The sequence below is a fragment of the Euprymna scolopes genome, chromosome 1 (genome assembly GCF_053919585.1).
Source record: "Euprymna scolopes isolate OS-2025 chromosome 1, ASM5391958v1, whole genome shotgun sequence".
In the NCBI taxonomy this organism is placed as follows: domain Eukaryota; kingdom Metazoa; phylum Mollusca; class Cephalopoda; order Sepiida; family Sepiolidae; genus Euprymna; species Euprymna scolopes.
The window spans coordinates 99266922-99339010 of record NC_136482.1 but is presented as its reverse complement, the minus strand read 5'-3'; the positions used below and the strand labels follow the sequence as shown (position 1 = coordinate 99339010).

General features: G+C 33.4%; 1 protein-coding gene across 1 annotated transcript; it reads right to left on the bottom strand.

Annotated features, from left to right (window-relative positions):
- Positions 1 to 11943: 11943 nt before the first annotated feature.
- Positions 11944 to 61469, bottom strand: LOC145258203 (uncharacterized). Its single transcript, XM_080116176.1, has 8 exons — positions 61275 to 61469; positions 37013 to 37510; positions 34800 to 34861; positions 30525 to 30590; positions 28117 to 28226; positions 27161 to 27238; positions 20181 to 20272; positions 11944 to 12968 (listed from the first exon to the last, which is right to left on the bottom strand). Exons 2-8 carry the CDS (start codon positions 37491 to 37493, stop codon positions 12943 to 12945), a joined length of 915 nt encoding a protein of 304 aa, XP_079972302.1. The 5' UTR covers positions 37494 to 37510; positions 61275 to 61469; the 3' UTR covers positions 11944 to 12942.
- Between the last annotated feature and the right edge of the window lie 10620 nt (positions 61470 to 72089).

The window sequence follows — 72089 nt, the reverse complement described above, 5'->3', positions numbered from 1 at the left end:
TTTATCATCCGAAGGATCGAGCTTCAAAATGATACCGATCTCGTGAAATCTGTTGCCTTTGTCAAAAGTTTTAGGTAGATATACAAACATACATACATGCATATATTTAAACAGACAGGTGAGATTTATATTTAAAAACTAGCGAGGGGTACCCGGCGTTGCCCGGGTGTTTGGAGGTGTGTGTGGAAACTCCGGGGGTGGGGAGTTAAAAAAAAAATGTTTTGGTAGGTAAAGATCGAACCCGAACCGTTTTGAGGCAAAGTTGTAAATTAAAGTGAAAAAAAAAAACGTGCGACGTTAACGATTGCCCCACCACGAGATGCTAACGGAAACACGTTTGAATTTATTTAATTACTTGGATTTGGCAGGTGCCCGTTTTAAGGAGTTAATGAGGTCAAGTTTGACTGCGGGATAGTATCATTTACTGCGGGAACGCTTCCCAAGATGTTATAGGAAAAAGACTAACCCACATGCGGCGAGCGACAAATGTTGAATATTTACCTTCCCGAAATCGAGAAAATTAAATAGACAGGCGAGCTTCGTTGTTAACTCTGAGATATTACGATTTATATGTGACATAAAAAGTTGTGAACCGACCAACCGCTTCTCTGAAAAAAGCCCTTTGTAGACATACAGAAAAAGCGAACACACATACAAAACATACATACATTTTCGCTTTTATATTTATAGATTATAATGTACTTAAATAAATTACTGAATTTTAGAAATAAAAAATAAAATTTAAAAAAAAAATGGCTTACATATCAAAATGTTTTTGTGCTACTGTTTTCTAAGCAAACGACATGGATGAAGCTTGTAGTGATATCTTGTATTAAGTAAAGTTTTAAAAAAATCGAAAACTTTATTAAAATGCACAGAGATTCTTCAAGTTTAAGCTTATTTTTATTTCTGATGTTATTCTAAAGTTAGTTAAGTTTTTGATTATCATCATCATCATGTTCATTTTACATGCTGGCATGTCTTGAATGGCTTTTAGAAATTGACTTGGCCTAATATTATTCTTATTACAATAATAATAACTTGTGAGACCTGTGGAAATTCCACAGTGGATTCATTTCTATGTAATATATTGATGTTGGCATTTTGTAGATGTTCAGCATAAATGGAGATGCTCTGATATTATTGTAGTACTTTTGTTAAAACTGAAAAAGTATTTATCTAAGCTAGCAGGGACGCCCGGCATTGCCCAGTCGTAAAGTACGCTTAAATGTGATATTTTAATTGTTATAGATTTTGTATATATTATTATGGAGTTAATGTTCTATCGATTTTGATATATTATAAAGTTGTAATTTCAAAAATAAAAAAAACATATCCATATGACTTGGGTGTATCAGCTTGAATTGAAACCAAAACTTATGAAGAAAATATATATAAGTTAAGTTCCTTCAGCTATAATCAAAACCGAAACCAAAACTTATGAAGAATTCTTGATAAAATTATTTATTAAAAAAATAGATTACTGGAGTGCCATCAGCTATAATCAAAACTGAAACCAAAACTTCTGGAGAATTCTTGATAAAATTATTTATAAAAAAAATACATGACTTTTGTGTCATCAGTTATAATCGAAACCGAAACTTATGAAGAATTCTTGGTAAATTATTTATTCCAAAAAAATGGAAGTCCATAACAACAGTCACTTGGATGTAAGCATGACACACAAAATAAATAACACTCACACTATCCTATTAGTCTATAGAAAAAAAAAAAAAAAGAAAAACATACTTATTTACAATTAAAAATCAACTTTTTGGGAATTGGAACAAAGCCAGACCAGACACTAGGGCTTTCAAATAGAGATTTATAACAATAATAAATAAGATGGGCTTATATTTTAAACAATGATCTGTTAGCAGGGTGAACTCGATCCCTCTAATTTATCAGGATGTTGGGGTAGAGTTATCTCCCTTTGTTACATTTCGTGTTAGGGAAGAATTCTAGTGTAAATTTAGTATTCTACATGTATACACATTTCTGAGAAATTCAAAACTAGACTGTCTCCTGTAAACTGACCTGACTATCTAAGACAGCTCTGATATTTATTATGCTTTTTAAACTCTAACAGCTTTACCAAAAATTTAAATATTTGCAAGGGGAAAAATAATGTTAAAAACTAATATTTATTCAACACCAAATAATAGTTAATAAATAAAATATCCTTCTTTTAAACCAATATGCAAATATCAGATAGTTTCATTCGATATTTTGCTGTCTTGGCAGGCCAAGAGCAGACTCAAGGTATTTCCTCAAATAGTGGTAATTGAGAGACAAATCAAATCAATTCACAATGGTCACCTGTGTGACATGTCATTAATTTACAAAAAAAATGAGGCACTTTTCTTTTTCATGTTGTGATTATAAAGAAACACTAAAGTTTCTTTGTACATTACTCTGGGGTGTATTTGGACTTCCCGCACTAAATCTAGTTAGTATGGATAAGAAATGCTAGTGTTCAAGATGAACAAACTTCTGTGCTTATTAATATAGATATTTATTTCAATTATGATACAAGTTCAAGGATATTAAAAGTAAAACAAAATTTCTTAAAAAGACATTCAGGAAAATTTTAATATTGATTCTTCGACATTTGTGCGAAAGAATTATTGAAGTGTGACAGTATTTTTAGTATTTACATTTTTTTAACAAAGTAATTTGAGTGATAAAATTTATTTTAAAACAAAAAAAGTAAAAAAGAAAAAAGCTGCTTGGGATTCTGTGTATGAAGGAAAGAGTATAAAAACCATGTGGACTTTGCTGAGTGCAAAGACATTCAAGACAATGCTCTTAACATACGTCTGTTAATTGAGATAGCATTCATAGTCAATAGTTGTAAATTGAGTTATCTCCCCTTTGCAGATTGGCTGTAGATGGCTCTGGTTGTTAGTCAATTTGTATAGATGGTAGTATTATCAATTAAAAAAAAAAAAAAAACAGCACTTTTTTTTTATTGAAAAGTGTCAGTTACTAAACTAGCTGAAGACTGACAATTTTGTCAGCAGTGTACAAGTTGACTTCTTTAAAAACTTCCTGACATCATCATAGTTTCAAAAGTGTCTACTCCATCTACACTGGCTCCAGACAAAATATGATTCTTAAAGAAAATGAGGTTTTGGGAGGTGGTCACTAGTGTTGAAAAGGCAGAAAGGGCCTTTGCAGTGTTTTTGCTTATAACTAAAAATGCATGGAAAACAATTTTAGAAATGAATCCAGAAACATTTAATGATGAAGACAGGATGACAGCTATATATGAAAAGTTGAACACTTTCTACAAAGTTAATAATTTGGTTGTTTTAATGGCATATGATTCATCTGAAAAAAAAAAAAAAAAAAAAAAAATGAAACCAAAAGATACTTCAATCAACGATTATCTGATTGAATTGAATGATCTGGTTACCAAGTAAAGGGAATATGAGATAAGTCTACCAGAATTAATTATTACATATCAAGCCGTAAAAAATGGCAACCTCTCTGATGACAATGAGAGGCTAGCAAAAGCTACAGTAGATGATTTGATGATGGATGCAATGTAAAAACAGCTGCAAAAATAATGAGATATATTTCTGATGGTTCCTATTTTGTGTCTAATAAGATCAAGAGTCAGATGTGGTATTTAAATACAGCAATGAATTTGAAGAATGACAGGAAGAAGAGATATTTTATGACTATGATTCTGGTGGATATCAGTGGGCAGCAATAGTAACTATAGAAGGAACAGAAGCGGTTGAGGGCAACACTGACATAATGGGCCCCAGACATAATAGAAGAGTCTATCAATCTTAATCACAGAAAACAAAAAGAATCAACTCACCCACACTTGAGGGTTAGCTCTTTACATGTGCTGTTTGTGGTTGGGACAGATACTGCCAACATGCAATATGAGCAATCTATATTATGCATGAAACAAATCTTGTGCTAATGAAGCAACTAGGTTAGATAATACAAATGCTACGGACAATGCTGCTGAGCTAGACTATTGGTTCAATCATTCTTGACAGATTGTTAACATCCGGTTTGTAGCTGAACTTGGCATTAATGTTACCTTGACATTTTATCTCACATGGTGCAGGACAGAATAGGAACTAAAAAGGAACACAACAAATATAATCTAGGATTTTGCAAATGACTCAGTTGAAATGTTGGGAAGGAAGCAGAAATTATGTTGGACTTACTCTAGCTATTATTACGTGTGTCTTTTACCAAACATCTAACAGTGTCTGGAAGTGATTCTATTTGTCAAAAGTGTATAAAAAAAAAAAAAAAGAGCAGTAAAAAAAAAAATAAAAAGTTGTAAAAAAAAAAAAAATAAATAAACTTTTTCACAACTTTTTATTCTTTTTTTTTTTTTTGAAACTTTCATTGTCATCACAATGATACAATTTGCAATCACCTCTGATCCACTCAGGGGGGGAAAACTAGGAGGCATTACTTTTGGAACGCCCCACATATAACAAAGAACAGTGACCATAGGAATTCTAAACAAAGAAAACACCACAATATTTCATACTTTGGTATAAAAAAAGATTATAACATGACAGAATAAAATGTAATTAGGATTAATGGGACACGTGCTAAAATGTGAATGTTTATGTTAAAACAACCGCTGCACAAAGTTCATGGAGTAGCTTCTTGACCATCATAATGATGTCGTTGGGAAAAAGATAATATAATAAAATGATAAAAATGTTCAAGAATGGTAAATAACCCTTTTGATTTTACATTAGCTTTTATTGTTTCGAATGGATGGTCTTGTAATTCTCTTGATATAAAGACCACGTTTCTTCAAAGTATGGAAATTGACAGACCAATTTATTTACTACAACATACCCAAAGCTGTCAGTGAAGAGCAAACTTTATAAGTTCTCAAAGTGTGTGCATAGTTCGACTGATGCCTCAAGCTCCTGGTATCTTACAGTGAAAGGTTTGTTATGTGCAACTGTGAGGTGATGTGTCAAAGTACAACCAAACTGTCTTCACATATTTTCATGATGAAAAATTGAAAGGAATCATTTCTACTCGGGTTGATGATTAAAAACACCTTTGTAGTGAAATTTGAATATTTTACAAAGTTCAAATACCTTGATGTTGAGCAATACAGTTAAAAAATTGTCCCAAGATAATTATGTGCAAAATCGATAGACTATCTCAACACTTTTTGCTTTCAGAAATAGGAGATTGACTCCAGCAGAGGAGACAATCATGAAACAAACAAATGATAGATTCAATTGGATTGCTACACAGACTATCATTTATCAAAATAAGCAGAGTGGAATGCATGACAAGAGTATAAAAAGGTTAAGAAATTTTTAGGCAGTTCTTAGTTCTTAATATTGGTAATCTACATGAGCATAATATAGTGGAGTTATGGTGACACATCTTTTACTAATTTGAAAGATGGTGGCTCTCAAGGTGGTTACATAATTTTTGTTGTGAGCAACAATAATAGATACTTTCCTCTCCATTGGCAATCATGAAACATTTAGTTTGTGAAAAGCACACAAGCTACAGAGACTTTGGCAATGGTGAGCCTTGCATGTTTTATAAGGCATTCTTCTGTGAAATTTTGCATATTAACATTTTAAGTAATATGCCTGTGATTTGCACAGGGATCCATAGTGTCACTCATTTCAACACTTAAATTCTAGATAAAGAGCTAAACATTGAGATGGTAATTCTTAGATTTGGATTTTGCAGGAACATCAGATTGCTGATGATTAGGGCTAGGACAATAGCATATTCTTTTTATTGTTTTGACTTTTGAATGTGTATCCGCTGATCTTATATACTTTTATGTGGTTCTCGATTGATTAACTGTCGGATATATACTTGAGAGTCAAAACAATGAAAAGAATATTCTGTTGTCATAGCCCTACTGATGATTTAACAAAAAAATGCTCCTTTCTTCAAAATTTTAAGATCACTTGTTGAGCATTAGAGATCTCCATGATAAAAATTTGTGTTGTGAACTGAAACGGTATTAATATACAATAGTTCTAAATTAAGTTATCTCCCCTTTGCAGATGGCTCTGCATAGGCATTTCGTATAGGTGCTATAAAAAAAAAATAGTTTGAATTTTAATAACACTATCACCTATTTAAATTGAATGCTAACTGCAGATATCTTGCTTTAAAGCTGGGGTTTACTTTACTATATCACCAACTTCCTGATGAAAGCGTTTTTGATCACCCAGTATTTAAACACAAGTAACGGTTTTTTGTATTTCCAAAATGGTCATGATTTAAGTTTTGTATTACCACCATAAACTAACAGTTCATGTGAACATTTTTTTTTTAATTTTGTTTTCTTTCCATAATAAAAAAAAGCTTTTGTAAACAATCCTTGTTCATAAACATTCAGAAAAAAATCTAATGAAAAGAATGTATCTATACAGATACATTCTCTTCATTAACTTTTTATATATTTATTATATATATAAAGAAAAAGCAGTTGGATTTGACTTCAGTCCTAAATAACATTGTATCTACAAAATCGATATTTGATTCTACCTAGCTAGTGAATTACTATTTTTCATGAACAAAATTTGGCTATTCAAATATATTTACTCAATGACATACTACATCCGACCAAAAATTTCTTTCTGAAACATTTTTACAAATATTCAATTTAATTTCATTGGATAATTAAATTATTATCCAATGAAATTGCTGTTTTTTTTTTTTAAAGATTCATAAATATGACTTTTATATCTCTTCACTAAGCAGTTATTCCTTTTCTTATTATATATTTCAGTAAGATTTAATTTTTAAATCATTTTGTTGACACAATAATGCCTCTCAGTGGTTATCTTGGTAATGAATAAAATTTACTTTTAAAATTGCTATAAAAAAAAGATATTCTATAAAAAAAACTACTTGATCGATTTATGATTTTTCAGAATATGACATCTATCTGTGATGAGTAGGTGATTCAAGGATTTTCTGTATTTTAAATTAAGTCAAATTCTAAATAAAAATCAAATACATTTGACAATCAATCGATTGCTATACTATGTTGGATGATGTTTTCATTTTAAATATTTGGAAAACTGTATAGCTGGTTTCATCATTATATCTTAAGTTGCTTCAGTTCAAGTCTATCTGTTACATCTTTGCATTGTTCTGTCTTCTATAAATCTAAATTTCTTTTTATATACACACTAATAGGCCGCCTGGTGTTTCCCAGTTATAAGATATGCTTAAATATGAATTTATGCAGATTACATATTTATTATTATAAGGACAATTCTCTATCAATTATTATATTGAACCTTATATATGGTAGCGAGATCAAAACTAAAAATTATATATATATATACACACACACACAGGCACACATATATGTATATAATGATTGCTGCATCTTTCCAGGTGATTGCCGTCATATTGAGTTTTCTTCATCCCATCATCCATGCCATTTTGGTTGACTCTGCAGGCCCGCCACAGATGTGCACATCTTGAAGCAGATGTGACATACACATTGAGCAATTTCCATGGAGTTGACTTCCTCTAAAACTGAAGGGTATTCCTATGAACATTCATATGTCTTCTCAAACCATTAGTAGACTTGCGAACTTTGTTGCATATTTAACAGATCATTCAGTTTGGACTAATAGGTACAAGTTGACCTGAACAGGAGTTTTGTGTAATTTAAGGTGGTTGACGTAGCCAGCTTTTGACAGGAGCACTCATTCAGAAGTGTTGCATTCATTCCAGCTCTGTGTCATCGTTAACATCAATTAAACCTTTGCGAAGTTCTCGCTTCAGATTGCTGTGGGCCTGCTTTCTTTTCTCTAGAGCATCACAACTTTCGCCACTTCAGCCTTGGCAGAGTAAATTCTCCCCATGTGTCGATGTTGATTTGCAAGACTTTCAAATTGTTCTTTGTACAGTACCTGAAACTTTTCCTAGGCTTATGTTGAGAGCACTTGCCAGTTTCCAGCTCTCCATAAAAAATTTGTTTTGACAGCCTACCATCTTTCATTTGAACCATGTGGCCCATCTAATGCATGTGAGATCTGATAACAAGGATCTTAACATTAGAGCAACATGCTCTCACAAGGACCTCAGTGTCGACTACTTGAGCTTGATGTTTAAGATACATTGCAACCATTTTTGGTGAAATCATACAAGCCATTTAATGTACCTTTAATGCAATGCCCATGTCTCCGATGAATACAACAGTGTGATTAGCACACAGGTCTTGTAAACGCAGATTCTTGTCCTATCTGTGATGCCACGATCAGACCACACTATTCTCCAACTTTTCAAAAGCTACAGCAACCTTATGAATTCATTTGTGAATTTCAGTGTCAAGAGAGCCATCCCTTGATAGAACTACCCAGGTAGACAAATGAATTAAACTACTTCTAGTTTAGCACCACAGACCATGATGTTCGGCTTTGCATATGATTGGCCCGGTGCAGGAGTGAACATCACCTTTGTTTTAGACAGACTGATATTCAAACCAAAGGCAGTGCAGGAGTCAGCAAAACAATCCATTATATGCTGCATATCAGCCTCAGTGTGTACCCCCCTCCCCCCAAGAAAAAACAGCATTGTCTGCATACAGTAGCTCCTTAAGACATGATGCAGCTTGGTTCTGGCATTAAAACTAAGATTAAAAATGCGACCTGTGGTTCAAAACTTTAACATGACACTTATCACAATCCTGAAACACATGAGCAAGTAGAGCAGCAAAAAAAAATATAGAGAACAGAGTAGGGCAAGAATATCACCTTATTGGACACCATTGTCAACTGGGATCTCAGACAATTTTCCATTAAAGGAGACTCGAGCTTTCATGCCCCTATGCAGTTCCTTGAATATTTTAACAAAGGTTGGAGGACACCCTACTTTTTCTAAGATTAACCAAAGGGCATCTCTGCTGACAGTATCAAATGCTTTGGTCAGATCCATAAACACTTGATACAGCGAATTCTGTTGCTCAATGCATTTCTCCTGGACTTGCTAAGTCGAAAAAATCATATCCATAGTCCCTCTGCCGGACCTAAAGCCACTTTGTGACTCTGGAATAGCATTAGGACAAACATCCTCCAGTAGACTGTTTAATAGAAGTCGTGCGAGACTTGTGAGATAGCCAACTGCACCTCATCCAGACTATGGAAATGATCTATTCTGAATATATTACATTGTGGTAGGCTATCAACTGCATCAACATCCACTGCTGAGGTATTGTGAAACACATCAGTAAAGCACTCCTGCCATTTTTTCAAAATGTTTTCTGGATCCTTAATGACAACAGAATCATCTTTTGACATCAGGAGATATTGAAAAGGTAGAAGAACCAAATACTTGGTGCAGAAGGCAAAATTCCTTCAAATTCTTTGTATCAAACACCTTTTGGATCTGCTCTTATATTCATCCACCATTGGTTTTTCATTTTTCTTACTCACGTTGCAATGTGGCTTTGACCTCTTTGTATTGTCGCAAATTAGTTGTATGATCAGAATGATTTTCACAAAGTAAAAATTCATAAATAACCTGTTTATTCATCAGCAATTGATTAATTTCAAGATAGTTGTCATCAAACCAGTTCCTGTTCTTATTCCTTTTAGAGCCAAGAGCTTCAGCATCAGCAGAATAAACCTAAATGGCGAGTGTTCAGCACCAGAAAACTTGGGGGGTAAGGTTTTTGAACCAAAAGCTAAGGGTGAGGTAACCTTGACAGAAACCTCCAGAAGAGCTTAGGACCTGCTGACTGCAGCATACATGACCCGCTGGTGTGTGGACTATGCTCTGGTGCCCAGTTACCTAAGTCCCAGACATGAGTAAATGACTTGGGGGGGGGGGTAGAAGGAGCTCCTATAAGTTGTGCTGAAGGCAATCCTTCTAGGAGAGGACAACTCTTATGAAAAATCTGCCACCAAAGCAATTACCGGTCATCTTGCAATGGCTTGTCACTGGGTTATTGTTGCGGAGGATTACAGTGGCACTCACGTCATACAAACGCTTAATACAATGATGTACAGATGTTACTTAGGATCTTTCTTTTTTTATTTGTTGTACTGCAAATCCTATGGCAATAGAGGAGTGGTAACGTGTACAGACCTGACCAGTTGGAGGTACACAGCCACAAATCTGCACAGAAGCAACAGGAACTTAACATATTTGTTGTGCTTTCACATGATAGAGGCCAACTCCAGTGAGGGTTCCTGTGACTGAGCAGTCCTATTTAAGGAGAGCACTGCTCACCCAGAGTCTTGGGAAAGTGCTAGAAAAGGTGCAACAAAAATTGTCTGTGATACTGTCACTGGTTAGTCTCCTAAGGTTAACGTAAGTTCATGTAAGTAGGAAGAAAACCAAAATTTATCTTCAAAAAGGAGTAAAACTCAACTTATGCTGTTGGAATGTACATACTCTTGATAAAGAGTCATTCAACTGTCCAGTGCACAGGACAGCACTTGTTACTGAAGAACTATGGAGACTTGATATAGATATTGCTGTTCTATCAGAAACCCGTCTCTCAACAGAAGATCAAATCACAGAGGTATCATCAGGCTACACTCTTTTCTGGATTGGTAAGCTGGAAGGTGTCTGTAGAGATGGTGGAGTCGGTTTTGCAATTAAAACATCCTTGGTAGATACTGTGGAATTTTCTTCCAGTATCTGTGACCATATCATGAAACTTCATGTTCCTCTCTCACACAACAGATTTATCACTATTCTTTCAGTCTATGCACCAACCCTTCAAGTGAATGAAGATGACATCTTGTGTTTTTATGAGTTTGCACTCCGTTGTTGCATCTACACCAATTAATGCAAAAAATTTTTCTTCTTGGTGATTTCAATGCCCATGTTGGAAAAGACTATGAGACCAGAAGCGCTCTTGGCCGCTATGGTATCGGTACAATGAATGCTAATGGCCTTAAACTACTAGAGCTGTATTCAGAATGTTATCTTGCTATCAGTAACATTTCTTTTTTCACTGTAAACAAAAGCACAAAACTACTTGGACACATCTAGGTTCAAGGCATGGTCACCTTACTGACTGTATGATAACTTGAAGATGTGACCTTCAAGATGCATATACTGTTGGTTTCATGCGCTGTGCTGAATGTGACACTGATCACAAGTTGATGAGAGGAAAGTTTAATCTACAAATGCATAAGAAAGTCTGTCATAGTGGCGTTAAGGTGCCAAACGGTATTGATGCAACCAAGTTAAAGTTGCCTGAAGTTTAAAAGTGTATGGTGGAAAAACTTGATAATCTTGCATTTGATGGCACATGGGTGAGTTTCAAGACTCTGGTTTATTCTGCTGGTGATTATATATTACATACACATAAAAATATATATACATAGACACATATACATACAGAAAAATATAAACATACACACACACACACACATATATATATACATACATACACAAAAATATAAATATATATACATATATGTGTATATACACACACACACACACACACACACACATTTTTGAAAATTTAAGTGCCTAGACAAGATTACTTAAAAAAAGTAATAAAATTTCCCATATATTTATAACTAAAAATAAAGTATATTTCAATTCTACAAAATTTATTTGTAAATTATAAAAAAAAAAATAAAAGAAAACAACACTTTCTAAAATTGGTTTAATTAATCCAACACTTACCTCTGGTACAATGGACTCAAAACAAATTATAAAAACTGCATTGTTCCTGTACTTCTATTTAGACATTCATTCAACGAAATATACAATAAAACATCTAAAGCAGAAAAGAAACAGATTTTAGGATTCCATTCCTACCAACGCCAAATAATTGTATTAACATATTAAAAACTTGTTACTATAAATAAATAATAGTTTTAACTTTGAATAACAAAAAGATATTTTCCAGCAAAAATGTTAGTGCTAATTCAAGAGGATGGTAAGTTAGAATGAGAAAAAACACAAATACTCAATATATTAAATGCAAAGATATTTTTTTATTAGTTCAGTGTTTTAGTTTTTGAATTTGTAAACAAAAACTACACAGTTTACAGCAAAAGTATTTTGCAGCAAAAAAGTTTTTTTTTTTCTTTGTAAGAAAAAAAAAAAGGAAAGAACAAGATTAGATATTAAGAGGTATAATTGAAATAAAATGGTTCCATATTTTAAATGTTAGGTTTTGATACAAGCATAATTAAAATATTCTTTTATTACACAAAATGAAATATCAGAAGAAGGATTTCATTAAGATTGATCCTAGATATAATATTCAACTAATAATGCTAATAGTATGTTCAAAGGATAAACCACAACCAAAAACAATTTGTAATCTCGATTTCATATTGAATACAAAAGTTTTCAGATAAATTTCTGACAAATGATTAAATAGAAAGCATACAAAACTGCAAGGACATTTCACTCTTTCAATATTTATGAAATATTTTTTTATATGAAGAACAAAAGAATATAAAGAACAGATTAAAAAATTTTCATGGCATCTGGAAAATATGATAAAGGACGACAAAGTTCATATTTGAAGCCATTAGTTGAGCAGTTTAAAAGGTTACACTACTTAAAAGAAAAAAAAAGAAAAAAAAAGAAACAAAAATATGGTTGACATGATCTTTGTAAAATTTTCTATCTCCAGTCTTAGATGAAGATGTCCTATCAAATTTTGAATGATATTTAAATTGTTGACATGATTTAAAAATGAATATTACTTGATGAATAAACAATTTTAATTTTAAAAATTGAGTATGCAATATAAACAAAAATTTATGAAACTATGAAAAATATAAATGGAATAAACAATTTGTTAATTCAAATAATTCATTAATAATTTGGCATTTTTCTTTGAATTCCGATTTGCTGCTACTAGGTGATAAACTGAAGCAAAAAATTTGATAAATGAAATGATATCCACAATGGTTATGACAGGTCTCTCCATTTTTTCAGCAGGAAAGAACATTAACTTCTTTAACTGGTTCGTTGCCACCACCGAGCTATAAAGGAAAGAAAAAAAGGGTTATTTCTCATATGTGAAAGATTTTGATAAAACAAATTAAATGCTTAAATTAGAAAGATAATTCTTTTTCAGTTGAATAATTAGAATAAAAGAATGAAATTAGAAAAATAAAACATTTAATTTTTATGATTAATAATTACATTTTTTAATACATCAGATCATATTAAATCAAATCATCAAATCATTAAATCAAATCATTAAATCAAATTATAATCCAAATGTTTGCCTAAAATTGAAAAAAAAAAGGTGATTTTTTTTTCCTTAAAAAGATAAAAAAAAAAAAAATAGCACAATTTTATTAACAGCAAAACAAATAAAAAATATTTAAGTAAAGATCTTTTTAAACTTGAAAGAAAACATCAAACAATACAAAAAATAAGTCATTCTCAATAAATCTGTTCGGGATTTAAAGAAAAAATATTTCACTTGTATCTTAAAATCTTAATTGATTGAAATTTAAATAATTATTTGTTGAATTAAATTGCTATAAGTTACTATTATCACACACAAAAAATTGCATTGAATAATTCAAAATGACACTAAACAAGATGAGCTAAAAATTAAATTGCCATGCCATAATCTCTTTGGAACATTCTCCAGACTATTTTCATTACAAATCGAGAACAAAAACTGGAAGATGTCCACACAAATATTAAAAGGTACCAGTAGAGGATAAGGAATGAGCCTTGTAGAGAAATTATAGAAAGGGGAGTGAAAGCACCAAACAAAAAGACATAATGAACAAAAACACAAGGTAATATTTACAGCAAAAGATGAAACAATGAGCAAGATGCAACATGTGCAGTTTAATGGGAATATTAAGAGGAAATTTTATTTAAAACGAGAGAAAATTTGAATGATTTGAAGAGGGACATTTTCACAGGCTAAGATGAAGTTGAAGATATGAGAAATTTTAGATAACAGATTCAAGAACATTAAAAATATGGGATAGTAGTATAAACATATCATGTAATTACTGTAAAGCACTGAAGTTTAGAAATGAAATCCATAATGATAACGTATGTTTGCCTCCATTGCAACTCTATCCAGATAGTAAAGATTATTTCAGAGGAATGATTATTATTTCCTATCTCAGAAATGCTAGTAATTATAATTGGTTTTACTTTTTTACCTTGCTGGCGTCTAACATAAAACTGAAGGAATGAGCATATTGCTCCTGCATTCAAGGTCAAATTTATAATGCTACAACCCTGGATTCTGACAACGTTTGTCTGCATTATAGTCATTTGTATATTATAGATGCAAATGAAGCCTCGTAATAAAGATTGGATGCAATTCAAAACTCCTAATTCTGCAGTTGAGGTTATGCACCAACTCATTCTTTATGTTAATTTATACAAAAACATGGATTTTATCAAATGAGTGTTATGATAAAAAAATAAATGGTGAACTGCATTTCATTGGAAGAGTGAACATCGGGTACTACAGTCTTCACATTAGCAATGAAGTAACTGGAGTATTTGTTGGCAAGAATGGTGCTACACCAAAAGATAGATATGAACTGCCTGAATATTCTTGTTTTAATGTCAATGCTCTGAAAGATTGGTATACATCATCTTTAACATGATAATCTCAAATTTTCATGTGAATTACAAAATGTTTTTTCCTATAATAATTTGTTATAAAAGAATTGTTAAAGAAAGAAAAAACAAGGTTGTGAATTTGTTCTTTTATTAAAAAGAATTAAGTACAGTGGATATGTAGCGGGTGCTGATATTCTTCCTTTGGGGAACTGTAAATCATGAATTGGTGATTGTTATGTTCGAAGCGTCTCTTAGACAAATAGCAGGAAAGAGTGTAAGCGTTTTACTTTGTGACTATGTGAAAAATATTTGATCTATGAATGCTAAAGGATGAAGTTATAAAAAGAAATTGTTATGCTGAATAACCTGATTGGTCATGGTGTGACCAAACAACTTTACTAGGGGTGCTTTCCACCAAAGAAAATAGATGCCAATGTTTATCACTGCTGCAAATTAATAAGTTTGTTGAGATGTGTTGTGTATGTGGGAGGAGTACCACAGCACTCAATTTATTTAAATTACTTGTTAAACGAACAGAGTTGCATTCGTAATGTGTTACCAATTTCTGATACACAAATTAAGAAAACTGGATTTCATTGCACTCAATGAGCTTCCTATGATCCTTCCACACGATTGACAAATCTTTCAATGACAATAGTTTACAAAGTTATGCTCTTGGGGATGAAGCAGACAAGTTCTAATTATATTTCCAAGGAAAAAATCAACCCCAACGATTCTATGGCACAATATCTGTCAATATAGTTTGAGCCAAAATCAGAGCAACCACAAATCTAAGTTATATGGCAATTGCATCTTGGAAATGGAACCACAGATCATGCAATGTTCGCCAGCTGATGCTACAGAAGTTTCTCAAATACGAGAAATACATCAACACGATTTACAAATCTGGAGTTACAAAATATATGATGTGCTTTCTTAGTTTTGAGCATTTGCAAAATTTAGATGGCAAAAGTGAGCACCCAATTCATGGCTGCATTAAAGAAAATGAAAAAACTGTCTTCAAAACAAGAAAAGAGCAAAAATACTGTTTAGGTGATAATTTCAATAATTTTGTACAATTTATATTAAGCAAACTAGTACTTCATGTTTCTACAATACATCAGTATGATATATAAAAGTAGGTATCCCAAACTAGCCTAGTTTAGGTGCGAAAACTAGTAAATAAAGTAAAATTTCCCTTAACTTCAACTTGTGATATCTCGTTTGTTTTTTGGGTTATTTTGATATGGTTTTGATTTAAATAAAATTTAATCTTTTGTCTTTATAGATATATAATTCTTTTTCTTGTGTCTTTAATAGTTTTTTTTTCAGGATTTTTCAAGTTATGCCTCTAATTTTGGTAAATGTCGCATTATTTTTTTTTACACAAAAAAAATGTTGATGTTTTTCAAATTTGTTGCGCTTCATATTGTGAGTCTCTAAGTATATAAAAATGGTATCATTTTAAAGAAAAAAGGTCACTTAATAACATGGTGAGGTTATTAAAAGGTTATAAGTGGTTTTTCTAAAAAAAAAATCCAACTTGAAAACTTCAGTGAAAGAAACATGAAAGAAATTTTATAGTAAGAATTCCAAAAAAGGCATCGTTTTGTAGAGGAATATCTCCTCTTTAATAATCTGTTGGTGTCATGTTTATGGCCCCATAAATCAAGGAGCGCACACTAATAAAAGTTGGGGTACCTACAGAGATTTTCAACTTAATGCCAGAGAAACCAATTATCAACTGTCAGCTAGCCAGTAGCCACACAGCAGCACAACGTACTGACTGACTGAACGGAAAAACATAAACAACTCGTTTCACTATGGACTTACCAAAGTTCTTAGGTGAGTTTGTTTTTTCTTTATTATTTAAAAGTTATAGAAAGATTTTTTTTAATATTTTTAGAACGTCCTTAAAAAAAATGGAAATTTACAATTTAAAAAATAATGTCAGTTTATTTTCTATAGCTTTTTTCAAACTTTCATATGTTCTTTCATCGCTTTCTCCTTCGGTTACGGTTGGATAAACTTCAGCATTGTTAAATTATTTTAATTAAATTAATTAATAAAACCGTGTACAAAACATTTTTAGTTGTGTGGGACTGACGGAAAATTTTATTTTTTTCGGTTGGATAAACTTTAGCATTGTTAAATTATTTTAATTAAATTCCATAAACAAAACGTTCAGCTAGTGACTTATGACGATAAAGTATGTTTTTGTTATTGTTCAGAAACAAAAGTTTTTTTTAATTATGAAAAAAAAAGAGAATTAAAAAAAAATTATTTAAAATAAATTACTTAAAATAAGCATTATTTGGGTTTGTATTACTGTACACATAGATTCGAAAAAGTTGTCAAAAAACAAATATATAACAAATGTTATCAAAGGCAACATAAGTTACTTTTCTACCAAACTGGATATATTTTTTGTGTTTTTATTCAATGTAACATATTTATTCAGCTTGAAAAACATACAGTGTTTACCGATGTATTCGAAAATTCAAGATGGCGTCTCACACCCTCTTTAACACCATAAGTTTGGAAAAAGGTGTTATAAATAAAAAACTATACAAAATACTATTAAAAACCCGCCGAATATATGTCACGGTAACATATATTGAGCGAGTTTTTAACAGTATTTTATCCGTTTTTTTATTTATAACATCTTTTCCCAAACTTACCTTGTTAAAGAGAGAATCAGACTCCATCTTGAATGTTCCAATACATCGGTAAACACTGTATGGTTTTCGAACTGAATAAACATGTTACCTTGAATAAAAACACGAAAAATATATCCAGTTTGGTAGAAAAGTAACTTATCTTGCCTTTGATAACATTTATTTGTTATATATTTGTTTTTTGACAACTTTTTCGAATCTATGTGTACAGTAATACAAACCCCATTATTTATTTACTAATTTTTTGTTTCTTTGTTTTGGATTCGTAAAACATGTCAACATTTACGCTTTGTAGAAAAAAACTGACTAAATATAAAAACTCAGATCCAAGGCTATATATTAGCAAATATATTAAATTATTTTGTCCTAAAATTTGAAAATAATTACAAAAACTTTTTATGTCAGCATTAACAGAAATTGTGACAGAACGCATATTAATTTTATTTTGTCGTCACCCGTACATACACTCATAAACAATAAAAGTGGTTGCAGGACAGAATGGCTGGCATTCTGCAGCAAAGAAGGGTACCAATCTCAAATTACAAGTTACCGGGCAAATAGGTTTAATTCTCTATTTGAAAATGCCCTGGCAATATATCACCATAAAGAGCACATAAAATTATTTTCATCTGTGTTTGCAACATCTTGCAATATGAAATTACAGAGTGTTTTGGCTGACATTTCTGATGAGAGATTACATTCCCTACTTGCTGCAGTTGGTTTGCTGAACATTAATTTGACCAAACCTTTCTGGAAACTTGTTAACAGCACTGTTCAGCATGTTGACTTCCATCACTATATACAGAAAATGGCTCTAAGTTTAGAATGCTGGATCAACAATCCCCAGTTGTTATTAAAATCTGACTGTAAAGGTGTATTTAATGGGGAATTCTTTGAGGAAGGCAATGTGTCTCTCTGTATTAGTCTCACAGCCCCTGAACTTGTTTTAGAATGTTTGCGCAAGATACTCAGTTCCTCATTGTCACTAAGCACCAGTTGCATGACTTTTTAGAAGGAGGTGCTTTTGGAAAAGATGTAGATCAGGAGACGAGAGATGCCTTGAAGAGCTGCCCTTTAACAAATCTGTCAGGTGAGCATGCCTTTGGAGATTTAGATTTTAGCAACAAAGAGGCAATCCATTCTGAGCATCTCCAAAAAACATGCAAAACATTTGCGACAAAAACATGCACAACAAGAAGCCCTTGTGAAATTTCGTGTCCAAGAAAAAATTGCACAAAATGAAAGATTAAAGAAGGAAAAAGAACGTCAAGCTGCTGCTGAGAAAGAGAGAATTATTAACTCTGTTATTAAGCATGGTGGTCCAGTGAAGTCTGATAAACAGATAAAAAAAATTTCAGAAAGTGGTTTGGAAGCACTCAAAGACCAATTGAGATACCTCAAGGTTGTTTTAGGTGTCAAAATCAACACCAGTGGAAATAAAGTTCAACTGGAAGCTGCTCTCTCTGACTACTTGAAAAGAAATCCAATTGATTCATCTCCACCTCCACCAAAGCAACAAAAAATGTCTTCCCTAAGTGAATCTGCTGAACATTCAAATAACTTCTGCAGTTGTGATGAAGATCCATCTCAGGATATCTTTTCAGTTATGAACATCAAGGACAATGGGTAGCTGTCTATGACACCAACTTTTACATTGGCCAAGTCATTGATATTATATCTGCATCCAGCGCTGTAGTAAAATTTTTAATGCAAACAAAAAGTAGAAAAGATTATTTTCGATGGCCTTTATCAGATGACATTGCACAAGTAGAGTCAGCATTTGTCTACAGATGGGATTTTGAGGTAATGCCAGTTTCAAGTGATGGTAGGATTTGGAGGGTTCCTGAGATATCTACCATAGCAGAAGCCTATGAAAGAATTCTGAGAGAGGATCGATAAGAAAGGAATTGTAGTAAGACCTAAAATATCTTTCTTACTTGTTTTTTTAAGTTGAAAGTTTTTCAATGTTTAAAAAAAATGATTTGTGGCTTTTTTTTGTATAAAAAAATTTCTAAATATTATTGTCGTCGGTGCTTTTTTGGCGAGTTTAAATTTCCCAAAGTAAAAGTATTTCTGTGGCAAAAAGTTTTGTTATTAGAAACAAGGCAACCATTTTTTTGAATTCTTCACCCCAAAATTAGTAAAGTTGCAAAGTTTCAAGCTTCTAACTTCAATGGTTACATTTTTACAGCAATTTCAGTAACGTATACTTTTGACTCTTTTTTTTTTTACCTTTTTTGCCCTTTTTACAAAATTGCCTGTTTGACTGCTTTTACATGGTCTACAATTGAGTGGTTTTATCAATTTATAATTAAAAGAAAGAATTATCTTGATCTCTAATGTGTTTTGAATCATACTAAGAAGATTCAATACATTAGCTATTAAAATGAAATTGATATGAACAGTTAAAGTTGCCTTTCCGTGTCGTATTTTCACTGTTTTCGCGTTGATAGAGGGATTTTGCCTAGTGTTTAAGTTGGTTTCATCTAATATTTATTGCCTAAATTTGTATTAATTTTCATCTACTACAAGATGACATTACATTTATAAGGATCTTTCACTTGTTAGTAGCTTACATTTTTAGTTATAGACTATGAAATTTGGCTTCTCGGCCACGATAGCAAATTTCAACTTTCCGACAAACTTTGAATGATCATAACTTGATGGCTAATTGACCTACCAAAATAAATTTGGTATTTTTGTAAATGGTTTACAAAAATCTACATGCCCACATTACTTTTTTTTAGATATGATAAAAATAAAATTTTGGTTTGGGATACCTAATAAAAGGATACATTGCAATTTGTCTTTTTAAAAAAAATTATTTTTAATTCACAGTCTAACACTATACATTTACAGTATCAAACTCTTGTTTTTTATATATATATATAAAACATTTGTTTACAAGCCTCTAAACAAATCAAGGAGAGACAGACAGAAAAAGTAAAATAATTTTTTTTTTCTTACCTGGGATGGTCATGGTTTTCACAACAGTTTCAGCTTTAAACATATCAGTCACTTCTTTCTCAAATATTTTGCTTGAAGATATCTTTGCAAATCTAAATAAGAAAAAAAAAAAAAAAACACGTCCATTTTCATATATACTTTTATTTATTTTAAAATATTTGTATTTTATGAAAAAAATAAAAGATAATATGACAAGAGTTATTTGTGAAGTTTTGGCATTGAGATTTTTTTCATTCTTCTCATAGTATTCCTCATATCATTATTCAACTGTCAATCAATTCATCTCATTAATTTTGATCCTTAAGTTATTTTTTGCCTTGATAAATAGTAACTCATTAGTAAATAATACACATATACATAATGTACAGAAAAACATGAAAAAAAATAAAGAAAAATCTGTATAATGCATTCCTTACCATTTGAGCTATTGATAGGTAAGAAAGATTTACAATTAAACCACTTGAAGTTATTTGTGCATTGTGCACGAAAGTAATAGAAATATGTCGGCAAGTTGAAATACAAAATGTTCATTTCAACTTGCCGACATTTTTGTATGCGTTATTCATCCATCCAAACAAAAAATTTTACTCGTTATAAATCATCCTTGGTATATGATTACTACTTCCTGTTAATTTTAGTGTTATGTGACCAGTAGTTTAAGAGTTTACTGGTTAAATACTTACACACACAGACACACAGCTTTATTTACAGAGATTTTTAAGTAAAAAAAAAAAAAAAAAAAAAAATTAAATTTTGTCAAATGTTGGTAAAAAAAAAAAAAAAAAAAAAAAAAGCCACCATTTTAAAAGATAGATAGAAAAAGTGTGATCTTACTCAGGGATAATTATTAGACTGAAGGATTACAAGAGGAAACCAACATTTCAATATTTTTTTTAATGATTTTACAGAGTGATTGAAAGTCACCACCAGATATACTAATTAAAAATTATGTATTTTATGAAGATTGAATATTTTCCTTAATCAACTAATTTTAGAATTTCATTTAGAAACATGACTGTACATAAAAAATTCCAGAAAATAGCAATAATAACCAAAACTTATAAAATGTGCACATACAGTTTTAATTAAATAAAAACTGTCCTTTAATGTTTATGAAAATAAATGTAAACTGTACATTTTTATGGAAAAAAAACAAACAAACAAAAAAACAAAAAATGATCTATATAATATTCAATTTTTTAAGGCAAACTGCTTAAAAAAAAAAGAAAAAAAAAAAAAAAAGGCCTATCTGGCAACCCTAAACAAGAATATGAGACTGAACTCCCTTTGATGTAGCCAAGTTTTCAAATATAATATATGATTAATGTTGTAATGGTGTGAGAAAAGAACTCTGGGAAGAAAGTCAGTGAAATGTTATGAAAAAAAAAAAAAAAAAAAAGAATTCAAAAGAAATGAGACAAAAAAAAAACAAAAAAAACATTGCTGATAGACACCAGATTGAAGGAGTAAATTAAAGATTGTTTCTTACAATGTAGCATAATATTACTTTCTGTGTATTTATTAGTACTTATTAATTTATCTCATTTGAGTCAGTTCTATATTTAAAATACAATTGACACTTTCCATAGAAATGTTAAACTAATATTTGCTGCGTGTTATTGGTTTTTCTGTCCAAAAACTAGTGTTGGTACGATTCCTAATTTTTATACAATTCCGATTTCATACCAAGTACGATTCCGATTTCTAGGGAATTATTGTTTTGAAATATACCAGGTAGTTTTATACTTATGGTCGGTAGTTCCCAAATATGTTCCTTAACTTTGGAAGAGATATTTTATGTCTACACCGTCGTGTTTTGGTTTAAATAAAATTATTATATAGTAAACTAAACGGAAAAATTAGCAAAATTTATTTTAGAGAAAATTTATTTTACTTAATTGGAATACAGAAAAAAAACAAAGAAAATAGAATTTATCCTTCAGAGCAAAAACAAATAAAATAGAATTTATATAACAGAACAAAAACAAGAAAATTAGAGAATAAATTAACACGATTCATTATTTTGGTCCTCATAATTTACAGATTTAATGAATTAAATAAAAAAAATATAGCGGAAGAGAAAGAAAATATATACTAATTAAATATAAAAAAAGATAAATATTTAATTTAATAATTTATAAATGAACGGGCATAATGAAAAAAAAACAATATACCATGTGACATGGCGCTGTAGATACAAAATAACCCTTCCAAAGTTAACGACCATATTTGAGAAATACCATTAATCGAAAGTTTTTGTGTTTTATACCAAAAGGTAGGTATAGCGAAAAGTTACAATTAAAGGAATTTCAAAAACGATTTTTTGTTTGGCTATTGATAGTTGTATTTGTGACGGCAGTTCTACAGACCTCCATAATTCACAAAGAGTAGTTAACACCTATTGTTTTTTCTTACTTTTTCATTGCTTTTACACGTTGTTTCTAACGTGAAGAATAAGTTTAGCCAAACTAATTTTGAAATAGGGTATATCAAAGGAACACATATAAAAATGATACCACTATAAAAAACAAATGAAATACTAGATAAAATTGAGCAAAAATAGTTACCAAAATTACAGAAAAAGATAAAACAAAACAAAAAATGGTGAAGTTTGTTGAGTGAAATGAATTATTGAAAGAAAATTAATTGAACTAATAGAAATGTTAAATAAAAAAATGTCACATTTCAATATTTTTTTAATAATTAAATTCTCAGGGTTGTCGAAATAAAAAATTAAGTGATTATTTTTTATTAGACTTATTTCGAAGCTTGTTACCTTGAAAAATACATTTTAAACCCTGTTTTTTTTTTTTTATAAATAAATTGAAAAAAAAAAAAAAAAAAAAAAAAAAAAAAACGCAATTAAAAAAATTTAATTGATAATTGAAACTTTAAAAACATTAAACATTGAAAAATTACTTATCTCACAAATTAACGTCCCATAAAGTAGATCCAGTCTTCATACAGGAATTCGGTTATAATAAATATATCTTTCCCAAACTTAAAAATTAAATTTTTTTTTTTTTTTTTTGGAGAGAGAGAGTGCTTTAAAATCGCCGGGGAATGCCGCCTAAAATTTTAAAGAAGTAAATTTTAGGAGTTTAGTGCCTTTCAAAGACTGTTATCATAATTTATTATCATCATTTAATTTCCTTTTTTCCTCCCCCACACCTTTCCATGTGGTTCAGTAGTTAACCAGTGCTCCTGTTGCTGTCAGTCAGCTATCTTTACCTAAGTTTTAATTTCTAGTTAAAAGAATTTTTCATGAATAGAATCAGCATTTTTAAAAATTATTTTTTTAGTTGTATATATTGTATTTACTCTTTGAAGTTAAGGAAGGTTAAAAAAATTGGTGACTTAGGCAAAAAAAAAAAGACACTGCGATTTCGACCCTCACTAATAAAACTGCTCTGAGTGACTAGTTGGTAATTTTTTGTTCCTTTTCTTTTTTATTTTGCTCCTCTAATTCATTTGGATGCTTCATAGTTAAATGTTTTAACATGTTGGTTGTGGTCATGTTAGATGGTTTTGTTCCTCGCGATATTTTAATTTGACAGACTTGCAAATGGCTTTCGACTCATGATCTTCATCAACTTCAAAAAGTTTCCATGCAAGACTTTTTTTGGACTTTGAGGCCATATTAGAAAATTCAGTTTATCTGTAAACAAATAAATTACTATTAAATTTTGTTTTAAAGCTAGTCACTTATTTGGATAATTAATTGAAAATAATCCACTAAAAAAGACAAAAAGAAAAAAATATAAAGGGATGGAGCGGTAAATTGTACCAAACCAGTAGTTAACAAAAAAAAAAAAAACAAAAAAAAACTTATAGAATTTAATTTTTGAAACCAATGTATAAAAGTTTACATAATGAAATGCAAATATGCATTTCTTTTGAATTTTTTTTTTTGGTTGACTGTGTTCAATTCACACATGGTTGATACGGTTCCATATTGCTAAACTATAAGTCTGAAGTAAAATTCTATTTATAAATACTTTTTAAAATGAAATTATTTAATTAATCGTAAATATTATTTAGACATAAAAATTAATTGATTACAACACCTTTTAAAAATATATATTAATTTCTTTTTCGTTTGGCAAAAAACTGCGTCAAACACTTTTTTTTTAATTTTCAATTTAAAATTCTAGAAAAAAGATTATATTATTCTGCTTTTAATATAATCAAATTCAGGGTTTTATCTTTCTGGAGAAAAAAATTTAAAAAATGGATTTTATTTCAATGAAATTCAAAAAAAAAACAACTTGACTGAATTGAATTAATTACCCTTAAATTAACGAATAACTTTAGGTTTGGAAGAGATAGGTATGGGGTCGGTTTTTTTGAAACTTCAAAAGAAGCCGACTACTGTCCAAATTTTGCGAAATAATACGTAATCAATTTCATTTTAGAGATATTTCTTTCAAAAGCCTTCTTTTAAAAAAAGAAAAAAAAGTATATTGTTCTATTAAACCTTTTACTGTTTAAATAATTTGACTTTGCTCGTTTTAAGAAAATATAAGTTGAAAAAGCATTTTCATTCACTATTAGAAGATTTGTCAGTAAAAAAAACAGTCGCCAAAAAGATAAGCGTTTTTTTTTTTATTTTTACTCGCAATGTAGAACCCTGCATACTTCTTTTCAAGTTAACTCTTTTGTAGTTTTGATCACAATAGATCTGAATGAATGAACCTTGTAAGGGAGGGGGCACTAAACATTTCCCTGTTAATAATGAATTTCTTTGGTTTCTTTTTATAACATGCTACATTTCTCTCTTGCAGTTAGAAATATCAGGAATTTTTTTTCTTTTTTTCAACATCAGACTAAAAGAATCGTAATGAAGGAATCGGAAAATTAAGGTATTTTTTAACGATGCGATTCCGATGCCTCCCAAAATACACGATTCTTACGATTAACGATTCCGATTAATCGTCCCACCACTACCAAAAACCTATTTTTTTTTTGTGCTATACAGAAAAATATCGGCTGTATTAAAACATGTTTATTGATTAAATATATTTCTCATTACATGGAATTTCTGCGAGTCCTGCTAGTTTCTAATATTCACATTACAAGTTTATTTTAATAGTAATCTTTCATATGTTTTGTCCAAAATCTTTGAAGTATTTATCATTAAAAATCATTATCATTAAAAACAAATTTTTCAAGCTTTTCAATTTTTTACTGGTTAATTTAATCTTTCAAGCTGGAAACTATATATTAAAATTAAGCATTATATTCTTTTAAAGAAACTGGACATTTACAAAATGAACTTATTGAAACAAATCCAATGGAATATTTGCCAAATGTTTGGATTTGTATGAGCACATCACAATTTCGACCAGACTTGTATTTATGGTCTTAATTTGTGTACAAAGAGAACATAGTACAAGGTATTAATTCAGATCACCAGAACCTAAACAGATGTTAATTTTTAAACAAATTCTTTGATCCAACAGGTAGACATAAAATTCACTTTGATTTTAAGAGCACAACTGAAGTACAATACTAATTTTTTGCATTAATTAAAAATCTTTTGAACGAATTTGTGCTGTATATTTATAAACATTAAAGAGGTTTTATTCTATTTTAAAAAGTTAGAACATTGCATAATAATTGTTGTTATAAGTGATATACTAATCCAGGCTTTTTTAATGCATTTTTTTATAGTGAACACCCTGGTACTTGTACAGTTTAATCAAGACATTAAAAAATGAAAATATTGAAAAAAGTTTAAATTGTACGTATCCGTTATGGAATGAAATTCTCCGAAAAAAAATTTCACTTAATTTCATCAAGTAGTTTTTGTTTTACAGCAAAAAAAAACAATTTATGATACTGAGCAAAAGGTTCGAGTTTTAGGAAGAAAAGCTAGTAATAAAAATGGGGAGGGAGTGCCGGCGCTTTAACAGGAGTTATCTCCCGTGGCGTTTTTAAAATTCAAACAAAATTTTTTTTTAAAATCCAAGATGTCTGCCTTCAACGTGCTGTCCACTGTAAAAAAACAAAATACTTGATCAAATTAAGTGAAATTTTTTTTCGGAGATCTTCAGTTCAAAACGGATACGTACAATATAACCTTTTTTTTTTTTTTTTTTTTTTTTTTGATATTTTCATTTTTTAATGTCTTGATTAAACTGTACAAGTGCCAACACCCTTTCTAATGAATTTTCACTTCAATTTCTTAGACATATTTGGAAGGATTGTGGGAAGGGTAATAAAGACCCTCTTTCTCCACATGTATAAACTCCTTTAAATATTTCCAATGACTATGAATTTTTCAATATATATATTAGACACCAACCCTTACACTCATTAAACATTTCAAATGTTTGTTTTGTATGAATCTATGCCCCAAGATGAGTATATCAGCTATAGAGATCTGTGTCTGCATGTCTGTAACCAAAACTATGTCACTGTTCTCTAAGACATTAATTTATCCTCATATTTTTCTCTCAATAATGTCTATAATATAAATCTATTGTCTGAACAGAGATGCAATATTGAAAAAACGTTATACAATTGTTTGAGTAACATTTATGAAGAATCCAAAACGATATTAACTTGTAATTTTACAATGTCGTCAGAATCTGGGTTGGGTCAGATATCCTTAAACAATAAAGACATTTTATTTATATTTTTTACATTATAAAAATTTAAACTGATAATATAAGATTCAAGGCTGGATCAGAAGTAAACATGGATTATCAAATTATATTTATACTCAATCTCTTTAAAGATTTTAAAGATGTAGACATTTTATTTACTAATCAAGAAAACAATTTGAGGAAGACAAAATTATAAAGTGCCTGAAAAAGTATCAGAAAAAAAAAAAACTTTCAATGATGTATGTAAAAATAAAAAAGTTTATTTAAATTTAATATACTAAACTTTTAAGTCAAACAAATAATTGACTTGTTAAAAAAATGTGCATTTAATCTTGTTTTATAAACAAGACTTGTTAGTAAACAACTTACTCTAGCTGTGCTATTTCAGAAATCCAGATTTCATACAGGATGATTTTTCCAGAGTCCTTGTAGGAGGTTACACTTGTACTGTTGAGAAAAAAAAATCACTTTATCAAAAACCTTGATGCTGTCAAAGTTTGACAAACAGTGGGTTTCTATTTTTACATAGATGAAAAGTAACAATAATAATAATAATAAAAAAAACAAAAAAACTGAAACTATTTTACATTGATTACATCAAATGTTGATTATGTGAAATTTTAATAGGAAGAAGAGAGCCTGAAAAAAAAAACTTACATAAAATAGGCTACGATGTGTTCTGTAGATATTTTAGCTTCAAATTTTTCAATTGGAAAAACATTTAGTAGCAAAACTTTTTGTGAAATCAAGTACATTATGATAAACTAAGATTATTTGTAATATGATGATTTATGTTGAAATTAGTAAATAAACTTTGAAAAGGCTCAAAAATAAAATATTTTAAAATGGTTTATTAAATTACACACAAAAAGTGGGGTGCCATGTATCCTGGCCGACTTCATTCGAGACTTGTGAGTTGGAAAAGACCAGTCTTAGTATGTCGAATTCATTGTGCAGCCAGACTTCAACAATTTAAAAGCAGAAAAAACACTTGTGTGGGTATACTTCACAGAATTAGTTCAATAAACTGTATTCTACTGGTCTATGAATTAACTTATCAACACCAAACCTTGTCCATTTACATCAAGGGCAAATAGTACATTAAAACATGACTACTACAGTTTTTTGTAAATGTATTATTTCACACTATATCATATTTTTGGATAATTTAATCTTTCAAGAAGGATATCATGGTTTTAGAATACTTTGGCGGTGTTCAATGTCAGCTTAAGTTCACTTTTTTTCTTCTTTATTTTTTTTTTAACTTGAGTAAAACAAAATCCACAAAATTTAAAATTAAATTAGAAAATTGCAGAAATACTTACAGTAAGCATCTTGATACTGCTGCAAGGTCTTCAAGGTAACATTTAACAATCACTTTAAAATCATTTTTTAGTTCCGTTTTCACATTAAAATTTCTTTGAAGAATGAAAATCTGAAATAAATGCCATTTTTACTCACTAGAAGTCGCATTTAATTTTGTAATAATGATCATACAAATTTTTTTTATTTTAAATTGCTATAAAATGTCACACATTGCTTATCTTGAATTTAAATCTTTTTTAGACTTTTGTCGAAATTTAAATATTAGCCAAGTCTCAGTTTTCAGAAATGTTGGATTCTCAAAATAAACATTTCTGATTAAGATATATAAAACATTAAATTTATTTTTAAAAATAATTTACAATGCATGTAAAATGTTAAATTGAACATTAAATAAAATGTTTACATAACATGAGCAAATTTTAAGAAATGCAATCAATTTAAAGATAAAAACAAAAAAAAACCCTGAAACCTTAACTGATATTGACACAGTTTATATTTTTCTCATATTTCTGATGAAACACCCAAATGCCAGAAGTTAATTTTTTAATTGTATCGTTAAAATTAAAACTTCATTTTAAAGTTCAATAAAATGTTGACAAGTTACATCTTGCATATCAACATTCAAAATAATAAAATATTCTAAGTACTTTTAAGAATCTAATATAAATTAATAGTACTCAAAAGACTTCAACCAGAACTTGTGACCATCCTTACAAAACTGTTTAAACGTTGTCTTAAGGATAATTGCTTCCCGTCACCCTGGAAAATCATCAGCATGCCCTGTATTTAAAAATTCAGGTGATCGGGCATCTCCCTCACAGTACAGGCCAATAAGTCTCCTATGCGTCATGAGTAAGTTGTTGGAATCTGTGTTAAATACAGAAGTAATCAACCATCTCAGCAAAAATAACCTTCTTAGTGACACGCAATATGGTTTCCGTTCTGCTAGATCTACTTACAGTTATATCTCATAGGATTAGCAAATCTCTCGATGGAGGCTACCTTTCTAGGGCAATTGCTCTTGACATATCAAACGCCTTTGATAGAGTATAGCATAATGGTTTACTTCACAAGATCTCCAGCTACTGTATAGCTGGAAATGTCTTCTCAATTATTAAATCACTTCTCTCTGATAGGTTCATAAGAGTAGTGGTTGATGGGCAGAAATCAGAAGCTCTTAGTATTAATGCTGGAGTCTCTCAAGGGTCCATCCTGGGTCCAACTCTCTTCCTGATCTATATTAATGATCTTCCAAATCACATCCTTACATTATTCGTAGACATCTATGCTGATGACACTACTATCTATGGTAGCACATCTAAGACCGTAAACGACCAAGTTCTCTCTGATTCTCTCTTCTCTGATCTTGAGCAAGTTGTACAATGGGGAAAGAGGTGGCTTGTTACTTTTAATGCATCTAAAACCAAGCTTTTATCTTTACATCATCAACGCTCTGATCCCCATCTGGCATCAATTGAAATGAATGGCTTTCGTCTTGGGGAGGGCTCATGTTTTGACAAGCTTCTGGGCTTGACCTTTACTCCTGATCTTAAATGGGACATGTACATTAAATCCGTTGCCAAGGCTGCTGGAAAAATGATGGGATCCTTCTATCGATCCAGTAGATATCTCACTGCTGATGCAATTCTCTATCTATATAAGAGCCAGGTACGTCCAACGATGGAGTACTGTTGCCACATTTGGGCAGGAGCTGCTAGAAAAGACATCCTGCCTTGATAGAGTTCAAAATAGACTTCATAGCCTTGTGGGGGATGTCCTTTTCTCTTCCCTGCAACCTCTTTCTCACAGAAGAGATGTTGCGAGTTTGCTTTATCGTTATTTTCACGGCAAATGCTCGGCTGAGCTCCATTCTATGGTCCCCCTTGCCAAACTTTCACAAGAAACACTCGTCTAGCTGTACACACTATCAATAATTCCCCCCACTCTTTATCTGTGCCTAAACCTAAACGTAGATTCCATGAGCAAAGCTTCTTTCTTAGAATTGCACGCCTATGGAATTGTCTTCCGTTTTTCTACTTTCCAGCTGACTACAATATGGTTGTCTTCAAGTCTAACGTAAACAAGTTTTTGATGAGCCGTTCCATATAAGTTAACAAATTTACCGAATCTCCATTACTAACGGTTACTATATTGTCCAATTTCTCCTGTACACTCTTTAACCCTTATCCTCGAGTGACCTCTGGGCCTTGATAAGTGGAGATGCCCACGTAAAAAAATAAATAAAAAAAATTTATTACTAAAACGAGTGATAAACCATAAAATACATTAATTTTAAATAAATTGGAATCATAGTGAAACAAGATTCTTATAAATATAAATCAGATTCTGTTTTAGAAAATCCAAAAAGAAAGTTTAAATAAAAAAATAAAATAAAAAAAAAACAAACCTGTTTCTCAAGTTCTTGTTCTGAATCTATGTCGGCATCTTCATCAATTAAACCATCAAAATTAATCTGCAGGGGGAAAAATGTTGCTTTTTAAAATTTGTGAGATCTTACGTTGACTAATTCACCTTAGTTTTATTGTTGTACAAAATAGAAATTCAAAGGAAATGGAAAATCCTGTAATATAGCTAAACAGAAATGAATAAATAAGACGTTTTGCAATTGAAACAAATGTGACTAAAGTGAATTCTACCCATGCTAATAACAAAGTGCACAAGTTTAAAATTATTAAAGAGAAGCAGATTCATGTTAAAAAAAATAGATCTCTGGAGAAGATCCTTTGATACTTCATGGAGCATCGTCTAAATATTGAAAGTAACTGCTATTGAGTGGTTGTTATATGTCGAATATCGAGATGTAAAGATAGTCATTTTGTTTAGCTAGACATGACCGAGTTGGTTTGGAATGAAGAAAATAATGTAACCAGAGTTCAATATAAAAATACCAACATCTCTTCAGCAAGTATCAGCTTTATTTAACAGGAACATAGGAATACAAAAATGTAAGCATATAAGGCAAGAAGACAAGTAGGTTTGGTATGTTTATAGTAAAAAGATAATCGTCTAAATTTTTTTTTTTTTTTTTTGAACTCTGCTTGGATTCATTCACATCACAATGATTTTGAAACTTTTTCAAACTTTAATAGAAGTTTTTTTTTTATTGGTGTCTTATATCAATTAAATAACATCAATTCAAAAGATCTATATAATAATTATAATAATAATACACTTCTCCACTTCATGTTTGTACATAATCTTCTTTCACGCATTTTCATATTAGATGAGTAATCTGATGTTAAGGTAAACAAAAAATTCTGACTTTACCAATTTTAAAATGAATTGTTCCAAAATCAAATTATCTCATTGACTAAAACAATACAATTATTTAAAAAATGACGTTTTTATTATTTCAAGAATATTCAGCCGACAATTATTTTTCTGGTAAGAAGATAATGTTTAGATTATTTAGACTACTGTTCTCATCTTCAAAGTTATTCGATGTTAACCGACCTTCGTTAGGTTATCTTGTTGAACTTGAAAATCCTCCTGTCAAACTTGGGAATGTATGGAATTTCAAATGGAACACTTTATTTAATTTATGGGAGTAGCATGCTCTCATTCTGTCAGCCATGACAGAATAGAAGTCTTAATTATAATGCAATTGTATTATTAGTATCACTTGCACTGAGAATTGGACCATCAAACTCCAGAATAATGTTGCTTAAAACTAACTTTACTTAGTACTTTATTTGTTACAATCTTAAAGAAACATTTTTTAAATTTATATACTAATATCGAGGGGTTCACTTTGTTTGCTCTTTTGTGAACTTTCCAGTGGTCAAATTGGTTTATATATGTTCTAAGCCTGCAATATATGAATTTCATATCCCAAGAATTCAACCTCCTTGAAAGCCATATATTAGTGTTATAACTATATCGATAGTGGGGAATTTTTGGTTTCCATTATATTATTACACACATATTTATTTCAATTGACACCATACACTAGTTTGATTTTCCATCAATACCTTCAAATTCACAGAAATACTGGAAACTTAGTCTACAGGGCCGAAGATACAAAAAAAGCGTCCTGTAATGGATAATAATAATAATAATAATAATAATTAATAATAAACGAAGCTTATTGGGAAACCTAAGGTGTGGATGTGAAATCATGTGATGAGGCTGATAGTCTCCAAAACACCATGTATAAGGTTGTTAGACAACTGAAGAAAGACAACTCTGACATATCTGTACAGTTTTGTATCAAGTCCAATGATGGATAACTTCCAACGTTTAAAAATAGGGGGTGGTGTGGGGGAATATTGTAAAACACAACTAAATAGTGAGTTTTAACATTAATACTCTTCCACATGCTGTAAATACTAAGGGTTGAGGCTGTTAACATGGCTTTGAAGCTCGGAAGTTGATAATAGATGCTATGTTTCTGTTATTACAACACTGTAAAAGTTCCTTCGACAAGGTGCAAAGAAAAGATATCGCCTGGTACTTCAGGTGCAAACTTGTTTCAGAGCAACTATTGAATGCAGTTTCCAGACCATCGCAAATCAACTATGGCTGTGAGTTTTCAATGCATGTACTCTGACCCCGAGAAATAAGAGTAGGAGAGGACCATTCTTGTTTATAATCTGTTTTTGACAAGCTGACAAAAATTTACAAAAAGTAAAGCAAAATTTTAATGTAAATAAAATTAATAAAGTTACCAAATATAATTCTATAGATAGGATAACTTTATATTCCTAAAATATATTGCTTTTTGAGAATACCCGTACCCAAACTACAGACCAATAGCATGTATTTGATGTGGTTTAGTTTGTTTTACAGCACATCAACCATCTAAGTGTGATTTGATGCTAAATATTGTTAAATTCTATAGGTAGGATAATTTTCGATATTACTAACATACATTGTTCTTAGATGAAAATTTCATGGTCAAAGTGATAACATTACTCCGAGAAGGGTATTCTATTTAGAGAGGGAAGCTTACTCTTAGAAAACACCACTCCCAGAAAAACATTACTTTTTGGGATTGATAATCTTTGCTCTTAACATGATTGATTCTAGGCCAGTGTATTCTGAAGAAAATAGAAAATATTTTTGGATGAAAATGACACAGTCTAGAATAAATTCTCTTTAATTGACCACTGTAAAAAAAAACAAAAAAAAACAAAGAATTTTTGAGGACAAAAATTAAATTTGCGAAAGTGAAAAAGTATTTCTCTTTTGAGTGCCTGATAATAGAAAAGGTTGGTTGGTTTATTTAACCAGCAATATATTATTAGAACTGATGTAACAGTTTAACATTGATTCTATTTTATAAATAAAAAGAAAGACATAGAAGTATACATTTTATCACAACATGGTAAAGAAAAAAAAAATGCAAGTTTTAAGTGTGAAGAAATTACTCTTAATCTATATATCTATATACAGCACACTGGTTCCCATCAAATCACCAAAGTTAAGCAACATTGAGCCTAATCATTACTAAAATGGGTGACCAATTTAGGAATTCCAGGAGCTGTATGTAAGAGGACGTCAACACCTCCCTGCAAGAGTTGCAAAAAAACCTAACATTGTCATCTCCCTTAACGGGAATATACATGCGACTGGGGACTGCTTGTGAATATCATACTAGAGGAAGCCGGTTAAACTGAAATAGAGTTAGTGCTGTTTCACACATACACACTTGTAATCTACTGAAAGTTATGTAGCAGCTTTATGAAAATTATCCTAATTGATAAGAGGCTAAAACGAAAGGAAATATATCTGCTGTTTATAGAAAATGACATCCATTTTGCCAAGTGTAATTAGAGGTTCAGAAAATGTTATTCATTAAGGATTAAATCGAACTGGTTATCACTATTCATAATTGTATAGATTAGTCCAAGTGCACTAATATTTCAGTATATTATTTATAACTTCATAGATGAATGCTTTTATAGTAGTTTAATTGCAGTAATTATGCATCATAGGATTAATGCAATAAATGTATATATAATAATAGTCTTGTACTAGTTTTATGAAATATAATGATTATGATACAACTCTTTATCGCAATTCTAAACATTCCTACATCTAAGAAGAAACAGTGCTATAGAAATAATAATACTGGTTAAGAAACCTCTGCTGGGGCTGTGACAGTAGCGAGAGGACTTCATGGGTAGAGAGTGAAAGTGTTTGCTACAGTTTTTGTACAAATACATATTTGAAAGAGGCAGTTTGTTTGAAATGAATCTAATAATTTATATATGTACTGATTGTGAAAGATTAGTTTAGGAAGTGTTCATCTATTTTCCTATTAGAACTGTATATGCAGGAGAAAAACAATCTTACTTTATTATATAGATATCATATAACAATTAGCCATCTGTACCGGCAGTTTCTGGGGTAATAGGTGTTTGAATACTACCCCCTTCACTAGTAGCTGGACTAATAGCACATCTCTTTGCAATTAGCTGGTAGGGCACAGGATTGTTTGTATATTATATATAATTGCTATGAAGAGTCTGCAGGGAGAGGGGGCTTTCAGTTTTTTCACAAGTAGTTCATACACAAAATTTTCACAAAATATAGTGCGCATATTTTTTTTTTTTATCAAAACCATAACAGCAAATATATACATTTAAGATAAACCATTAAATCATTTTTAAAGCAAGTAAAAACATAAGTGTGTAGGTATTAAAAAAATAAAACATACTCTATTTTCCAAACGATCAACAAGAGAAGCCAGTCTGTCAATTTGTGGTCCTAAACGGGATTCTGTAAAATAAAATCAACCATTAGTAGAATCTATTTTTTTAGCAATGTTTTTGAATTATGTCTGAATATCTCAACCACTCACTTTCTTTATTAAAAAAAAAATCTGGATATTCAATTATTCTGCGCATCACCAAAATAGGCTCATATATTGTGGAAGGCTAATTTTTTTCGTCTGAATACTTATAAATGATCCATTATAGAGAAGGAAAAAAAAAAAAACACTTTCAATATTATTTTATCCTGTTTTAGTCAATTATAAATCCAAAAGTTAAAATCTTATAAAGAAAGAGCAAACTTTGATAGAAACTTTGAACATTCGTTTTATACAAAAAGAAATCATGTTTTAACAGAATTTAACAAATTAAAATTCACAAATGAAGTTAAAACATATTAAGATTTAATTCAAACATAACAAATAAAATAGTTGCAATACATAAAATAATCAATACAAAAATTAAATTTTCAATGTTACATTTAATTAGTATTCAGTTTATTCTAAATAATCTACTTCAATTAAAAAGTTTAAAAAGCCTTTGTGGATATACTAAAAACATCAAGAAGCTTCAATAAATATTCTACTTGCTTGATAGGTTGAGAGCAGACTCTAAAAGTTGAATAATGGAGATGGAGAGGTGCTTGAAGAGCCAAATTAGCTCACAATGGTCCCTGGTGAGTCATTAACAGACACAGCTGAGAAAGTTTGTATATTGAGACCAATCGTACAACAGTTAGAATTAAAATACAAATCTGTCTAGAAGACAAATTTTGATCATTCGTATCCCTCTGCCAATACATGGCCAGAGTTTGTCACTGATTTCATTAACGATGGCACAAACATGTTGACACAACTTGCATCTCATTAACGACTTGTTTGCTATTTCTCTCTGTTGAGGCTGTCTGATTCCAGGATCAACATGAATTGGAAATATCTAGGGCTCTACCCGGTGATAATAGGTTCATACCTTATCTAACAGAACTGAACTAAGCCAACATATTCTATGTTGTGTGTGGATAATCATCATACCACCAGAAACCATACACAAATCTCCTGTTATGCCTCAGTTTATTTATTGATGGTCTTTATTTTAGAAATTACTATTAAGTTCTTTGATTTAGCATTAAGAGTAAACAATTCTTGATAAAAATTTAAGATTCTAATTTAATATCATGCATTAGTATTACTTAAAAATTGTTTTTTAAAAAGATTTTCAAATTTTTATTTAAAATAAAAAAAACTTTGTAAGAAAGTTATTTTGATTGATGTATAATCTGCAGGTGATGAGAAACAAATGTAGAACCATGACCCTGAATCTGGTATTAATGTTACTGAAGGACAAGTCTTTGACACCAATTAAATTTCAGAAACTTTCAGAGAAAAGTCGGAATTAACAAGAGGAGATAATCAACCAGAATTTAGTTGTAAACTTTCTTTGCTTTGAAGAATGAAGAAAAAGAAAAATCTTTGTTCTTATCCAGAATTCCTTTTTAAAAAAAAAAAAAAGAAAAGAAAAATATGTATGATATGCATACCTATGATGAATTAGAAATATCATTCCAAAAATAACATAAATTGATCAAGTAATTTTATTTTTAGAAAATTTAAGCAATTAATGGAAACTTGTAGGCAGTACAAACATTTTGAGTTATCTCCCTTTGTTAAAATTGTTTTCAAAATGGCAACATGAGAATCACTCATCGTTTGCTCATAAAATTTAATTTTTGTGTAGTTTTAAAGAAAATCAAATTTTATATGAGAAATTGAGTGACTTTCTCACATCACTATTTTCAAAACAATCTCAAGAAACAATTCATACTTACTAGATTTATGTTGTAATGCCTAGAAATTCTCATTAATCACTTAATATTCTTGATTTTTATGAAGTTACTAAGTTACTTGATTTTTGGGATTTATTTTCATTTTGTCATGGATACACACATAATACAGATTTTTCTTTATTTTTGTTTTTTTTAATATGGGGGAATTTTGGACATTAACCAAAATCTTAAATTAAAAATATACTACTGTTTAAAAAAACAAAACAACTTAAAATTCTTGTCTATGCAATAAGAAATGTGAATAACATAAAATTATACATTTTCTTTTTTAACCATAAAATCCAAACAAGTTTGAAAAAAGAAAAAATGAAGTACCATAATTTCTTCTAATACTGGGGTTTGGAGGCGGTGGTAGAGACATGGGCTTTTTTGGTGGACGTCCACGGCGTTTCCGAGGAAACTCCTTCCCCACAAAGGAACTGAATAATATTCTTGGGATAGCTGTTCTTGGAGACTTCGGCTTAGTGGGACCATTGAGAGTATCCTGTTTTCTTGGTCGGCCACGTTTTCTTTTGCCTATTCCACTTAATGCCCGATCAGCAGCTCGTTCTCTTTTTATGTTTTCTGAGAGGCGTGGCCGACCACGGCCCCTTTTTATTGGAAAAAGAAACTTTTGAATATCACTTTTGTCGTCAATTTCTTCTGATGACTTTGGATCAGAATCATTTCTGGTCACAGTGATCTCGTCCATGACATCACCCTCAAATTCCTCGGCTGTAGACATTTGTTCATCCATAAATTCTGGTTTATCTCTTAAAGGGTCATCTGAAGAAAACTCAGATTTTTTACGACCCATTACAAGCCTAGATAACTCTGGAAATAAATAAAATAAATACAAAACAAGATAAAAAAATAAAAATGTTAAGAAAAAAAAAAAGATACATTTTGAAAAGTTTATTCTAAAACTAGATTATAATCTTACAATGAAAACAAATTATGGCATAAATATTTAGCTTTTTTATCTTTGTCTTTCCTTAAATTGTAGATCTTGAAGAGTATTATTTAAAACTAGCAAACGAAGATATTGGCAGGGAGCAATAATTCCAAAGTTGAAAGTTACGGACAATATTTTCCTTATTGTATAACAATTTTTTTTAAAGTTGTAATTCTTAACATGCTTATACAGAGCAGTGTCAAAGCTCCAATTATCACTTTTGGTAACAATAAGTAAATACAAGCATTAACTAAATTTTTTAGGGAAAATGTAAAGATCAACAATTTAAACAGAATGAAATAAGATTGTGTGTATAGGTGATAAAAATGGTCATATATATATATATATATATATATATATATACATACATACACACTAATTAAAAAAAAAAACTTGAAAGAAAGGGGTGGAGGTAGACTCAACTGATTGATCTCTTAAATAAGGATTCAAAATGTGTTTATATATATATATATATATATATATATATATATATATATATTAAATAGTGTATTTCACCATCTGAAAAAAGGTTGTTTTGGAATATTTTCAAATGACAATTTTTGAAATTGTCTGGATATACATGAAACAATTGTAACGAATATGAAAATACACAACATGATGCTCTCATTTTGATTTTTATTGTCATGCTTTTGTGAAATTATATATATATATATATATATATATATATATATATATAAATCTGAACGTCTGTGTGTCTGGTCATGAATAGGCTCCTATATGGTTGACTATTATAGAAAACTGATCACATATACTGATAGATCTATCGAGACACAGGAATGGGTATGTTTGATCTGGCATAATGATGATTCATTAAAATCGTGGGGGTCTGCGTACGTGCCTGGTCCACAAAGTATAGAAATAAAAAAAATTTTAAATTAAAAAAACCAAAAAACCGTTTACAAGTGTTTTTGATATAGATGTACATAATACTTTGATAAATATGTTTTAACTTAAATAGGGATGGTATAATAAAATTGTGGGGTCTGCGTTCGCGCCAGGCCTCTATAGAATGAAATTAGCCACAAACTTTAATAAAGACTTTTCATATCTGTATGCGTAAGTATACTTTGATAATTATGTTTCAGTTTGAAGAAATATGGTATAATAAAATTATGGGGTGTTCGTTCATGCCTGACCGTTATAGAATGGAAATATGTCACAAAGTTTAACAAGGTGTTTTAATATAGATCCACAGAATATTGTGATAAGTGTTTCAGTGTGAACAGGTATGGTATAATAAATTATGGGGTTTATCTATTTTATTTTTACTTTCATCATATTTTGCTTTGGTTTTGATACCCCAAATTCGAAGCTATCTCTTTACAACCCTTCCTTTTCATAACCTATCATACTTTCATAAATCAGAGTCCATTTTCTGTAGGCTGTTTTTGAACCCAGTCAATGACGGGTACTTTTGCTAGTATATATATATATATATATATATATATATATATATATATATATATATATATTGGAGTATGTGTGAGTGTATGTAGTCTGCATACAAAGAAGGTTAAATGGTAGTTATATTCTTTCTAATTTAAAAACATTTTGAATGGTTAGAATCTGTTTTCAATTTAACACTTTTTTGTTACTAAGCTCATCTTGGCAAAATTGAGTTGGTGATTTCTGGTCACTTTGTATGCCCCCCCCCCCATACACACCAAAAAAAATGGCGTTAATTCCTCTTGGCAGTGATAAGGAGACTCTAATCATCTGAAAACCTTAATTTTTATTAAGACTAATATATCTAATTTAGTAAATTTTCTTTCTTCTTTCTGTTTCTCCTCTCTGAAATAGAGAGAGAGAGAGAGAGAGAGAGAGAGAGAGAGAGAGAGAGAGAGATAAATCAATTTCCTTTCTTTTTTCTCCCCTCTCTCTCTCTTCACTCTAGCAAATCATTTCCTTGTAATAAAGAATGCCAGGTTACTTGTGAAGCTTATGTCATTAACCTGTGAGGAACACCTTGGTTAATCTTTATGAAAATTAGTTTTTTGGGGGTTTTTTGTTACCTACTGGTCTTTCCAAGCTAATGCTGGGAAAATATGTGAAAATTTACCAGCAAGGTTAGTTGACTTCGCCCAGGATCCATAATATCGCCACACATTTCCTAAATTTGAGTGCCCTGTTCAAAATGTTGGAGAAACTTGTCCATTAATACAGGTGGTGGTACTCAGTTAAATTTGAAAAGAAAACTATTCCAGCCACTGCAGCTACAAATTGGATACAATTCTTTCTAAAAAAAAAATTAAATGTAAAAATCAATGGTTTAACAATTTTTTAAATTATGACATCAAGAACGTTTTGGGGGTTAAAATCAATATAGAATTTCATAGTAATAGGGGAAAAAAGTTGTTTTAAACCTTTTTTTTGCCAGGAGAATACAACACCACTTCCAGTCCAGTAAGACTTCATTTTATTAGAATCTTAATTTTTCTAATATATTTACACATTTCAAGCATGTTTTTCTTCATATTACATGAGTAATACTAAACAGATTATAACTTTCAATGGTTTCTCATCTAATAATGTTTAAATGTGTGTGTGTGTGTGTGTATATATATATATATATATATATATATATATTAGCAAAAGTACCAGTCATTGACTGGGTTCAAAAACAGCCTACAGAAAATGGACTCTGATTTATGAAAGTATGATAGGTTATGAAAAGGAAGGGTTGTAAAGAGATAGCTTCGAATTTGGGGTATCAAAACCAAAGCAAAATATGATGAAAGTAAAAATAAAATAGATAAACCCCATAATTTATTATACCATACCTGTTAACACTGAAACACTTATCACAATATTCTGTGGATCTATATTAAAACACCTTGTTAAACTTTGTGACATATTTCCATTCTATGGCGGTCAGACACGAACGAACACCCTATAATTTTATTATACCATATTTCTTCAAACTGAAACATAATTATCAAAGTATACTTATGCATACAGATATGAAAAGTCTTTATTAAAGTTTGTGGCTAATTTCATTCTATAGAGGCCTGGCGCGAACGCAGACCCCACAATTTTATTATACCATCCCTATTTAAGTTAAAACATACTTATCAAAGTATTATTATGTACATCTATATCAAAAACACTTGTAAACGGTTTTTTGTTTTTTTTTAATTAAAATTTTTTTTATTTCTATACTTTGTGGACCAGGCGTGTACGCAGACCCCCACGATTTTAATGAATCATCATTATGCCAGATCAAACATACCCATTCCTGTGTCTTGATACATCTATCAGTATATGTGATTAGTTTTCTATAATAGTCAACCATATAGGAGCCTATTCATGACCAGACACACAGACGTTCAGCTTTATATTATATAACCAAATAATAATTTTTTTTTATAACAAAACAATTATCAATAATATGTTAATGATTGTTTTTTTGCTTTTTTCATGTTTTTAAAAGCGATTCAGTTTTTAACAAAAATCTTCAAACCAAACCTTTTCAGTGACAAAGGTTTTCAGCTGAATGGCGACCTTTGGCGAGAAGAAACCACTAGTACGATCAGCAACCAGACACCCAACCTCCGAAATGTCCTGGACAAAGTAGTTTTAGTGCCTCCGAAAATTGTTGATGTGAGAATTGTGTTGCCACAGTGACTTAGGGTCTGCATGTTTTTGTACACCTTAGAGCTAAATCTGATGGCATATGCATGGTTTCAGCATCCAGTGAATGCCTGAATATATTTAAAAGGTCAGAGACTAGACAATGTTGCGTTTGTGATTCCAAAATTGGATGTCATATTTAAATTATAATCCACCATAACTGTGGACAATAGTGTGTGGGAAGTAAAGATTACAAATGGAATTCTTCTCTAAAAATTGAACAGTAACATTAAGATTTGCAAAATATTTATTTAATGATATGAGTATTCATTGCTTAATCAATAGAATCATCAAAAAAATTCTAAATGATAAAATATTTTTAAAAGGTTGTGAAGTCCTTGGAGATAGGAGGGGGTCATATACTCTTAACTCAGTGCAAGAGAGGGGAAGCTTTTACATAACTATACATTAATAAACTGATCAAGTCTTAAGACTTTAAATTACAATCTAAAAACAGTTTACATGACAGTAATCTGAAGATTACTTTCAAAAAGATTTTTAAAAATTTTTTTTAAAAATGAGTATAATTTTATCCTTTGCCTTTCACTGCTAACAAGAAAAAGGAAAGATTCTACTCTTTTATGCTATTATACATCAACGTCTTAAGATTTTTAAAAAAATATATATATTTGAAATTAATGTGGGATTAACTATTATATAAATCTAATGTAAACTGACCACTCACTTTCTGACCTGAAAGAATTATTGACCACATAGCACATGACAGAACGAGTAGCCATTTTTTTTTGTAGTTGCAAAATGGCCGACATTTTAAAATTGAAATTCTTTTTCTATTGCCAATATCAATGAAAACGATGGTTTTGTCCTGATTATACTTTTCTCTCCCTACACAAAAACAAACTGTATCTACAACACAGGCCATTCTTTCTAGTGTAACACTTGTAGAAATGTGCGACGTCACTTTTGGCTGCCATGACAAAGCACAGTTATTAAACATAAAAAATATTTTTTATTTAAATGGTTACTCGTTTTGTTAATGTTGTGTGATCATTTTACGTTAAGTTTAGTGAAACAACTATAAAAAATTTTCTTTTTATGGTATAATTGCAGGGCGACACTTTGTTTGACCACCACCTATCATAATCAAGGAGGTATCTCGTGACTCAAATTAACCAATCAAAACTATTAAAAAAAAATAAATAAAAATGGTGATCATTTCTATAAATCTCCTTTAAATATTTGCTGACACTATAATAATTGGTATTCTTTTTATACTATTTTATTCAGCAGCGTTTTCTCAATAACAATAAGAATTTAAAGTACAAAAATAAAGAAAAATTTGCACATAATCAAAGCGTTATATTTTTAAATAAAATAAAATTTTATGTTTTAATGAACAGCTACAATATTGCAACACTATCTTGAAAATAGGTTGAAGGAAATAACTCCACAAACTTGCAGAATTTTAGAAGGCCATTCTTAACATGGTACATTGGAAAAACTAAAATTTGCTTTAAATAGAATTAATGTTAAAATGTTGTATTTGTTCTGATACTATACTTAATCCTTTTTCTTCTTGATTGGTGAAAGAAAAATATTTGGGGATTGATTTTTTTTTTAAATATGTCCTTTTAAACACTTAATTGTTATGTTGAAAATAGTAATATATCCAAAAAATTATGAAAATTCATTGAGTTCAAAATTATTTATAAGTAATTTTTATGAAAAATTGGGAAAATTGCATTTTTTGTAGATTTTTAAAGTAGACAGTGAAGATTTCAGAAACAGGGAACATAACTCAGAAAGCATATTTTAGATTACATCATAATGGTGTCCATCATGTGTAGCCTGTATCGAAAGACATTTTTTTCATTTTTTTTTTTTACTAAAAACACAATAATAGTTGTTCTACTTGATGTAGCTCTCCAGTCTCATTCATTGTAATCTGATCTGTCAATATGCATACATAAAGTAAAGTAAAAAAAAAAAAAAAAAAAAAAAAAAATGTTCTTGAAGTTATAGATGTACATTTGTGTATGCGTAGAAGTTAAGCTGATTTATGCCTGGCAAGTTCCAATTTTTTTCAATTTTGATTCCTTCGCAGCTATTTTTACTGGCTAAAAACCAAATCATATTCGTTCAACAGATCCAAATCCCCTATGTATAAAGTCTCAAGTCTATAAACCAAAAATTAACACTTCTCTTTGTCTAGAGAAAGAGTAAAAACAATTAGTTTTTTTCTTGAGTAAAATCCTGTTTATTTTATAAACAATTGTAGTAGTAGTAGTAATAGTTTGCTTAGCTTACCTTCTGCAAATATGTGTGATTATACTTTAAATATCTACAATTGGCTAAGAAAAATAATTTTTCTTGCTTATGTACTTACAGACAATCATTATAGATGCAAGTATGGGCAAATGCTTTTCCAAACTGATATGCTATTTGATATGTTGCACACAAATGTATCTCAGTCATGTACAAGTTATCTACCCTTGTCATGATTTCTGATTTGTCCGACAGGTGGCATTCTCTACTTCCTGTTTTGTTTTCTTTACCCAACTTCCGTTATATACCTATCTCTCTTCCATTCGAACTGTCCATATTAACGCACGCACATTACACACAATTCTCGACACGGCGCTATCCCTTTCAAGGTAAGGATGAATACACGTGTTTATATTAACAAACTCTCGTGTACACCCACACACACAACGAACATTCTAACTTCATACACGCATACACAATGAACTCATGAGCACAACGAACACTTCCAACTTCATGCATGATCGTTCATATACATACACACACGTGTTGTCTTGTACACAATGTATTGTCCATAACTTCTGTGTAAATAAATATTGCTTGTATATATGTAACTGTTTTAACATACTCTCTTTTAACGGGTTTGCTTTTGATGTCCCTTCTTTAAATGTACTTAAAACACACAAAATGCATATCTCAATAATGTAATAGCCTCTTTGAAATATTGACCACGTTCTCTACAGATTGGTAACCCCTGATCTCCACAAAAGGTAGCATCAGGGAAGTCAGTAGTAGCACCAGGAGGGTCAAGGAGCTGGAATCTTACATATTGCAGTTATGTTACTATAGATTTTGTGCTGGTTTTTATACATACCCATAATGTTTTTTACTTCTTAAGCAATTCTGACAAAACGATTGATTTGGTTTTGCAAGGTGCCCCAATTTGGATATGTCTGGTATTGTGTTCATCTTTATTGTTTTCATTACATGTGTGGTCTAAAATGTAATTAAATAAATTGATTATGTGGTGAAAGGAATAAAGTAACTTACACAAACAGATGTGCCTCTCTCTTGTCGGATGGTGGAATGAAGGAGGGAAAGAGAAAGAAAAAAAATCTTCATTTGTAGAAGGCTTGGTTATATACATGTGGCATTGATTTGCATATGAAAACAGAAACCGTTATGAGAAGGACAAGTTGAAAGCACAACAGCAGTTCTTGTTTCGACAGCAGTGAGAGAGAATGGACGGTGGAAAGTTTCAGTTGAATTTAGTTGTGGGAAAGCAGGAGAATATTTTTCTTCATTTAATTTTCCTTTTATCTTCCATTTCATATGGATATATGTTATTGAACGCTGAATGTTTGCAAAATTGGGGATAAAGACTTTGAAGCAAATTTCGATGGAGAGAAATAGACAGTAAGATGGAAATGGAAGGGAGAGCCTGTATTGTCACAGAATAGAGTGCAGTATTATAAGAATTTCCTGGAAAGTGAGAAAAATTTAGAATTTAAGAAAGCGGTGGAAAGATGGATATTGGACGGAATTCTTTTACCATGGAAGAGAGAAAGAAAAGGTGTGTTACATTTGATGGCAGTGTTTCAGGCTACAAAAGGGAAAGTTAGGCTAGTGTTAGACTTTCATGAGTTGAACCGTTCTGTAGCGTGTCATACAGGGAGGATTCAGACTTAATGTTGCAGCGAAGATTATAGCAGCCATTTTAAAAACGGTTTTCAGACAAAGGAAGCAAAACAAAAGAGGCCACAGGTTCATACATTGATGATATAATGGTTGCTCTAATGAAGATTTTGACAAAAGAAGTTGTGCAACACTTGAAAGAATTTGGGCTAGCAGTTAAATCGCCAGCAGCACTGGGCCTTAAGCTTATGGAAAATAGGATGTTCAGGAGAGGCAACGAGATCCCAGAAATGAGAGGAAAAATTAGTAGGCGGGAGTTATTTTCTATCTGTGGGAGATTGTTGGGGCACTATCCATTTACTGGATGGCTGCGATTGGCATGCAGTTATGTGAAAAGAAGAGCAAGTGGAGTAGACTGGGAGGGCAAAGTTGATTGCAAAATCATCAGGGTGATGCAGGAGATTCTAGCTGAGGTAAAGAAAGAGGACCCTGTTGTTGGAGATGGGCACATACCTGAAACGAGCATAGGAGTGGTGTGGTGTGATGCAAGCACTATTGCAACAGGCGTGATTGTGGAGATTGGTGGCATGGAAGATGCAACATGGTTGGGGAAAAATAATGATTATAATCATTAATGTGGCTGAATTAAATGCTGTACTAAAGGACATCAATTTAACTATAAAATGAGGACTAAGAGATATCAAAATAAGAACCGATTCAGCCACTGTACTTAGTTGGGTAACTCTACAGTGGAGAAGAGTGAGAGAATACGAACAAAAGGTGCTGGAGGAAATGATTGTAAAGCAGAGATTAGTGTTGCTTAGAGAGTTAATATCTGAATTTTAACTGCAAATAAAAGCAGTGTTTGTGTCTTCAAAGAAAAACAAGGCAGATGTATTAACACAGATAAAAAAACAGTGGTAGTTGAGAAAGAAGAGACCCCAATTGTTACAGGGAAAGACTGTCCCCTTCCCATGTAAATAAGAAGAGTATTAGACAGGTGAAAATGAGATTAGGATAAGCCAAGACTCAAACCTTGTAAGCAAGGTTAAGAAATGGAATGCTAGATTTTAGTCTATTGTTAAATTCTATTAGAATAGTTAGATATTGTTTATATCGCAAAAAGAATTGATTGTTCATTCTTTTAGAAAACTGAATATTAAAAATGTCAGCTAAAGAATGAACAATACAAATTAAAAATATATTGTTAAAAAATAGGTTAGAATTATATGTTGAGAATTCTTTTGTTGTTAAAAGTGTGTTTGGAAAAACATGCGTAGCCACGTGAATTGGTCACGTTTGGGAAACACACTTCTGACGTCATAGACGAAGGGGGGACTCTCAATATAGGAGCTAGAGTTAGTCAGATCAGGGGAATCAGCAGAAGAGTAGAGTCGAGAGCAGCTGAGTTGGGTTGAGTTGGAGTCAGTCCTTTCGAAGCGAAAGGAAGAACATTAAACTATGTAGATCCCAAATTTGAATTCCTGACGTCATCAGCATTCAACCGGTTCAATGAATATAGACTCATCATTGTGTTTTTGTAACTGTTGTCATGTGTCATCTTTCAACACAGAAAAGGTAATTTTTATTATCATTATCTATAATGAACATTGTGTAGCCCTTCGAGGATTATGTATCTCCCTCTCCTACTCTGTGTTAAGAACTTGTATACATCCCCAATCAGTATATATATGTAGTTCCAAGAATCCCCATAACTGTAATATGTATAAATGTCTCACGCTCTCCCTCATCATTGTTAAATATGTCCCCGTTATCTCTCCTAATATGTACCCCTATGCAACACAATATGCTGTTTTGGAATTGGTGAACTGGAAGAGTTGCATGGCATGCACCACATGGGAATGGAAAGAACATCATATTTGGTGTGTAAAGTTGATCCCCATATAAAACAGGAATAAATTCAGAAGGTAGTTAAGAACTGTGTTCAGTGTCAATAGATCGATCCTGCCCCAAATATACATAATCCTGGGAAAATTGGAGTTTCGAAGAATTGGACAAGATTAGCTATTGACATACCACACTATCGTGGAGAAGCATAGTTGTGAATAATTGACTGTGGACGAAGTAGACTGGAGATATGGAGAGAGTTACATGTGGAATCTGTGTCTGCAATTGCGACCAAATGAGAAAAGCTGATGCTTGCACAAGATCCAGTGAGGGAGGTGATAATAGATAATGGCACTGCTTTTCGCTCAGAAATCTTCCAGACTATGTTAAAAAAAAAAAAAAAAAAAAAAAAAAAAAAAAAAAAATGGAAGATAAAAAGTTATTACAGAGCAGCCTATAGACCTAGAGGAAATGGAATAGTGAAGCGACATCATCGGACAGTGAAAGCAATAGCTGAGAGAGGCAGGATATCACCTGAAGAAGCCAGATTCTAGTACAACATGGTTGGACAGAGAGGACACAGTACCACACAGATCAATTTTTAATTATAAATGGAGGCACCAAAAAGATATCTTTCCAGAAATTGATAAGCAAGGACCAGTCAGAATCCAGAAGGTGGAATGAGGGAGGGAAAGAGAAAGACAAAGATCTTTATGTGTAAAAGGCTTTATTATATACTGTGGCATTGATTTGCATAAGAGGACAGAAACTGTTATGAAAAGGATGAGTTGAAAGCACAACGTCAGTTCTTGTTTCGACAACAGAGAGAGAATGGATGACGGAAAGTTTCAGTTGAATTTAGTTGTGGGAAAGCAGGAGTTTGAACAAATATTTTTTCTCCATTTAATTTTTTTTTCTTTTCCATTTCATATGGATACATTATATAGAACGTTGGTTTTCTTTCTGGACATATTTACCTGGTAGAAGAAAACCAGCAGTGTGAATACACAAAACACCAATGTACTTAATAACAACATGTTTAACTAAAACTGAAAGACCAGTTTCTGATATGAAGCATAACTTGACAGGATGATTTCGATACTCATTTAAATCAAATATAAAATTTAATATTAAAAAATATTTGTGGCTATAAAGGAATCACGGTTTATTTTGTTGTGAACACCTGAATTACCACACACGTTGTAACTACATAAATTGGAGGTGTTTGTCTTTTGTAAAGTTAGGTTAGGTTAGGTTAGGTTAGGTTGGGTTTTACAGCATATCAACCTTTTTTTTTTGGTTATTTAATGCCGAGGTCTGTCATATTTTTTTTTTTGTTAGATATTTTAACTTATTCAGTCAGCCTTTTTGAGTCATTAGGTGGTGGAGTTTTTTTTGTTTTTTTTTCTTTTTTTTTTGTGGGGGTGAAGTTGGATCAGGTAAAATTATATTCTTTTGTATAAATTGGCTTTTTTAGGAATGTTAGTATTTTGTTAGGATTGACTTTTTTAAATAGTTCTTTCAAATTGTTAACGTTGTAATAGTTCTGCCGGATATGCTCGAGGTCGCCACAATCCAAAAGAAAGTGTTTTACAGTAAAGGGTTCTTGGCATGCCACACATTCTGGAGGGTCTTCTTTTTTTAGCAGAAAGGAGTGCGTTATGTGTGCATGTCCTATGCGAATGCGATTTCCTGAAATTTGGTAAACATTTCTCTATTGTGGGTTTGATTTTGAAAAGTTTGTTGTTTTGACAATTATTCCATTTTTCTTGCCATTTCTTCATAATGAATCTATGTATTAGTTGTTTGTAGTCAGAGTGTGGAATTTTTAAATCGTTTACATCAAGATTTACTGCAGTTTTTGCAGCTCTGTCAGCTTTTTCATTGCCTTGGATTCCAAAATGACTGGGTATCCAGCAGAATTTGATATTTTTATTTTGTGAGAGAGTATATATTTTTTGTTATAGATTAATGAGTAGCAGGTTATTTAAATTTTGGTTCTTTAGAGATTTGAGTACTGATAGGGAGTCTGAAAAAATTATAAATTTGTTGTAGGTGAGGTCAGTAATGAGGTCTAGTGCCACGTCTATAGTTGTGGCTTCAGCACTAAAAATTGAAGCATAGTCTGGTAGTCGCTTCTGCAAGGTAGTGCTATTGGATATTATTCCGCATCCAGTTCTGTTGCCGTCCTTAGAATCATCTGTATAGATATGCTGATGATTTGGGTATTTTTCCTGAATGTTAAATAGTTTTTCTTGATAGTTCAGTAGATGAGTTTGATTTTTTGGGAGCTTGTTTAGTTCAAAGATAATTTCAGGTTGTTTTAGTAGCCAGGGTGGGAGGTTTAGTTGGTTGACATCATGGATGTTCCTGATTGTGATACCTGCATCTTCCACTAATGGTTTCATATGAAGACCAAAAGGTTTTATAGCTTTTACCTTTTGGTCAAATAGGTTTTGGTAGTTGGGATTGAAGACTGGATTTGATGGTTGTGATTTTTTCCTATCGTAGAGATTGTAATCTAGTGCGTTTGCAATACAATCGTAGGCAGGATTGTCTGGGCAAGAGAGAATTTTGGTTAAGTACTGTAAAGCTAATTTGTTGCGCCGAATTGATAATGGCAGTTCGTTGGATTCTGTATAGAGACTATCGGTGGGAGAAGTTCGGAAGGCTCCCAGTACAAGCCTAAGGCCCTGATGTTGAACAGTGTCTAATATCTTTATATATGATTTTCTGGTGGTGCCATAAATGAAGCTGCCATAATCTAGTTTGGAGCATACTAGTGATCTATATAGTCTCAGTAGGGTTTGTCTGTCCGCTCCCCAGTCTGTGTGGGCAATGACTCGCATTAGCTGAAGAGTTTTGTTGCATTTATTCTTTAAGTGTTTAATATGAGGGATGAATGTGAGTCTTTTGTCTAATATTAACCCTAAGAATTTATGTTCGTCGACAACAGGAATCTGGGTATCATCTAGTTAAGAGAGGATCTGGGTGCAGTTTTCTAAGCTGACAAAAGTGCACGCATTTAGTCTTATCAGTGGAAAATTTAAATCCGTTTTCGGTTGTCCATTTTTTTAATTTGTCGATGCATGGTTGGAGTTGACGCTCAATTATATGGATATGCCTTGAGCTATATGCAATTAAAAAATCATCTACATATAATGAGCAATCCACACCTTGGTTTATGCATTTAACGATATTGTTAATCTTTAGATTAAACAAGGTTACAGACAAAATACTTCCCTGTGGTACTCCCGTTTCCTGTTAATATCAGCGAGGCATGTTCCTACACGGACATTAAATAATCTATTGTTGATAAAGTTGTTGATAAAGATGGGTAGTCTTCCTTTCAGTCCGGCTTCTTTGAGATCTTTCATGATACCATACCGCCATGTCGTATCGTAAGCTTTTACCAGATCAAAGAATATCGCAGTCATATGCTTTTTTTGTATAAATGCATTTCTGATAAAGGTTTCCAGTCGTATTAAGTGGTCTGTAGTGCTCCGTTGTTTTCGGAAACCGCATTGAAGGTTGGTTAATATTTTATTTGTTCCAAGAAACCACATTAGTCTGGTGTTTATCATTTTCTCCATCGTCTTGCACACACACAGCTTGTTAGAGCTTTGGGGCGATAATTAGAGGGGTCAGATGCATCCTTCCTTGGTTTTGGTATGGAAGGACTGTGGCTTGTTTCCATATAGCTGGAAGGTTGCCATTGGTTCAGATGTCATTAAGAATGGAAAGTTGTTGATAAAGATGGGTAGTCTTCCTTTCAGTCCGGCTTCTTTGAGATCTTTCCATACCGCCATGTGGTATCGTAAGCTTTTTCAAGATCAAAGAATATAGCAGTCATACGCTTTTTTCGTATAAATGCATTTCTGATAAAGGTTTCCAGTCATATTAATTGATCCAGATGTCATTAAGAATGGAAAGTAAGTACTTTAATGGTTGATTTGGTAGTTGGTTCAGGAATTCATATGTTATCTCATCTGGTCCTTTAGTCGTGTTATTGGCTTTTTTTAAAATGAATCTTTTAGTTTTTGAATGGTAAAAAGTTTATTATAAACTTCTTCATTATTACTTTTAAAGTGTAGGTTGTTTTTTTCTGATTCATGTTTAATAGTCTGGAATTTTTTATTGTAATTTTTGTATGATGAATTATTTGCAATAGTGTCTGCAAGCATGTTGGCTATGTCCTTTTTTTCGGTTATTCTTTTATTGTTTATACAGAGGTGGTTGAGACGGGAACTGGTGTTTTTTCCTGAGATTTTCCGTATCATTTTCCGTCTTTGGTATTATTGTTGATTTTGGACACAAAGTTTTTCCATGATTCACATTTGGCTTCTTTTATTGTTCGCCGTGCTTTAGCTCTGCATATTTTGAAGTTGTTTAAATTCTGATTAGTTGGTCGGTTGTTGAATTTTCTTAATGCAGCACGTCGTAGCCTGATAGCCTTTTTGCAATCATCATTAAACCAGGGCCGATTATACTTGGTTGATACCTTTGTTTTCGATATGCATTCCTCAGCTATTGAGATGATGGTATCTGTAAAGTGAGTGATTGGGTCTTTCACATGTTTTCCAGGTAAGAGTTTGTGTTCGCATAATGATTTGAATTTATTTCAGTTACCTTTTTTAAGGTTCCAACGAGGAATTTTTGAGTTTGTTTCAGGACCAAAGTGTTCTAATATTATTGGGAAGTGGTCGCTCCCACAAGTGTCCTTGTGCACTGACCAGTTGTAATCCATAAAGATACTAGGATCACTTATAGAGAGATCAATTGCCGAGTATGAGTTTGTAGCAGAGTGAATAAAGGTTTTTTTTTGTTATTATATATGCATAGGTTGTTGTTGTTGTTGATAATATTTTCTATAATGATTCCTTTTCTGTCTGTGTCTAACATTATGATTGTTAAAGTCACCTAATAATATGAATGGCAAGGAAGTTGGTTGATAAGTTTTTCTATCTCTGTTTCATCTATAGAGTCATTTGGGGGTAGATAGATGGAGCAGATTGTGACTGTTCTATGTAGGGTGGTTGTAGTAGCAATTGCCTATAAATTAGTTTGTAGATTTATTTGGCTTTGTGCTGTGTTTTTGTTGATGAGAATGGATGTTCCTCCAGAAGCTCTATTTGGATTATTTGTTGTGTGGTTATATTCAGTGAAGTTACGGAGATTGATAGTTTCAGATGGTTTTAAAAAGTCTCTTGTACGCATATTATAGTAGGGCAGAGATTGGATATTAGTAGAAGTAATTCATTCTTGTTGGCTTTTATACCTCTGCAATTCTATTGGATTATTTTGTTAGCCATAGTTTAGTTTTATGTTTTTGATTTCCTTTTATTTTATTAAGAATAACAGTGGTTGTTTTCTATTTGATTATGGTGGTTCGGAGGCTCTGTCATCTGTTTCCATTATTTCCAAGGATTTAAATTTGTTCTGATCTGTAGTTCTGGTTTTTGACGTGGAGCGAGATCTGTCTTTTTTGGGTTTTTCATTTATTTTCTGTTTGGTTGGTGTGAGATTTGATTTTTTTTCTTTGCAGAGGGTACTAGGTGATTGTTCTTTTGGTTTTGGGATGCTTTCAGTTTGTATGGGTTTTTTTGTTAGAGGATTGTGTTTGATTTTTGGGATCTGGTGAGATTTTATTTTCAACTGTTTGGTAGTTATTTTCAAGTACAGTTTGAGTTGACGGCAGTTGCTGTAAGGTGGCCCTCAATGCCTCAACTAGTTCTTGAAGTGATTTTATGAGGGTAGAGATTTCCTTAAGTTCAATGTTTTCTATTATTTTTAATTGATTTTGGTTGCACCTGCATATCATCTAGTTGGTTCTGTTGTGGTGGCTGTTTCACAGTTTGGGCATTTTATATTTTCTTAGCATTCTGTTTCCTGGTTTTCCTGGTGCAGTATTCTTTGAAGTGGCCAAATTTTTGGCAGTTTAAGTGGTCTGGGGATATATGTTTCTACTTTAATGTTAATATATCCAATCTGGAGTTCAATTGGTGGGGTGGGAGTATTGAAAGTTAATATGTATGTGCTGGTGTTTATTGTTTGTTCGTTTTAGTATCTATAACTTTTTATTTTTTTAGGTTTGTTTTTATTTCTTCTAGAGAGCAGGTGTTTAATTCTGGACATCTGATGACTCTCTTTGAGGTGTTGAGGGTTTTGTGAGGGTAGGCTTTGATGTTTATATCATGGAACTTTGTCCATGTTAAAATTTCTTCGGCACTACTTTTAGTAGATACTTGTATGAGTAAAGTTCCATTTTTTAATTTGTTTTGTGTTCAGATTTTTGTTGATAATTTTTTCGATTATGAATGGGGACATTTTAGTTATTTGTGTGTTATCTTGCGATTCCAAGATTATATACTCCAGAAAGTTTGTGTTTTCATCTTCATCACTTTCTGGATGGGGTCTTTTAATTTTTTTTGGAAGCCATAGAATATTTTTTGTTTTTTTTTCATCATCCTTGCTCCTCACCCTCATCGGAGACCTAAATTAGGAGATGGTTGGGGGGGGGGGGCCCATTTGCCCAAGCATCTCAGGGATACAATGATGATATACTCAGTGAGTATAGCTGCTTATGACGATTTTTTTCATTTCCTCGGACCCAGCAAGGTATAGAAAGGGTTAGTTGTCAATAGCATCAGTTTTCACCATCTGATTGGTCCTTGCCATCGCCTTTTAATGATAGTATGTGTGTGTGTGTGTGTGTTTTTTTTTATAAGTGCAATGTGTTTGTATTTCTCTTTTTGTGGCAGTTTACTATTATTAGGGACTGTCATGACTAGCCGGTTGATCGGGTCGAGCCTGCCCGACCGCCCGTCTAGCCGAAGCAAAGGCCAAAGTGGAGTGTTGCTAACTCACTGCCACTTGGTTCCGAGGTCATGAGGTGCTCAGCCACCAGGATCCCGTTCTAAGGCATTACGGGTCACCACCTACGGCCAACAGGTAGCCCCATTGAGGGACTTTTACTCTCTGCAAGGGGGCAGTCGGTGTATTCTGATACTCCACCGACAGGGTCTGGGAGTGGGGGGGGGAATAAAATAAGGGAGAGAGAGAGAGAGAGGGAGAGGGGCTGTTGTTTTTGTTTTTGGAGAACAAAATTAAATTTTACAAAAAAGATCAGAAAACAAAAAACGTCAATGTAGGTGCATTTCGTCTCAGGAAGCCAAAGGACTGCCTGATCTGGTAGCACCAACTTATGTAAAGAAGTCCATAAGAAACCATAAGAAAATATATTGTTTTAAGTAAAAGAAATTTCAACTGAAAAGATCAATTTCCTGTGAGTTGAAACATGGCAGACGTTGAATGTGTTAGTTTAAGAAAGTGGTGTTGGTGGAAAAAATGCATGAAAAAAATGTTTGGTTATTTTTCTATAATTGCTGAATTTACAGCTTGAAAGACATATCTTCAGATTTTATTGTAACTTGCACCATAGATGGGCATTATAAAAACTAAGAAATCCTGAAAATTTGAGCATGTAATTCCAAGTGGTTTTTGATTTAGAGCATTTTCGCTTTTGCATAAATCACACGAGACGCTGTCTGAGTGACATTTTAATAATTACATTTTCTTGAATATTTTCAGTTTGGAACACCCCTAACAAGACATATCGCCACTTAGACATAAGGGGATAGTAATTGAGACCATGCTTAGGGAAGGTTAACAAGATGTTGGTTTATGTTACATTTAAATTTCTGCACAGTCAGGGAAGCAAGTAGCAGAAAGGGAATTCCAAAGTCTAGCTGTTCAAATAGAAAGCTTTCTGGCATGGCATTTAGGGACCTAAACAGTGAAGGGGGTATGATTTTGTTACTAAGCAGGTTTGTTGGGAATATGTATGTTAAGGGAACACAAGTGCAATGAGTTCATCAGAGCACATTCCATTAAAATACTTGTAAAACAGGCACAGGGATGCACCATTGCGACGATGGGACAGAGGTTGGAGCTTAGTTGGCAAAGTGGGACCTTTTTTGAACTCAATCCAAGAGGGAGAGACTAGTGGTAGATGCACCAGCCCAGATGTGGCAACAATTCTCCATGCATGGGCAAATGGTGGCTTTGTAGAGGTACAGGATACTCTCAGGTGTGAGTAGTCTTCTAGCACGATAGAGGGAACCCACCTTTGCAGCAGTCTTTGTAATGTCCTCAATTTGTTCCAATTCATATTGCCTGTGAATGTTAGGCCAGAGAGTTTGAAGGAAGAATTCTCAGGTAGGGTGTTACTAGTCATGGATACCAGTGGTTGGTTGGTTCAGTCTTTGTGTCTATTCAAAGTTACACTTTCTTTACAAGGTTCAGAAACACTAAATAAAAGAAGCAACTAGCTTGAGTATGTGAGATTAAGTTGGGGAGAACATTTAGATTTATATAAATACATTCTTTCCTTGGCTGTAATGATAATGCTTTGCTGGTTAGTAATGATACAAGTTCCCTGAACTTGCTCCATCTTGCAGTTACATGAACACTTTCTCTCGTATCACCAAGGTAAAACTTTTGAACTTAAACAGCTTATTTATCCAGATATACTTCTTCCATATAAGAGTTCTCATCAATCGACATTGTCTTACACTTCTTGCAGAGAATCTGGTTAGCCTCTCTGAACCTACTAGCAATTCTACAGTATTTCTTGTGTACCCAGTGCTTACAAGTGTTGCCTAGGTGTTGGACAATGCCAGAAAATATTGGAGCCAGGCAAAAACCGGGTAAATTAGATTGGTGATAACATCAATCCTACATTCCAATCAAAGAATCAAGATCATGAAATAATAAGAGAAAACATTTTAACTGGATTGGAATTACTAAAAGTATTTCAAATTGAAGGTTAAAATAAATAAACAATTATATTCCGATCAAGGAATGTGGGGTGATGTAAATATAAGTCAAAACAAAGACCGAGTCAGACAGAAGAGAGAGAAGATTTGACAGTTCCGCCATTGTCACCACACACCAGCACACACTGACTTGAACTTTCTTGCTTGTCAGGTTTCACTGTAACGTAAATAAAACTTTGATTTAATTAGTAGTTATTTAACATTTAAAAATCACGGTCATCAGAGTGTATATACTATGGCAGACATTTTGTAAAAGTGCGAACTATAAACATATAGATAAAAATATTACACAAGTATCACAAAAATTGACTTGCACCCAAACTTAGCATGAAGACTTTCAAACACCATAACCACTGATCATCACTTTGGTCTTCATAACATTCACTTTTACACCTTTACTTTCCATAACATTCTTCCAAGTCTTAAACAAGCACACAGCATCTCTTCAGGATGAAGCTTCTAAATTACAAATGAAAAGCAACAGATTAATGACAATAACAAATTTTCAACACTTAATTAATCCACAATGAAAAATCATTCCATCTGATTAAAAAAAAATAGGTTGTTTTTCCATTTAGTGGGCAAAATATAAAATTTTAAGTTAATTTTCACTAAAAAAAATTTCTAAGTTGAAAACGTGAAGAAAAATTTTTTTTCCTTAAATTTAATTTTACAAAGTATGCTTTTTATACTATTTTATTAAGCAGAGTTTCTTCAACGATAAATACAATTCATATCGACTTTATTTAACATCAGAAACGGATTAACAATAAAAGAGATATAGATTCATATTTTTTCCTTTTCGAATAAGTTAACATTTTTTTTTTAACTTTCAAATGACAAGTGTAAATATGCCTCTCTCTTGGTGCGTGTGAAAAATAAGCCCCTTAGAAAAAAAAAAAAAAAAAAAAAAAAAAAAAAGAAGAAGCAGATTGTTCTTTCTTTTCTCTCTCTCGTTTCTCTATCCTATCTCTGAATAAATATTTACAATTTTGGGCTAACTTTCCATGTTTAAAATGACTGTCCGACTTATTTTGAAAAATATTTCATAAAATGAGATTCCTATTCTATATTTGATAAGTCCTAATTCATTTCATCACAGGTCGAATAATGGATGACATTATACCTTATGATATCATAAAGGATCTACCAAGTATCTTCAGCCAAGTGATGACATGATCCTTATATATTGGCTATAACAGAAGCGTATAACCAAGTTAAAGCTACATAGGATGAGTGAAACAATGACAGATGCATTATCTTTGAGAGTAAATTGACCGCATCATCCCTCATCTCTTGGCCAACATTCACATCTGGAAATTTCAATGTTGCATAGCTAGTCCACTTAAACAAGGCAGATAATAAAAGGGAGGTTTTGTCATAATTACTTCCTAGTTTATGATCTAACACAGATTCTTGACAAACTGATGCTGATGAAGAATTTGAAAGTCTTCTAGATCTTTTTCTAACAACTTTCCCTGAACTACTGTGCTCATTTAGTGTTCTATCTCTGCTATGATGTTCTGATCACTCAATCATCTCAATTAAGATCAAAACAAAGTGCAAAAAGACGTCCTTCTTAGACACTGTATTAATACTCAATGGCAGTTGGACAACCTCAGATAGTTCTATAGCAGCACTAGTGACACGGTTTGAGATTTTTACTATATTTGGTTTGTAAACTGTGCTAACTGGTGCTAGCAGTCAACTTCTGTTCTGGCTTGCCCAATCAGACACCATCTTTCAGGCGAGCTGAGCATGTGACAAAGTTCATATAAAGACTAAACGCACGTCGTCCTCTTTCTCAGTCAGTACAAACTCACAAGTCTATTTTTGTTTCTATCTCCCAGTGCTAACAAACACTTCTCTCTTGGGGCACAATAGAACAGAAGATAATTATTAAAGTTGTTTTTAAATGTTAGAATGGACATTTGTCGTCGCTTATTCTACACTTACCAACTTTATCAATCATCTTTGTTAGTAAGAATTTTGAAAAGAAAGTTAGTTGTAGAACAAATCTTTATGTACAGATGGAGATGAAAAGTTAGGCAGTTCTGCAGGAGAAAAGAGTTCAGATGTATGTTGGAGTTAGGATTTGCCAATAGCCATTCTTTGATTGATGGATTCTTTGTCTCCTCATCTTAGTCAATCCTTAGGCCAAAGGTTCTGTTGCGCCCAAAGAGATAAGCGTGTTTGTTAGCACTGAGAGCCATAAAAGAAAGAGTTGTTGTCAATACAACTTACTGACCAAGAAAGAGAAATTTGCTTGTGTTTAACCTTTATATGAACTTTGTCACATGCTCAGTTTGGCCGTGAGATGTTGTCTGATTGGATAAGCCAAAAGAGAAGTTGACTACTAGCACCAATCAGCATGGAGTTTACAAACCAAATGTATTCAAAATCTGAAATTGATGTGGCGCTGCTGCTATAGTTTAAAAATGTGTCATCTATCGCATCTGACTTAACTAATTGATTAACCATTGGAATATACAGCTTCATATCCTCCAACAAATTCCAATAGAAACCAAACAGCCAGCCATCGGACCTTTCAGAATGTGCCATTGTCACTGCAAAGAAACTATTATTTCAATTGTTTTCAACAAAATAGACGTTCTGAAAGCCGCCTTTAGGATCACAAACAACCATGCACTAAAAGGTTATAGAAAACTTCAAGATTCATATGTCTGATCCGTTAAGTCTAAAAGTCGCTGAACAGAGGCTTGGTTCCCACGAGTTTTGGTGAATAACAAAAAGGATGCTGAACAGACATATCATCTCTATCTCAATGGACAGGAGATGATTTCATCAGCATCAGACAAAGCCAAACTCCTGGCTAAGTGTAACAGTGTTACACTGTAACACTATTCCACATCCAGGCAACTCCAAGTTGCTTGCTAGCAATTATGGTGAATCACTTGGTCAAAAAGTTCCATATGCGCAGAGATACGATATGGTGTTTTTCTTCTGAAGATAAAAAGATAAATTTCTTGGCAATACTTTGGAGTGACAATTGCAACCCCAAATCTCAACCAGGAAAGAATTTAAAAACAAAAGTTTCTTGTCATTTTGATAATAAAAGAATAATGAACGCATGTCAATGAAAGGAATACCAAAGAACTGATAATGTATCTTTGTTAAGAAAAAGAAATAAAAAAAATGGAAGAGCTTTGGACATGGGAGAGAGAGAGAGAGGAAAAGGGGATTGAGAGAGAGAGAGAGAAGGATTTTGGAAGAATAGAGGAGGAAATGCTAATCTCAGAAAGGTGGGTGGGGCAGAACGAAGGTTTTCATAAATAACAATTATTTTAGCAGATACAGATTTGTTTGTTGGCCTTGACGTGTCACACGTCAACTTTTAGGCTGGTAGTCCAAAAAGTTGAATCCTTCCCCGAAAGAGCAAAGTGTAAACAAAGACTTTTCCTTATGACCAACCAAGTAGACAGACAATCATAAGCCTTGTTTGGAACTTTGCAATGAAAATCGAATTATGTTGAAATCCTGCATCCGAAACATTGTTGTTCTTAAATCCGAGAGAAAACCCTGAATTAACCTTTTTGCACGACTGTATCTAAAATTATTTCATGTAATAATTATTTTCGTGGCGGACCTGAACAAGAGTATCTCCCTATATTAGTACCCAATCAATAATAATCCACTTAAAAAATTGCAAACAGCCGAAAGCCGTTCTTAACGTGGGAGGTTGGGGATGTTTATTCCGAAAGCTGTTCTTGGGGTGGGAGATGATTCTCGTTCAGGTTTGCCATTTTCGTTTATAAGAAAATGATCTCTGATGTTTTTATTAATTATCGATTGCTGTGGTTTGATATTAACATAGTTGATTTCAGATTTATCCTAAACCCGATGCTGCCGGCGACACCAGAGAGCCCCTACAAAGGAAGAGAACCACAGCGTCTGACAATGAACTGCCAACCAAAAAGGTATTATCACATAGACTTAAGAGTTGTGCATGTTTTGTGTGCTCTGATCAGAACAGTGGTTTCAAGTGACGAGTGTCTGGTTACATTTTGAAGGGTCCAGGTCCATTAGACGAAAATAAAAGTGTAGCCACTGAGACAGGGTTAGCACTCCCATCTACCCGTTTGCCGTTGGCATGGCCCGCCTCTGACTTGGTTACAGAATAACTTTGCACTTACTCCACCCTTTGCGATCAGAGCCGCTTATCTTCTGAATATTTGAATACTGGTAAACATCAATCAGAAAGTGACTTTCCAAGGCATTCATCGTCAAGCACAAAAAGCAGCTGATGTAAATGTAAACAAAGATGAACAAAATTTTAACGATATATTTTTTTTATTTCAATAAATAACCGTTAATAGTAAATAAGAATTATGTAAATTACATGAAGACAAGAAACACACGAGAAGATCAGAATTTTATTAAAAATCAGAAAAAGTTACATTAAACTTTTTTAAAAGTGATTCTGCATCTATGTTACCGTGTTATTATTTTTATAGTATTTTCAAGTTAAATTCAATTTTTACAATATTTTTGTTTATTGAATTGTTAGGTGAAAGTACAAAATAGTTGAATGGGGTTTTAAATATTATTGTTTTAGCGAGATAGATGCCCAAGTACCAAAAAAATTAATACAACGACAATTTCAAGTATATTACAATTACAGACAGTTTTTAATAGTTAAATTTTTTAATATAATTTAGTATCTTGGCAATCTATTCCTGGCAATTAATTTGATCCCGGTCCGAAATCGCAAATCAGTTTTGTATTTTTTTATTTCCTAACAAGTGCGTGTAAATATTTTCTTATTAATTATTTAAATTATATACAAAATTTGATACAGCTTAAATAATGTGTGCGTATATATATATATATATACATATATATTATATATATATATATACACACACACACACAAAATGACATTACGTCAATCATATTCAAAATTTTTTTTTTTACCGCGCTTGCCGCAAAAATCATTTAGCTTCACTCAACAAAATGAAATTAGAAAAACAAAACGAGAAAATATACGTGTGTGTGTGTGTATATATATATATATATATATACACGAAAAGTTATTTGTCTACGTGTATCAAATGGTACAAAAGAAAGAAAATTTTTAAATAAAACTTGAAACCAACGAAATTAAATTGAAATTAATTCGTAACATGGTGCTCGAATTTAATCTCGACATAACCACATCTGCCCGTCATTTTTTCTCAGATGAACAGAGGCTGTGCACCTTCAAATTTCCACCTAAAATATCACGGATTTTATTTAAAAAAATAAAATTATTTAAAAATAAACCGAATTCTAAAAAACATAAATTAAATGATCGTGAAATATTGAAGCGAAAACGAGCACTTTTCAGTCAGTGCCCCTTCTGCCCCTTACTGTATTTTTAATTAAAATCGAGAAATAGATTAAAATTCAAATAATAGAAGACATTTTTTTTTTTTTTTTTACAACTTACCTTCGATTTTTTGCAATGTAGACTCAATTTTAAAAAGATTTTTAAGAATATTTTTAATAAAATTTTTAAACAAGAAAAAAAATGCGAAGAAATTTATTCTCTGCGAGAACTATTAGTTTTAACGTCCTTCTCTCCTGTTTTACTTCCGGTAAAATGTGGTCCTCTCTTATTTATTTCCGGAAAATGGAACTTCTCACCGCTACCTCCTTTCAAATCATCTTAAACATTTTCATTTATTTATTTATTTTTTTTTTATTTACTTATTTATTTTTTTTTTTTTAATATCTTTCATCTTTTTTACACTTTATTTTTTGCTTCGATTTTATTCCGTTCGCTTGCAATAAATAAATAAAAAAATAAAATAAATGCATTTTTACACTTAAAATAAAATAAAAAAAAGTATTTCCATTTTTATTTAAGTAATTTTTTAAAGATTTAAACCAATAGAAATCCTCAAATCTAAAAACGCAGATTAAATTTTCAATAATAATATTTAAAAATTTTAATTAATTAATATTTTAAAATTTTAATTAATTAATAATATTTAATCTTTATATATATATATATATATATATATATATATATATATATATATATATATATATATATATATATATATATATATATTCTTTGCACTTAAAAATGTAATATTAAATTTACTTAATTTTATTTATTGCGATTTTATGTAATATGAATATTAAAAAAAAAATGGAATTAGAGGGTTTTAAAAAAATCAAGCATCATAATAAAATATTTTTTATTTTATTTTCTGGCTAAAACAAGATTGAATAAAACCTGAAAATAAACGTATTTCATTAAATATAAACCCTTTTTTATTTATTTAATTTTTTTAAAGAGCACCAAGTAAAAATAGATTTTTAGAGGGAGCCAAAAATAAAGTTTATATTTAAACAAATAAATAAATAGATAAAATAAAATAAAAAAAAAAATGCTTTAGTACGTAACTTTTTTCCTACTCTGCACAAAATAAGTATAAAAAATTTAGTTCGATTCTATTTTTAGTTTCAAGTTGATTCCTTATTGACCTTTTAAATAAACAATTATTTTAAATAGAATTTTAGTTTTAAAAAGTTATTTACAATACCATATTTCGGTATGTTATTTATTTATTTATTTATTTATTTATTTACTTTTTATTTATTTATTTTTCAGACGTCATTATACTCAGCATCGACGACCTTTATAATTGCAACAGAACACCGATCTGATTATTTTGGGGAGCATTTGAGAGGGAATAAATAAATAGATAAATAAAAATAATTGAATAGCACAAAATTAAAAAAAAAATTAATTATAGGGCAAAAAGTGGAACAAAACAAAAATTAAAATTTTAAATAATATTTTTTTTATTTTTTCGTATTTACTTAATATTCTAGAAAAATAAAGTGTTTATTTCGTCTTATATTTCTAAACCTTAATAATTTATACAAAACAAGAAAAATATATGCCAACATAATGAAGTCTATTTCAAGAGTTTGAACATTAATAATGATAATATCAAGATGAATATTTAAACTACTGTGGAAAATAGGCTAATGTTTAATATAAACTAAAATAAAACATTAAAAGTTTATGTATTATCCAATTAGAGGCCTGGAAAATATACGCTTACAATGTTCAAGAAAAGGATGTTGAAATAAATATGTTATGAACTAATCATTCTTGCAAAGTTTTGGTCTGTGGAAGCATACACAACCAGTTGCTTTGGCAACAAATCCTGACCTGTTGAACCGTCACTCATTTGCAGAAGCGAAAGAAACAGAGTGAGAAAAACGCTAAAGTGATTTGGTGAGAATTTAGGGAATTTCCCTAATAAAATAAAATAACACAATTCTATGAACAATGACAAACAACTTCTTCAACTTAACAAGGGAAAGGTTTATTTGCAAAGCGTACTGAAGGAAGAAAGTAGAGTCGGGTCTCCACTGCCTTACGAGGTAGTTACAACCCGCGGGCGCGGCTGTCGTCAATACCTTTAGTAGGAGCAGCGAAGAGAACAGGCGTCTAACCCCGACGAAGGCTGGTAGCGTAAGAGAGAGTTTTCTTCTGGGACCGGAAGCTGTCTGGTCCCTAGGGGTCAATTTGTATTCGTGCGCAAGTCCTCAGATTGGACAGTCTAGCGCCTCATCACTCACTCAGAGGAAGCGAACGCGCGAGAAGAAAAGGGGTCCATTTGTGTCTGCTACATAACCCCCTGCTTAGGCTGAAAGCCGACAGAGAGAAAGGTAGCATAACAAATAGCAGAAAGAAAAATACAATAAGAAATGTCCGTCTCTTTAGGTTATTTTCTTGCAGAAAAAAATGTTCTTACTTTTCTGTGAAAAGTTGGAATATTTGCAGAAAACGTTCTGCTCTAAAAAGGAGAGAAGAAAAAAATGTTCTTTTTCAACAGAAATACACTGTTTTGCAAAGTCTCTTCGGCCAATGTACCCGTCGACCACTACGTGTAGTGGTCACATAATTGTTCTCACGTGGAACATTTACCTCAGGTGTATGATTATGCTGTGTGTATGTTGGAGGAATGTGTGGCTCAGGTGTTAATGTGTCCAGAAAGGCTCTTTTTACCCTATCTACCGATACTGTCTCTTTTTTACCACTAATGTCTAGGATAAAAGTTTTATCAGTGCGTGAAAGCACGCGATAAGGGCCAGTGTAAGGTGGAGTTAGGGGGGCTTTTACTGCGTCCTTTCTAAGGAATACGTGAGTCCATGTCGCTATGTCCTTCGGAACCAAAGATTTAATGGTCTGTTCCCTAGGGTGCATCGGCGGTAGCTTACTGAGATAAGCTCGTAGTCTGTTGACATATAGAGCTGTGTCAGTTGATATATCCTCTATCGGGGTCAGCATCTGACCTGGCAACGATAGAGGTGCTCCATAGACCAGTTCGGCTGCGGAATATCCCAGGTCCTCCTTGATTGATGCCCGACAGCCAAGAAGGATAACCGGTATGTACTCGCTCCATCGCTGTTGATCAGGGTAAGCGCGTAATGCAGCTTTCAATTGGCGATGGAAGCGTTCTATCATCCCATTTGAAGCAGGGTGATAGCTTGTTGTCCGAATGCGAGTGATCCCGAGGATCTTGGACAGTTCCCGGAATAGGTGGGATTCGAATTGTGCACCACGATCAGTGGTGATTGTAGTGGGAACTCCGTAGCGCGATATCCAGCCTGATATAAGGGCTCGCGCTACAGATTCAGCCGAAATGTCACTAAGTGGGATGGCTTCTGGCCACCGTGTGAAACGGTCTATGCAGGTCAGGAGATAAGTGAATCCCTGACTGACCGGCCATGGTCCAACCAAGTCAATGTGAACATGGCTAAACCGAGCGTCTGGGGTGCTGAATGTTCCAAGGGGTGCGCGGATATGCTCGTGCACCTTTGATTTTTGGCAGGATACACAGGAACGTGACCAAGCAATGATGTCACGCCTCATGTTAGGCCAGAAAAATCTAGCTGTAATCAGCTTTACTGTGGCTTTGCGTCCGGGGTGTGCCAGGTTGTGTAGAGTGTCGAAAACAACTCTACGGTGGGTCGTTGGAACGAATGGTCGAGGTGAATCCGTTGAGGTGTCACAGATGATCTGCGTGTCAGAAGTAGGCACGGGCAGATATGCGAATTTGCAAGTCCCGAATTCAGGTGACGATGGATCCAACGTGTCCAGACTTGGCTGGTCTAAGGCCATCTGTTGCAAATCGATATCCGATGGTGAGGACAGAGAATTGATGGGCAGGCGAGACAATGCGTCTGCTGCTGCGTTCTGCTCACCCGCGATATGTCGGATATCACTAGTAAACTGCGAAACAAAGTCCAAATGACGTGTTTCGCGGGGAGAATATTTGTCCGGCTTAGCACGCAGTGCGTATGTAAGCGGACGGTGATCGGTGTAGATCACAAATTGTCGGCCCTCGAGTGAATGTTGGAAGTGTTTCACTGCGAGGTACATTGCCAGTAGTTCGCGGCCAAACGTGCTGTAACGTTGTTCGGCCGGTTTCAGCTGTCGCGAAAAGTATGCTAGAAGTTGTAACTGTTGTTGGTGCTGCTGTTGCAGCACTGCACCTACAGCTGTGCCCGATGCATCAACGACCAGTGAAAACTGGGCATCGGGTACAGGATGTGCCAGCAAAGATGTCATCGCTAGTTTATTTTTCACTTCCGCAAATGCTTTAAGTTGGATCTCATTAAGTGAGATCTGCTCGTTTTTCTTCTTCCTGTTACGTAACAGGTCGGAAAGAGGAGCTAAGAGATCCGCACAGTGTGGGATAAAGCGTCTGTAGTAATTCAACAGACCAAGGAAGTGCCTAAGTTGGCGAAGTGAAGTGGGCGGTTGAAGGTCTTGTAGAGCCTTCACCTTTTCCGGCAACGGAGATATACCGTCTGGGCTGATAATGTGGCCCAGGAAAACTAGTGACGTAACACCGAAAACGCACTTACCAGGGTTAATCCTCACTTGGTATTGCTGAAACCGTTCAAAAAGTAGGCGGAGGTGAGTGACGTGTTCCTTAGGTGAGGCACTAGCCACGAGAATGTCATCTATATAGTTATAGACGAAATCTAAATTACGCACTACTTCATCCATAAAGCGCTGAAAAGTACTGGCAGCGTTACGTAGGCCGAAAGGCATAGTAAGAAATTCAAACGCTCCAAATGGGGTTGTAACCGCAGTCTTGGGTATGTCGGCCGGATTCACCGGGATCTGATGGTAAGCCTTAACCAGATCTAGCTTAGAGAAAGTCTTACAGCCATGCAGCGAGGAAGCAAAGTCCTGAATATGCGGGATTGGGTAACGATCAGGTACCGTCATGGCATTGAGTCGTCTATAGTCCCCAGTTGGACGCCAATCTCCGTCTCGTTTTGGAACCATATGCAGAGGGGAAGCCCAAGGACTGGACGAGGGGCGTATAATTCCCAACTGTAGCATATGATTAAATTCTGCCTTCGCTGCTTTAAGTTTATCCACAGGAAGGCGACGAGGGCGTGAGAACACAGGAGCACCTGTGGTCTCAATATGATGTTTTGTGGTGTGCGTGGGTTTGCTCACCACAAAATTTAAATTGGTTAACTCCGGGTAGGAGTGTAGCACCTCATGGTATGGGTCATTTGCAGCGGCAATGAAAAATACCGGGCTGATAGATGGGGCATTAGATAACGAGCCAGGGACGGAAAGTTCCGTGCTAGCGTCTATCAGCCGGCGTCTGCGCATGTCGACCATTAAATTAAAATTATGCAAGAAATCCGCGCCTAGTATGGGGTACGGTAGATCTGCTACAGTGAAAACCCACGTAAAGTCTCTCCGTAAATTCAAGTCCAGAGAACGTGAAATTTGACCGTACGTGGGGATAGGTGAATGGTTCACCGCTTGCAGTGTTATCAATGACACTGGTGGCCTTTCTTTAAGTAGCCTAAGTGGCCATATACTACAAACAGCGCCAGTGTCTACCAAGCAACGTGCTTGAGATTTTACGTCAGTGACGAAATAGGCACGGTTATTTGCATTTTGTGGAAAGTTTGCCGTGCTCGTCTTTCCACAATTTAGTTTCCCTGGTTGTTAAAAGTGCAGGGCATTTTACAATTCCGTGCTTCAGCGCCATAGCGACTATGATAAAAACATAGTCCCGGCATGTTTGCACGGCGACGGTGGTGCGGGGAAGATGAGCGGCTTTTGTAGCGGCGTCTGGGTGAGTGCGACCTGCCCATATTGAGCTTGCTCACCTCTCTAGTGAGGCGTTCGATGGCCGTTAGTATAGCCACCGATGTAGCATCCTGTCTTACATTTGCGGTGCCTGCGGGTACCTCAGCAGGCTGTTGTGGAATCGCCGCGGTGGTAGGCCCCCTCACAAAGTCCATGACCTTGTCCGCCGATGCTGCTACTACATCGACGGTGTGTTTTTCAAACATTGGCGCAAGTATGGCCTTTACCTGCGCCGGCAGCCTTGAGAAAAAGAGCTGCTTAATTAAGGCACTGTCAGGAGGGACGTCCTCTGCCAGTTCCCTCATTCTACGGAGTAGTTCCGTCGGCCTGCGGTCACCTAAGTGCTCGTCATGGACCAGCGTTTGAAAACGCTTTTCCGCCGACACGGACGTCCGTAGTAGCACCTCCCGTTTTATGCTATCGTAAGTAGAGTTTAACGGGGTGTCCGTTATTAAGTCCTTGACCGCAGGAGTCAATGACGCGGGGAAGGCACTGAATAAAATGTGCAGCTTCGCTTGCTCTGACACGTTGTTCGCCGCAAAATAAGACTCGAGTTGAGCAAATCAAACCCGGACGTCCCCAGCGAAGGCAGGCAACGTTGTCATCGTCACTACCGAAAGTAGATACCAAATATTTAAAAAAAAATATATATATATAATGTATCCGAAATCTGAAAGGACGCCGAATATGGACCACGTGGAGAAGAAAGGAGAAATATGGAGAAAATCTTTAAACAGAGACAATACAAAAAAAAATTTAACAGGTTAATGGGGGAGAAGAAAGAAACAAAATTACCATGAAATAAAGCTAAAACAAAATTATATCAGGAAGAGCCGTGAAGCAAAAAAAAAAAATGTGGACAATATGGGTTTTTTTTTTTTTTTTTTTTTTTTTTATAAATGTGTGTGAACCTGAAGATAAATGAACTCTTTAAGTACTTACATTTTGGCCGAAGAGTGCTAATGCGGAAAAACTTCGTGAAAGTTCTTTTTTTTTTTTTTTTTTTTTTTTTGTTGTCGAGTTTTTTCTTTTTCGTACACCAAGAAAGTGTCACCTCTTTTTGTAGGTTGGCGTTCTTTTTTTTTATGTGTAGCCCGCCGTTGTGAAAGAAAAGGGTGTTTTTTCTTTGTTTTGTTTGTTTTGTTTTTTTTTTTTTGTATGCTCCTTAGTTTATAATATATATATATATATATATATATAACGGGAAAAAAAACGATAAGGAAGAGAGGGAAATAACGTCTTTTTTTTTTTTTTAAGTTTTAAATGTGCTCTCCCGAATCCGTTGTCTGTTTATGTGTGTGGTTGGAAACCATGTGCTGGTTTTTAAAATGCGCGCCTTACCCTGTTAAAAAGCGAAAGAAGTGTCTGTTCGGAAATGTGTTATCACGACGGAGTCACCATTTTTAGGGAATTTCCCTAATAAAATAAAATAACACAATTCTATGAACAATGACAAACAACTTCTTCAACTTAACAAGGGAAAGGTTTATTTGCAAAGCGTACTGAAGGAAGAAAGTAGAGTCGGGTCTCCACTGCCTTACGAGGTAGTTACAACCCGCGGGCGCGGCTGTCGTCAATACCTTTAGTAGGAGCAGCGAAGAGAACAGGCGTCTAACCCCGACGAAGGCTGGTAGCGTAAGAGAGAGTTTTCTTCTGGGACCGGAAGCTGTCTGGTCCCTAGGGGTCAATTTGTATTCGTGCGCAAGTCCTCAGATTGGACAGTCTAGCGCCTCATCACTCACTCAGAGGAAGCGAACGCGCGAGAAGAAAAGGGGTCCATTTGTGTCTGCTACAAGAAAACAGTTAATTTATCCCCTGCTAATGTTGATAAGATGCTGAAACAAAGCATTCTAGAAGAAAACAAAATAGACTTAGATAAAAGGATAATATATGTATTAAACAACTATTAAAAATATCTTGCAAACTTAATATGTATTTTGTGGCTTGAAAATGTCAACTATGATTTTAAAAGTACTTTTAACATTAGAAGATATAAGGCCCCCTAAATTGTTCTGTTGTAAGGGGCGTATCCAGAATGATACGTTTCTTTCTCTCTCTTCCGCCCACTTCAATATGCCAACATGTTTCAATATGTCTACTGCAAAGAAATATGTTGAACAAAATTCTCTCCCACTCCTCCAAACGACCTACTTTATGGAGCCTGGCACACCTCATTTGCATGCGTGTAGCACGACCTTGCGAGATCGTCCGAGACCGTCTGAAACCCTGTGTGTTAAAATCTCACAGACACCATCTTGGATCTCTTTTCGTCCCAACCCACAAGAAAGACATACATGAGGGTGTTTGAAAGATAGGCTGTTTCTATTTTCCCCACACTCCACCCCTGATCTCATGATCACAGAGATGGCAGGGAGGTGGCAATCGCCTCTGCCGGATGCTTCTTCAAAGAGGGACAGTGCAAGCCTTGTCTTCGTGTGTGCTCTCATCCGCAGCCTGATGGTCGAGTAACACTGAGGCTACTGACATCTGAGTCACTGCTTGATGGGGCGGGTACGAACCAGAACGATAGCCCACTGGCCTCAGACCCAGAGTTGCTCCTGTCATCCAGTGACGGTTGCAACTGTGTCGCCAACCACAGGTCTCTAACATGACGAAGCACATTGTCAACTAGGACAGAGTGCTGATTCACCACGTCGGCCACTTGGCCTTGCTTATACCTGTTGGTGCACTGGCTTCCCGACGGCTTCACCCAGACAGAATCCCCTTTGGCGTATGATCCCCACTCTTCCTCGTTGGCGACTGCTCTGTCGGGGTAGATTCCCTTTTCTCAGACCTGGTATTGTTAGATCGCGTTTGCGGGCGATATTCCTGGAGAGACACCATCCTTCAGCATGATGTACCAATACACAGCTTCTGAGACGGTACACTGCTTCCTGGCCGCAATTCTTTTGATCTTGCAATGATTTCTCTCAGCGATACCATTGCCAAATGGCACATAAGCACATCGCAGTCGCAGCCGCACCCACACCCCCACTCCTCTAGGAACTGCCTGACGCAACAGCTGCAGAAGGTTGGGTCATTGTCTGTCAGCATCTCTTCGGGCATGCCTCTTTCAAAGAACACAGATGACAGCTGGCAAATGATGTAGAATAAGTCATGGCATCCAATTAGTCTCCAAACCACAAAACTTGTAGGTCTACAATTGATGAGGGTGAGGAAGTGATTGCCACCATAATGTGTGATATCCATGCCCACCCTCTGCCATGTGCCACTCACTCCCAACTGCCTCCTCTTCCACTGTATCAGAGCTGGATCGATTGATTGGCATGCTTCGCGACTTTTCACAACTCTCCTGACATCTGTCTTTCCTACTTCTGGGTTAATCATCTTGGCTAAATATAGGGTCCACTTGATCCAAGGGTGCCCGCACTGCCAATGAACCTCCATAATATGATCCGCTTGAAGCACTTGTGCCAGTGCATCTGCTCTGTTGATTGCAAACCTGATCAACATCACGTCTACAGTCAGGTCGCACTCTTTGATGGTCGACTGGGGTGGTGATCTGCCTTAATATTAACATCTCACTCATTGCCCATGTGGTCAGCCGTGTTCTAGTCAAGCATCAGTTATTCACTGATGAGTGCATGCAGAGTCCGTGATAATATGTAGTACTCTTGCTTACCACCGAAGCGTCAGGTTAACTCCTTTCAATGTGGCATCAAGCTAATGAACTGGAGTCCACCCAGACCGTGAACTCATTCCCATTGATGCACCAGTTCCCCTGCACAAGGTTGTTATGAGTCAACTTGGCCACAGTCTCTGTCAACATGCTCTGTGGTGTGGCATTGTTCACTTCATCATCTTTTCTCAATGATACAGATGTTTCATGTCATTTTACGGCCGCCACTACCACCCTGAGTCACCCACGCACAGGGAAGTGGCCCACCAGCTTTCCACAAACAGAAAAAACGCTTTGACAAGTGATGTTGAATGGGACTTCCAGAATATCATCACCTCTCCTCCAGCAGAGTTCCTCCTCACTATCGTTCACGTGCAGACCAAGCACTTTTGCCCCATCTCACAGATGCTCCGGTTCGTTGCATGTCAGTCTGAAGTTCTCAAAGTGCTCTTTGACTGACTGGGCAGACATGAGGCTCTTATTTACAAAAATATGACAATGTTGCCTGTCACACAGTCTCATCCTGTTGCTGGATTGCGTGCATAATCGCTGTCATAATTCCTGGTGCCACATTGAGACTGAACCCTAGCCTGGTCAGACAATAGCAGATTTTAATTTTCACAGTTAGAAATAGCCACAGCATTTTTTCAATGTGTATCTTCAAGTAGGCCCTACATAGGTCCAAAATTGTCATGTTCGACTCCTGCTGCCGCCACTCCCTTAATTTGAGCGCACAAATATCAGCCCTTGCCATTTACAGATCGATGTGTTTGCTAAGCTCATGGTAGTCCATGATGGGTCAGACCTTCTGTTTGTTCTCTTGTAAAATGGACATCAGGGGAATCAACCTTCATGGGGGCCTGAGCTCATCATCCAAGTATCAAAGCAGCCAGTCGTTTTTGATCCACGTCTGCAGTTCTTCACATTGGAAAATTATTCGGTTCCGCAAGGATATCAGTGGCTGATTGCTCGATCACTTCCAAGACGCCGTTCATGCATTGGTGTCCATGAAAGTTAGGCTTGTCGAGGGTAATCACGGTGCAAACATGTTTCTCATGTTAGAACTCTATCTTGCTGATGCTGTCTACAGTAATTCCACCCAGCTGTGTAATTAAGTCCATCCTCAGAAGTAGGTCATACTCAAGCAGCTCCCCATCCATAACCAGGGCTCGCATGGCTACTGCAGGCCCATCGCTAATGCTTGCGCTCACCCCACAATAGGCCAGTGAGCCTCCATCTACGGTTAGCACTGGAATTCTCTCCTTGTACCAAGTGTCGCAACATGTCTTGCGCATGAGGGTCTGAGTGCACCCAGTGTCTACAGGCACGAGCCACTCATGTCCGTTAACACACAAGCTTACTATGGGCAGCACCTTGTTTAGTGACGATCTGGGGAGAAGACTGGTGCTGCAGCTTCCACCCGTTGCCCATTTCCTGGACAGGCACAGGCCAGGTGTCCCCGGTTT

Excerpts from the sequence above, each read along its gene's own strand:
- LOC145258203 (XM_080116176.1), bottom strand. The coding sequence starts at position 37,493 with ATGGGTCGTAAAAAATCTGAGTTTTCTTCAGATGACCCTTTAAGAGAT. Across the intron at positions 34,862-37,012 it reads CAGTATTAGAAGAAATTATG|AATCCCGTTTAGGACCACAA; the intron begins GTACTTCATTTT and ends TTTATTTTACAG. Across the intron at positions 30,591-34,799 it reads TTGATCGTTTGGAAAATAGA|ATTAATTTTGATGGTTTAAT; the intron begins GTATGTTTTATT and ends TTCCCCCTGCAG.